The sequence below is a fragment of the Pan paniscus genome, chromosome X, assembly GCF_029289425.2.
Source record: "Pan paniscus chromosome X, NHGRI_mPanPan1-v2.0_pri, whole genome shotgun sequence".
Classification (NCBI taxonomy): domain Eukaryota; kingdom Metazoa; phylum Chordata; class Mammalia; order Primates; family Hominidae; genus Pan; species Pan paniscus.
In genome coordinates, this window is record NC_073272.2 from 65,520,329 (window position 1) to 65,592,417 (window position 72,089).

Below are 72,089 nucleotides of genomic sequence, written 5' to 3' on the forward strand. Positions count from 1 at the left end.
TGCCAGTGACAAAATCACTTGCCACCTTTCCCAGACATAAAGTAGAAGACACAGGAAGCTGGCTTCACTGCTCAAGCTCTGCTGCCCATGAAGTGACCCGGTCATAGTGGTTAAAGCGGAGGAGAAAGACCATACTAGACACTAAGAAGACCTCCCTTTGCCAGGAAGGGCAGGCCTAAGAAGGGCATCAGTGGACAGAGAACTTAAAAAATGGCCTTTGTGTGTACTACTTTTCTAGGGCTACAATAACAAAATGCCACACACTGGGTGGCTTAAACAATAGAAATTTATTTTCTCACAGTTCTGGAGGCCAGAAGTCCAAGATTAGGTGTCAGCCAGTTTGTTTTTTTCTGAGACCTCTCTTGTTGGCTTGCAGATGGCCACCTTTTCATTGTGTTCTCAAATGGTCTGCTCTGTGCCTGTGCATCCTTGGCTTCTTTTTGTGCCCCAATTTTTTCTTGTTATAAAGATAACAGTCAGATTGCATTAGGGACTACCCTAACAACCTCATTTTAACTTAATAACCTCTTTAAAGGCCCTGTCTCCAAATACAGTTACATTCTGATGTACTAGGGGTTAGGGTTTCAACATATGAATTTGGGCAGCGGAACACTGTCCTTTGTTTCTTAGCACATGGGCTGAAACTAGTTAACTTTTTAGGCCTAAAGAAATAGAGAACAGCTGGATAAAGAGACAAATAAATGAGATACTTTTGAGATGAAGGTGATTGCATATAATATTAATTGCCATCTAGTACTTGCATCTCTTCTCTATCCACACCCCATGCTGTGTCAGCTCCCTCATCCATGGCAAGTCTAGAGTTTCACGGTTTCTTGGTAAACACCCATTGTCTGCTTGCTAGCAGAATCTTTGGTTTTCTGCTAAACTGGCACTTTCCTTCTTTATGGCTAATATCTGTTCTTTTTAGAAAAGTTTGGGCTCTTGACATTCTAGAGGCAAGTATGCAAAATGGGAATTCTGACTGTATCTACAGATCTTTGATCCAAAAATGGACAAGTTTTGTCTTTAAGCAGTGGTGGTAATAAATATGGTGAATATAGATATCAGATTTCCCAGCATAGTCCAGGTTCAAATATTTGGTCTTACTGCTTCTGTAACCACATGCACATTTGTTAGACTGGTTGTTCTAATGTGGGTCCAGAAAACATACTTTGGAGTGTGCTGAATGGGTTTAAGTATTCCCATCAATTACTTTCCATTGTTTTGGAGACAAATTCTAAACTCACCATAGAATTAAAAGTCCTCAGTAATGCAGACTTCCACATCTAGCCAGCTTCATCTCCTACCACTATTAAAGATAAGTCATGTACTCAAACCATACAGAATTTTAGTCACCAAACTTGCCTGTCCATTTTATATATTCATGCTTTTGCACATGCTGTGTTAGGACACGCTTCTAGAATACCTATGATGATTTTCCCACTGTTACCTGTAAACTGCCTGATATTCTGTTAATTCTTCAAGTTTCAGTTCAAATCTCTGTGAAACTGTTCCTGACATCCCTAGAAAGTCAATCACTCCTTCTGTTTTGCCACTGTAGCTTATATATACTATATTATATATTATACTTGAACATGTTATAATGGTGAACATATTGGGCTAACTGGAACACCATTTTATTTGGCTATCTTCCCCAGTAGACAGGGACCTGACTTATAATAAGTACCCATGTGTTTGTTAAATGAATGAAAGAAATAATAGTAAAAGGGCATTGCCAAGGATGAGCATCTGCATCTCTCCATCTTCTAACATAATTAACTCAATTTCTTTCTTTATTATTTTTGAGGCAGCATTTCATTCTGTTGCCCAGGCCAGAGTTCAGTTGTGTGATCTCAGCTCACTGCAGCCTTGACCTTCTAGGTTCACGTGATCCTCCTATTTCAGCCTCCCGAGTAGCTGGGACTACAGGTATGCACCACCATGTCTGGCTAATTGTTTTAGTTTTATAGAGATGGGGTTTCACCATGTTGTCCAGGGTGGAATTTCTTATGATTAAGAGGATGAGATGGGAGTGAGGTAGGGCTAGCATCTGGTTTATATAGCTCAGACTAGTCTTCTACTTTGTTTATAGGTTTTGGGACCTGATCTGATCTAAACTAAATTTCCAGTGCTGGGCCCCAAAAAGACTAATCCCACTTGTCAGATTAACATAAACCCTCGAAGGTATAAGTAGTTGTGGGAGGGCAGGATGACCTGACAGACATGTTCCTGGCAGACCAGTTATCATGTTGAGGTGCCCAGAGAACCTGGTTCCTCCCACATAGGAGGACACAACCCTAGGGTCCCTGAGCAAACTATGGGAGATCAGAATATTGCCACATTGATGGAGAAATGTCAGCCTGGAAATTGCCACACATAGTCTTTGGGGAGGCAGTATGGGAATGGGGTAGGGGACAGAATGACACAGAGAGGCTGATGCAAAAACCAACTGTCATTCTTGAGCAACTGAGGAGGTATGGGCTAGAAGTCCAGACTGTTGCTGCTGGGACTTCCCTTCCACAATGACTCTGCAGTCCAGAAGCTGGGGAGGCAGTTACAGAGGCCACTTCAGGCCAAGCCTGGGGTAGAGGTGGTGGCAGATAAGCCACCCACCCATGAGTTCCCTCCCCATCCTACTTTCCTTTTTCACATCTTTCTTACATCAGATATGACAATAGCCCCATGATATAGGCAGGGCAAAGATTATGACCTCTATTTTACACTCAAGTATGTCAAGTTCCAGAAAAGTAAGCCATGAGGCAGTCTCTTTCCAAACTCAACTGCTCAGTTGCCCTTACTTCGTGGCCCCTCCATGTATAGAGTTTGAGCCTTGACCTGACTAGTCTCATATTCATTCAACTTAATAGCTCATAAGCCTTTCCATGCCTTCAACTTCTTAATTTCAACTCAATCATAACATTGACCTAGTGATGCGAACTCCTCCCATCCTAACTTATGTTGTGTCAGAGGCACCATTTACTCACTGAATATTATTTAATACCTCCTACCACGTGCCAAGTACTAAAAGCAATATCCAATACAGCAGTGAACAAACAGTCTCTGTTTATGTCACAGAGCTACCAATCACAAAAATGCAGTGTTTAGAGCCAGGGAGGTGATCAGCAGTAAACATATAAATTGATCAAAAAAACAATTATTCCGAATGGTAAGGTGTGCTATTAAGAAAATCAGTAGGGTTCCAAGCATATGAGGGAAAAGGGGTAAGAAGAGCTATTTTATCTTGGTTTGGCAGGGAAGCCATTCCATAGAGAGAATATTTTAAGCTAAGACCTGAAGAGTGAATGAGAAGGAGAAGGAGTCAGCCATGAATTGAAGGGAATTTCAAAGACCCTGAGATAAGAAAGTGCCAATGGTGCACATAGTCAAGCCAACTAGGATTCATAGCCATCTTAAGGCAGTGTGGTATACAGGAAAGGTGAAAGGCATTGAATGCAACCTTAGGAATCCCCTTGTATTTTTGACCCATCCCTGCTAAGAGGTCAGAAGGGAACTGGCATGTACTGTGTGTCTTTTTTTTTTTTTTTTTTTTTTTGGCAGGTTCTCGCTCTGTTGTCTAGGCTGGAGTACAGTGGCATTGTAACAGCCCACTGCAGTCTCGACCTCCCATGCTTAAAAGATTCTATTACCTCAGCCTCCTGAGTAGCTGGAACTACAGGTGCACACTACCATGCCAGGCTAATTTTTGTATTTTTTTGTAGCGACAGGGTTTTACCATGTTGCCCAGGGTAGTCTTGAACTCCTGGGCTCAAGTAATCCTCCCACTTCAGGCTCCTGAAGTACTGGGATTACAGTCACTGTACCTAGCCTACTATGTATCATGTCCAGCCAGGCACAAGCTAGTCCCTTTCTCACATGGATTTTTTTTTATTATTTCCCTGAGCCTCAGCATTCTTATAGATGTAACAAGGAAGTGAGACTTTTTGGCCTCTAAAAGCTTTTATAACTTGGAGAGATTAGTTGATCTAATCTATGACCCCATCCTCCAGTTAGGAAGCTGAGGTCCTGGAAGACAAAGTGCTTTTATCTCAGGTTGCCCAATGGATAAGTACATTACTTTTTAACTCTATGCCTGATTGACCAAGGTAAAGCTGAAAGAGTCTCATCTGAACTATAACCCAAGTGGGTAAGCCAGTCCCTTGGCACTGCCCAGGAAGAAGATATGGATGGGAGGACTACTCCTTCTTGAATGCAGAGGATAAAAGTTATCTGGGAGCTCTTTTATGGTATGGTTGTGCCTTTGAATATGAGCAAAGCTTCTCCTAGCTGCAGATATTTTCAGGAAGAGCAGAAACTGCACCACAGTGTTTTGGGTAGATAAGGCTTACCCTGGTGGGGAGAGAGGTCCTGGAAGGGGGTGAGCCCAAAATCTATATGCTTTCCTGGGAGGGGACCTGGTGTTTTAAATCCATTTTTAGAATTTTTTTTTATTGCTGCAAGAACTGGAGAGAGATCAAATCCATTTTCATTTGTTTCCAATAGCCCTTTTTTGCTGCTGCTGCTGCTGCTGCTGCTGCTGCTGTTTGTTCTGTTCCTCCTCCTCCTCCTCCTCTTTCTCGTCCTTTTTTTCCTTCTTCCTTCTCTTTTTCTTCTGGCTTTTGCAACTTAGAATGCACATGGTGGCTAGATACAGTTAAAAACCCAGTTCCATGCTCAGGCTCATCCTAGCACTGGTTCTAATATCTATTCCAGATTGTTGGAGAAGATAGGAGAAAGTGAAGAAGGGAAGAAGAGAAAAAAACAGAGAAGAAAGAAGGAAAAGAAGATAGGAGAGGGACAAGTAGAAGAAGGAAAGGAAAGGAAAAGCAAGGAAAAAGGATAACCTGTCCTCTTTGACTAGTAGGCTCACCAACTCTTCTTTACCATGGAAGGGATTTCAGTAGGACCGAAGGCTTTTCCCATGAAATAGTATTTTATCTTGATAAGAACCTAGCACATTGGTTACCAACCTCCTTAAATTGATTCCCTCAAAAGGAAGAAAGTGTATCTGGAAATCCTCTGAAACTTCCAGAGTCCCCCAAGCCCAGTGCTATTTCTACCAGGGGAGAAAGCAGAGCTCTTTGTATATATGGGTAGGAGCAAAGTAAGATTCTCCTCCCCCTTTCCCCACAACCCGAAGCAAAAGTTTCTCCTGAGATTTCAACCAGTAAAATCACCATATAATAGATTAGGCATCCTGAGAAGTTCTTAATGGAACGAGAGCTCTCACTAATCAAAGCAGGAAAGAACAGGGCCTTGAAGAAATCAGAAATCTAATTAAGGTGGAATCTCAAGAGATCTGACTGAATGTTAAATAAGTTGTAGAAGCCTCATCAAAAGGATTAACTCAGCTGCAGAGACAACGCAGAAGTGCAGGTGGGGATTCTGCATGAAGACTGGAAAAAAAAAAACAGTGACAAGAACTGAAAGTGGTCATTGTGTTCATGGTGTGTCTAAAGGACAGATAAAAGAAAGAGGTGCCCCTGACCCCTCCTTTCATCCCATCTTAGTTGATGAGGTTTGGGGAAAAGAAGAGTTTGTTAAGCTCATTTAATCTGTTTTGTCTTGTCCATGTTTTCATCAAGCAACTTTCTGATTAATTTGGCTTTTAGAATATATTTTTCCAAGCAAGACAGAGATTGTTATTCAGCCAACATGAGCATTCCCAGCTGTTTTTGGGTTATATTAGCTCTGGAATTAAAACAAAACCAAACAAAAAAGCCTCTCTGTGTTATATCTGCTTTCTGTGAGTTTGACTTGCATGGGTCAGTTCATGGAGTATGATCAGGTCAACTCCAGGTGTCTTCTCAAAACTGAACTGCATGGGTTCTGTAAAACTAAACCGTGTGGTCCATAGTAAGAGGTCTCTGCTTGAGAAGTAAGCCATATCCTTGAAGGGCATTTCTATCTCACTCCTTTTGTTATGCAAAGAAGCTTAGTCCTTTATTTTGCACATGGGGACACTGAAGCCCAGAGAAGCCCAGAGAAGGGAAGAAACTTGTCTAATTTTCCATAGTGGATCAGTGGTAAAGCCAGGAGCTAAGTGTAGGTCATAACCTGGTCCTACACAGGCTCTTGTCCTATAACATTCTATGTCTAGATTTTGTAGTCTCTTTCTTGGCCTCTGTGAGAGATGTGTGTGTGTGTGTGTGTGTGTGTGTGTGTGTGTGTGTGTGTGTGTAGGTTTTCATCCACAGTTCCTTTAGGCCTCAGAAGCAGGCCTCAGAAAACAGAATCTCTCTCTCTCTCTGATATTGTCCTGCTCTCCTTTCACTTGTCCAAGGCAGCATTCTAATCTGATTGTGGATCCTAAGACCCTCATTCCAGAGAGGGTCCTGACTCATACCTAGGAGGAAAGAATGCTGTGTAGAGAGGCCAAGAAGAATCTGAATAGATAAACCTTGCTGGCTTCCCTGACCCAGTCTGTTAGTATGATATAATACCCTTTTTATCCAATCACATTTATACATGACTGTCAATCATGCTTAGGTAACGAAGCCTCCAAAAAAACCCAAAAGGACAGAGTTTGGAGAGCTTCTGGATAGCTGAAGATGTGAAGGTTCCTGCAGAGTGGTGTGCCCTGGGAGAGTATGGAAGCTCCACACCACTTCCTCCATACCCCACCATATGCATCTCTTTATCTGTACCCTTTTTAATATTCTCTATAGTAAAACTGTAAATGTGTTTCCCTGAGTTCTGTGAGCCACTCTAGCAAATTAATTGAACTCAAAAAGAGAGTTGTGGGTACCCCAGCTTGATACTGCCCAGTCAGAAGTTCTGGAGGCCTGGACTTGGGACTGATGTCTTTGGTGAAGGGAAGTCTTGGGAAATAAGCCCTCAACTTGTGAGACCTGAGGCTATCTTTAGGTAGATGGTGTTGGAATTGAATTAGAGGACACTCAGCTGGTGTCTGCTGCTTTGTGTGTGGGGGAAACTATCCCACACATTTGGCCGCAGAAATCTTCCATGTTGATTGTTGTGTTGATGTGAAAGCAGAGGAAAAAAATGGTTTGGGGTTTTTCCCAAACAACCCTCAATTCAGGATCATGAGTTTTATGAACTCTCTGAAAAGCAATCTTTAAATCAATTGAACTTAACTTCACTAGTAATTCTCTAAAGGGCTGAGGTTTATTTTCAGCTTCGCTTTTTGACATTTACAACAGATTTCCTCCTTCCAGCCCACGCAGCTTTGTCGCCTCTCTGATTTTCATTTCCTCTTCTTCCTTACCTAAGGTGACAGGAATGCAACCCTGGTTGCAATTGTGTTTTTCTCTATTCAAATTTTGTCTCATTATGTCCATAGGAAGAAAACAGAGGTTTAGAAGACATTACTGGCTGGGCGGGGTGGCTAACACCTGTAATCCTAGCACTTTGGGAGGCCGAGGTGGGCAGATCATGAGGTCAGGAGTTCGAGACCAGCGTGGCCAACATGGTGAAACCCCGTCTGTACTAAAAATACAGAAATTAGCCGGCATGGTGGCACACATCTGTAATCCCAGCTACTTGGGAGGCTGAGGCAGGAGAATTGCTTGAACCCAGGAGACAGAGGTTGCAGTTAGCTGAGATTGCACCATGGCAATCCAGCCTGGGCAACAGAGCAAGACTCCACCTCAAAAAAAAAAAAAAAGAAGACATTACTCTTCAACCCGATTGCTGTGCTGGCCTATATTCACCTCCAAACACATCTTGATTTCAAATCGTTCACTAAAAGCCTACTGTGTTCTAGGTATGGAGCCTAAGAAATGACTCACCCCTGCCATCTGAAGAGATTTTAACTCGGGCAGAATTGGAGTTGTGGACTTAACATGTGTGGAAAGTATCCATAAGTCAAGATGGAGTCAGATTATATAACACAAATATTAATATTTATTTCAGCAGGCATTTTAGTCAGATTTAACCAACATTTACAGAAAAGCTACTTCATGGTAGAACTTAACCTAGGATCTGGGAATCCAAAAATTATTAAGTTAAAGCCAGTGCCTGGTAGAGCACACTTTGTAACTATGTAAACAGGTATTCTAAATACAATGTAATCAGGCTGTAATTTAGGTGCATACAAAGCACAGAAGAATTTGTCTAGGACAATTAAAAGAGGTTTCCCAGAGGACATGACAATTGAGCTGGGTCTGAAGAAGAAACACAAGGTCTCCTGACAGAATAGATGTGAAGGGAATAGGAAGCTTTCCAGGTCCACAGAGAGGCATGTGTAAAGGCTGGAGGTATACTAGAATATAGGGCATGCAGTAGTCAGAATATAGGATGGGAAGAGAACAGTGAAGACATAGGCTGTGTACAGATTGTGAAAGATCCTGATCACCTAGCTGACAAATTTTGAACTTTAAGCTTAAAACAATGAAGAGAGCCACTCATCTTTTCTAAGCAGTGCAATAACACCACTAGAGTTGTGTTATTAAAAGATCATCCTGGCAATAAATATCAAACTTTAAGGATAAAAACATTCCTGGATGAAAATGAACATCATTTTCATCTTTTTTTTCTACATTCTTCTTCATCATTAGGAACAGAATCATTCTCTTCCTCAAATACAGGCACTCTGGGAGCTGACCTCATCACCCTTTATTAATTTAGCTAACAATTGCTAACACTAAGGCCCCTTACTATGTGCCAAACACTGGTGATACAGAAATCAATTTAAACAGAGATACTTTTTCTTGAGGGAACTACAGGCTACTCATGAGAAAAAGGCATGGACAAAAAATATCACACTTTAAGGTCATAAGTGTTATAATCAGAATATTAGTAAAAATATATAATGATGATCAACGATGATTGATATTTCTAACTTGGATTTTCTCCATGGAGATAAGAAACACAGTATTATGACCAAGTTTGTTTGAGGTGTAGGGTCTAGGGCATGAGGACTTAGACATTCAGGGAGATATGTTCAATATTAGATTGAATCTACTGATCTGGAGGTAGGGAAGATAGAAAGAGAGTAAGCAAGCGTGCAGAGACACAACAAAAAGACAAAAGTACAGAGTATTTGGAAACACATTTAATAAAGAACAGGAAAGAAAGAGACGTCGTTAAGAGAACCAAAGAGAATGGTTAGGAAGATAGGTGAATCAGAGGAGTATAGGTAAATTCAACAATTCTCACTGAGCACTATTGGGATCAGGTGTTCTGCTAGGTATCAGGGACGCAAATGGAGAAGACAGTCTCTGCAATTGGCTATGATCCTCTGGCATGAATTTGATCTTTACATCTCATCTGAACCATACTTCTGTGGTTCTGGTGATCAAATTCAGTCTGGAGAGGGAGGGTATTCTCTAAACCATTTGATGACAGGTTTTAGGAAAGAAGAAATGGCTGACAGTCACCTGTTGCAGAGACATTGAAGGGAGTGAGGGCTAGTAGAGAGGCTTTTGGCTTTGTTGATTAAGAGTTCATGGTAATTTTGTGACTACAGTTACCAAGGTTAGTGCAGAAATGAGAATAAAGGACAAAAAGCTAAATTATGGTAGATTAGGAGGTTAAACAGTGAGGTAATCTATGGAACCTACTTTTTAGAGTGATCTGAAGAATGATGTGGTGGTCACTAGAAAGATTTTTTTTTTTTTAATTTGGTTGTGATGTGATTATATGTACAGGCTCAGAGATCAACAGATGAGGGACAAAACAGGACAGTGTCTGAGAACAGGCTATTTGGTTGATGATCTTTGTGAGAACAGAGCCAATGGAGTAGTAAGAAGCAAGTGAAGTGGAGTAGTAGATTCCAGTTCTAAAACCCCTTTGCTTAGCTTAGGGGTAAAATGAGAGGTTCCTGAGAGGTTTCAGGCTGCAGCTTGCAGCTCAGAGAAGAATGTTCAGAAGAAAAGTAGGATAAAGGAAGAGGAAGTTGACTTAAACCACAATAGGCCTGGTTTAGATTAGATGGGAGGTTCAACTTCCTGCCAGAGGAGCACCAGTTCATGTGAAGAGAAGTGAGAGAATTTCCTTATTTGTGATCCCCAAAACTTAGGTATAATTCTCCTGCTTTGGAGTAAAAATTGATATGGTCCAGCCTGAAGACAGCGAAAGACATTAAAATGGACCTTCCAAGTGACATGTGGTATGGAAGACAGTAGAAAAATTGGTTTGAACTCCAGCTTAGCTGATTAATAAATTACTTGAAGTAAGTCATTTGAGCACTCTGAGATTCAATTTCCTTATCAGTGAAAGATACGACAACTCTCACCTTGTAGAGTTGTTATGAAGATTACATAAGCGGATGTACATAAAGCATCTAGCTTGGGACAGAGTAGCCATTCTTCAACTGTTGTCTCTCTTCCCCCACTTCCTCTGGTTCCCTAGCCCTATCAACACAGTGTACTGGAGTCTCCAGTCCTGCTGGAGATAATGAGATAATGAGAAGATGGGAAAGCTTGTATATGCTGGGAATTTATGCCACAATGTCCAAGAACTGATCATCTCCTGGATAGTCAAGGTTGCTAGAGAGACCCATAGAGCTTCTTCCCCTTTTCTGTCGGCCTCCAGTGCCAAGATTTGCAGATAAGCCAGGCAGCTTCTAAGACATCTTTTATCACTAGTGGCTGAGGCAAATGAGCTTAATATATGGTTAGAGGTAGTTCCAGGCTCCAAAATATATCTTTCCTTGTCACAGATAGATGATATCTACTTTGTACCAATAAGTGCACCAGCAGGTCACCCTACAAATCCCAAGGGGACTCAGATTCAGGTTCAGGTCCAGTCTCAAAGAAACCTTCATTGAGGGCCACCCATGGAGGTCCAAAACAGGTCAAAAGAAATCCCTAGACAAATGAGAAAATTCATCCCTCACAGTTGTATTATCACTTTGCAGTTTAGAAAGCTTTTTTCACATGTTAGGTGAGTATATATATATATATATATAATATAAATAATGTTTATAATATCACTATAAATTATAGTATATAGTGATATATATATTATATATTATATAGTATCACTATGTTATCTACAACAAATAATCATATTCATTATAATAATGAAAAATTAGGTAACTAGTAATATAAATATAGTATAATTAATATTAATATTATGTATGTACACATATATACAAGGCCTGAGAACTTTACTTAGTCTAGATCATTCTTTAGGTCTTAAATATTTTTTGAAGAAAGTCTTCCCTAAACTCTCATACCAGATTAGGTTTACTATTATTTGCTCTTATAATACTCTATATTTATCCTGTATAATACTTATATTTTCATTCTGACATACTTTGGCAAGTGCCTGTGTCCCTCATTTGAATATGAGTTCCAGGAAGGCAGGGCCTTGGTCAGTCTTGCTATCTTTGACACCCTTGTTACCTAGACCACTTGACCAATCTGTGAATGGGAGAGAGAAGAGGGCCCTTCAAAGACCATACAGTTCACCCTATTTAGAAATGGGGAGTGAGGGAGTGATATAGTTTGGATATGTGTCCCCACCCAAATCTCATGTTGAAATGTAATCCCCAATGTTGGAGGTGGGGCCTGGTGGGACGTAATTGGATCATGGGGGTGGTTTCTCATGAATGGTTTAACTCCATCCCCCTTGGTACTGTTGTTGCAAAAGTGATTAAGTTCTCATGAGATCTGGTTGTTTAAAAGTGTGTAACACCTCCCTCCTTTCTCCTTGATCTCTCTTACCATGTGATGTGCCTGCGCCCCTTTGTCTTCCACCATGGGAAGCTTCCTGAGGCCTCCCCAGAAGCAGATGCTGCTATGCTTCCTGTACAGCCTGCAGAACTATGTGCCAATTAAACTTTTAAAAAATATATAAATTGCCCAGTCTCAGGTATTTCTTTACAGCAATATGAGAATGAACTGATACAGGGAGACCAATACCCAGAGCAAAAAGAAAACTTCCCAAGGTCATGTTATAAGCCATGACACAGCTGGGCCTGGAACTCAGGTCTCCTGACACTCTGCCTAGAGCTATTTTCAATGAGCCTTCAAACCTGATGGCTTCCAGGAACCAGGTCATCAGGAACCAGAGTCCAAGGAAGGTCAAAGCTTTCAGTATTCAGATATTACCTCATTTTCTGGTCTTGCGGAACAGGAAGATTTTTTTTTCATGAACAAATATTTGCTGAGAACCTACTATTATAAACAAGGCAGCTCTAGCACTAGGGATATAGTTAAGAATAAAATAAAATAACTACCCTCATGGAGCTTACACTCTAGTAGGGGACATAAACAATAAACAAAACTATAACATGGTAGAAGCAAAGTCAAAAGGCAAATGACAAACTAGTGGAAATAATTACAATTCTCATTACATACAAAGGAAAAATTTCTCTAACATACAAAGTACACCCAAAATCAATTAAGAAAAAGAAATCAGCAGTCTAATTGAAAACTGGGTATGACCGACATGGTTCCTGCTCTCATGGAGTTTGCAATTGAGTGGAATAAACCCCTTTTTTCTTTAAGGCTACAGGAAACAGCTAGGCAGCAGGGTTTGAGGGGGCCAAAGGATATGGTGAGTCATTGAGTAGCCTCTCTTATGCCATCTTAGCAATAAACTTCTAAATTTTAGAATTTGGAATTCTAAATTCTGACAAAATTATAAATCTCAGCTTTGCCACTTACTAAATATGTGACGTTGAAGGAAGTTGCTTAATTTCTTCATGCTTCAATGCCTCCGTTTGCGAAATAGAAATGATTCCTATTTTATAAGGTTATTGAGAGTAATAAGTGATATAATAGAGAGTGAGAGTAGGTGGTACATAATAAGTACTCAACAAAAGTGTTTTTCTTCCAATTCCCACTTCCTATTCTGCCTAGAACCAATAATAGAAGGCAGTGTCCCTTCTGATGCCAATATGAAGCTTTTCTGCTTCTTACCTTGCATTATCTGGCCTTTACAGGAGCTCTCAGGATTCCACTTTGTAACCCCATGAGGTATCAATTTTTTAGGGATTGACTGATTCCTGAATCAGTGCCAAATCTAGTTCTAGCAAATGTTTAGCTGTGGTGAAAGCTCAAGGGTCTGTTCTAAATTTTCTTTTTGTTTCCCAAAAGGCACAATTCTTGCCCTTCCTTTACTCAGAAGACAAACTAAGAAGATGAAAATAGTCTGTGTGTGCCAAGTCAATGATATCAGGGGCAACTACCCCAGTCTGAATTAGGAAATATCTCTACACTGATATATAGATAGATACAGATATATAGATATATTCATTTAATTTTTTATTATAAATTTATAATTGTATTTGTGGGATACAAAGTGATGTTATGATTTATGAATACAATGTGGAGTAATTAAATTTAATATATCCATTGTCTCAAATACTTATAATTTGTTGAATAATTTGAAATACACTCTCTTAGCAATTCTGAAACATGCAATATACTATTATTAACTGTATTCACCATGCTGTGCAATAGATCTCAAAAAAACCCTATTCCTGCTGTCTGAAACTTTGTACCCTTTGAAAATTATCTCCCCATTCTACCCACCCCCAAGCCTCTTTAACCGTCATTCTACTCTCCGCTTCTATAACTTTCATTATCTTAGAATCCACCTGTAAGTGAGATTATGTGGCATTTGTCTTCCTGTGCCTGGCTTATTTCACTTCACGTAATCTCCAATTCCATTTACGTTGTTGAAAATGACAGAATTTCCTCTTATTTATTTATTTTTTGAGACAAGGTTTTCCTCTGTTGCCTAGGCTGGAGTGCAGTGGCTATTCACAGGTGACCATAGTGCACTACAGCCTTGAACTCCTGGGCTCAAGTGATCCTCCTGCTTCAGCCTCCCCAGTAGCTGGGACTACAGGTGTGATGTGAATAGTGGGAGTGAGAGACAGACTGGAGTGAGAATATATATTTTAAATAAATACATGTTTGTTCCTTCCGAATATACTATTTACAATAGGCTATTGAAAGTTGATTCCTCATTCATTTCTTCATTGTCCATTTAAAATTTTTCCCAAGGGAGTGTATATTTAGGGCAACTTGAATCTATGCTCCTGAGTTGCGGCTCTCAAGCTTGGCCCAGATAAACTCTTTACTCATTTTAAGAAAAAAACAAAACAAAACAAAAACAGCTACTGCTTAGTAAAAACCTTTAGGTGGGCCATTATAGGAAATAGATTAAAATGGTTGATTAGGGTCACTTCAGTTATTTCTGCCATAGATGGAAGGTTCTGAAGGACTCTAAGTGGGAATGAGGTATGGGTAGTAAGTAGAACCAGTTTGGTTTTCTGTCTTTAAACAACTCCCTGGAACTCCTATTTTATTTACTTCATTTATTTTGTCTTTCTAAGAAGCTAAACAAAAGCTTCAGCTCAGACTTATCTAACGATCATAAATTGGAAATTAATGAGGTTTTCTTGGAAAAAACTGCCCTTAAAGACTGAGATGATAACTGACTTGAATTTGACATTTTCCAGCCAGAGACATATTGTATATTTTTTTGTAGATTGCTCCAAAATTTCTACCTTTCATAAATTGTTGCATGATATTTAAATCCTACATCTGCCATTTAATAGGTAATTATAGTATCTCCCTCATAAGGTTGTTGTTAGGATTACATAAACTAACATATGTAAAGGGCTTCAAACAGTGCCTGGCACTTAGTAAGCTCACAATACTTGTTAATTATTGTTATTCCAGTACAAAATGGATCTCCTGATAGGTCGAAGCTCTTTGCCAGATTTCCTCCAGAGCACATTTGGTGTGTTGGATAGGCCTTTGGGCTACTATTATTCTACGATATCTATAGATACTCAAAAATGCTCTCAGGCTTATATTTGCCATTTTGTATCGGTAGTCTCCCTATTCACACAAGCTCACCATATTCTTTCCTATCTCTGCACCTTTACTTGGGTTCTTTCCTCTGTCTGAAATGCCTTTCTCTGATTATTGATCCTGTTATCCTTCAAGGCTCTTTTAAAATTCGGCCTCTTCTGTGAAGTCTCTAATCCAACCAGTTGAAATTAACTTTTCTTTCCTGTTTGTTGCCATAGTCTGGACCCCTAAAATCCTAGGCTTGAATATAGAAGGGCACTGCATCACATATATACACTTTCTAGCTTCTCATGTCTCAAACGCCCAACATAGCATACAAGGCCTTTCTTGGTTTGGCCCCCGGCTTAACTCTTCTATTTGCTTTGTGCTATTTTTTCCTTTGCTCACTCTTTTTCAAGCCATACCAGCCTTTTATCTTCTTGGAATATGCCACATTATTCTCCATCTCAGAACCTTTATACATGTTGCTTCTTCTGCTTGGAATTGCCTTGCACCCATTATCCACTTGGCTCACTACTTTTCATTTTTCCGTCTCACTTTAAAAGTTACTTCCTTAGAGAAGTTTTCTTGACCTATCCAAGTCTGGTGGATTTTGTTATCCTGTTACGTGTTCTCCCTGCTCTCTGATCTTCCCCCTTTCTTGACATATTTAAAAAATTTGTTTAATGGCTATTTTCCACCACACGGTATATGTCAAGAAGGCAAGTGTTTTATATGTCTTTTTCACTTCTGCATCTTGAGTACCTTGCACCATGCCTGACACTTAGAACACATTCAACTTGTATTTGTTTTGTGAATAAATTTAATCAGACTTATTGTAGAGATGGAAATTTGGAGGCCCAGAAAGGGAGAGGGATTTGCTCAAGGTCACACAGAGAATTAGTGGCAGAGAAAAGACTGTAGCCCAGATCTCCTGACCCTCAGTGCAGTTCTCTTTTCCATACATGCACCTCCACTATTGTACTCATTTTTTGAACATGTTTATGTAGCACTCTGGTTTCTGGACTAGACTGTGAATTCCTAGAGGATAGGGACCATGTCTTATACCTGTTCTGGTCAATACGGTAGCCACTAGCCACAGATGGCAATTTAACACTAGAAATATGGTAAGTTCAAATTGAGATGTACTGTTTGTATAAAATACATACTACATTTTGAATAATGTAAAATATCTTATTAACAAATGCTTACATTGTTTACAGGTTGAAATAACATTGTGGATGTATTGAGCTAAACAAAATATATTATTAAAATTAGTTTCACTTAAAATTTTTTCATGTGGTTATTATAATAATTGTGGCTCGCATTACATTTGTATTAGATTGTTGTATATTTCTGTTCTGTTGTATGTTTATTTTTTCCCCTTTTGCCAAGCATAGAGCTTTGTAGCCAGTAGGTGCTCAACACACCCTTGCTGAATATACTTAAGCTGTAGTTATTGGGTTAATTGCTGCCATTTATCTTGTCAGTGTCACTGTTTTGTGGCAGCCTCACAGTGAAACCTCTGTCCCCAGGCCCAGGTGTACAAAAAGTTCTTTAGTCCTGGCCTGCGGGTGCCCTACACATTGCATCAGCCTTTGTATTTCCTTTCAGAGGAAACCCCAATGCAATCCTATGCATAGCAATCACTAGGGTTGAGGTAGAGTGTGTGGACACAAGCCACTTGCACAGGAAGTGGCCTTAGCTTTGCAATTTTCCCTGGGGCCTCTTCTTGAAAGTCTTCTGAAAGGAGGTGGGGGTGAGTGAACAGGAAGATAAACTAAAAGTGAAGCGTGGGGGCTTCTCAGCTCCTTCATGGAGGTTGGGTAAGCTAAGCAATGTGGGGACATTGGGCTATGAGGTCTCTTTCTTTTGCTTATGCATTGACTCATTCACTTATTCACCTCACAGTTCTGGGATAACTAGTTTATTCCTAGGCCTAAGAAGACAGTAAAGATCAAACATAGTTCTTACTTTGGGCAGTGCTTGGTCTTCTGGGAGAGACTGACACCTAAGTGCTGTGTGGATGTTTTTCAAGAGTAGAGGAGGGCAAGGTGGGAAGCAACTAATTTTGCAGGTGGTTGTCAGAGAAGGCTTTCCAGAGACAGTGAGCATCATTTTTTTCCTCTCTATCCCTTAAGATGTAGCCAAAATCTTATTCTTCTGAGAACCTTTCCAGTTACCATCACCTTCTCATCTTCTGCCCTGGGAGAATCTTATATACGTATCTGATGGCACTTCATGCCTTTGTCAAATTACTTATCATATTCTGTAGGGTGACATAGCTCTTGGGGTGCACACCTGTCTTCCATTTCCCTTTAGCCTGAGAATCCTTCAATCTGATGTGAGGACTAAGGCTCAGACAGGCTGTGTGTGATTGTTCAAGGTCACATAATCAATAAGTTACAGAGCTTGGTCTATAACCCAGGGTCTAAGATGCAGGGACTCTGATTCAGTGTTCTTTCCATTCCAGTACTGCGGAAACAAATGAGTGTGTCTGCAGTGTGGGACCCCAGCACTGCCTGCTTGCTCCGCTTGTCAACTATTTTCCCTTCTTTCTCATCTCCCTTCACAAGCACAGGCAAGGCAGAAATCATACAAAATGGGAAAACTTTGTGACTTTTGGTTGCTCTCTGCAGAAACCTGGACAACAGATCAAAAAGAAGAAGCCCCTTTGTGCTGTTATTGGAAACTTGGCCCTTCCCAGCATACTTTGTGTTTGTGGGCTAAAGAGGAACTCTGAGCACAGTTCCCTTTTCTCACATTCAGGCCCTATGCATAGGTAGTATGATTTTCAGAGCCTTCTGTTTCCTAATGCTCTCTTTTATTGCCCTGTCTTTGGACTCAAAATAGATACCATTAATTACTACTTTAGGTAAACACATTGTCTCCAGAAACCCCTGTTAAAAGGCCAGTAGAGTACCCTAATTGATAGGGAAGAAAAAAACGTGTGTAGCTAAACTTAATCTCTATGGTATGCGTAGGAAGAAGGGGGTCCCATTTTAGCAAAGTGCCCGCAGGACTACCCTACTTCCGCTCCAAGCTTTAGTCAGAAACCAAAAGAAACAAGAACTGAATCTTTCTAGAAGCTAGATCTGGGGTCTTGAGGCCTGAGCCAATAAATTATTCTGGTAGAAGGAAGTTTTCTACAGAGTGATGTTAGTGCAAGTGAATCCCTATTTCAGGCTTTCACAGAGCCTCAGGTCCTGCAACCATGGGGAAGCCCACAGTGAGTAACGAAGAGCCACAAAGGAACCAGGGAATGTTTGAGTTGGAGTGGTCTCCAAGACCATTTAGTCCAACCTCTGTTGGTTAAAGGAGAAACTAATGCCCAGGGAGGTAGTAGAGTGGGGACTAGGGCCCAGGGCTCTTGGCTCGCAGAATGTGGTCTTTCTTTGGAGCCTGAGTATATAAGAATGTACATAGCTTGAAAAGATTATTTACCACGGCTTGACTATCACTCAGGGCCATACTTCCACTAGTGTAGACAGAGGACTGTGACTTGGGCACTGCAGTCATTGAAAGCTATCAAAGTATACCCTGAAAGCATTGCCCCTCCCATCCTTCATGCCATCAGAATTCATGGTGGAGGGCACTGCATGATGGGAATTCATCATCTTCCTGGCTGTTAGTGGGGACTTCCTGGAGACTGCAAACATGAGGCATTAAGAAACCATCCACCCTCTTTTCACACCTTTCATGTCCCTCATTAGCCTGAAGGTCACAGTTGAACTTAGGGGTCTGGCACTAATTTTTCTTTCTCAAAGTCAACTACTTTCTTCTCCCTTCCTTGTAGCCAATGTAGGAAAGTAGATGAAAACCTCAACATTTGGAGTTAGACCTGAGTGAAAAATCTGCCTTCTCTATTATTTTCTAGTTTTGTTTCCTTAGACAGGTCACTTTATTTCTGTGTGCCTCAGTTTCCTCACCTATAAATAAGAATAATAATAATACCGTACCAGAGAGTTGTTGAATAAATTAGATAATACACATGAAAGAATATCATAAGTACTCTAATAAATGTGAATTTCCTTATTTATTTCCTTCAGCAAGCCCCAAGATGACAGAATGTGGCTTGTGGTCATAACTGTGCCCCAGAGCCAGCTTCATAGGCATATGACTTGTACAGCTTCACAGGGCTCCATGTTTAGAAGGACCCCACACTTAGTTTAATGTTCTGCTGTCATCATCTTGATATTCTTAATTTTTAAATAAAGGGCCTATCGTTTTCATTTTTTACTGGGCCTTGCAAATTATGTAGCTGGTTCTGTATGTCAGGAGAGAAGTTGGAAGTAAAATGGTATTCCAGGACCAGGAGGCATTCTGGCAGAGTGAAAGAACATGTGATTTGGAGTCCATGGGGATGGGTTTAAATTTCAGCTTTCCACTAATTTGCTTTGTAATACTGAGTATTTCCTTTTATCCCTCAGAGGCTCTGTTTCTCAATTTTGACTACGGGTTTTTTCATTAGATAATGTCTCAGTTCTGGTATTCCAGGTTTCCCTCAATTATTCTGGGAAAACCTCCTTGACCCACAGGCAAAGCCTAGGGCAGCCAGGTGCTTTCTACTCTCTCTCTCTCTGCAGCTTGGAAAGTTAGTGTCTGTTGAAGGTCAGCTGGGAGTTGGTGGAGGCAGGGCAGTGGCCTGCTACTATTGCTGCAGTAGCAGACCCTTTCACAACAGCATTGTTTTGTCATTTTGCACCCAGATTTCCGTTGGCTAACCTCAGTCTTATCTTCCTCATTTCTGTTTCCTGTTGAAGACACCAAGGGCCCTTCAAAACACAGAAGCTTCTTGCTCACGGCAGAAAGCCCAATTCCATCTGGCCCCTGCAGGTTGGCTCAGCACTGGGGAATCAGAGTCCCCTCCATGACCAAGGCACCACTCCACTGACAGGTATGGTATCCATTTGCCCTCTCTTCTTGGATTCTCAAGCTGGGGCAGAGTCCATGGCAGCCAAGGGTGGCTTGGATCTGCCCATCCCATTCTCCTCAGATCCTCCTCAGGGATCAAGGTCAAAGGTGGGAGGAAGAAGGTTTCCATTGGCCTTTTATCCTAGAGGTTCTAATAGAGGGGAAAAGGGGATAGGATATTTTCTATCCAATCAGGATGTTTAGGAGATAGTCACATGGAAGTGGAATGGCCTTTGGACCCAGGAGTCAGGAAACCTGAGTAGCAGTCCTGGTTTTACCATTTACCCAATGTGTATCTTTGGGTAAGTCCTTTCTCCAATCTAGGACACAGTTTTTTCACCCCTTTTGCAAAATAAAAAAGTAAAAAGAGGAAAAGAATGATTAGATAGATGCTGTCTAGAGACCCATGGTTATTAGATTCCTAATTTTCATGATTGTCAGCCCTCTGTCAAGAAAGAAGATGAGAGTAATCTTTGCATATGTAACTGTGGGTGGGGCTGAACACATTCAAGAGGAGAGTGCTGGTGGTAATCCATATAGCACTCTCTGAGAGGCATGACTCAAAGATGAAAGCCTCTTTTCTAGTCCAATCTTTGACTCCTAGAGATTCAAAATTGAAAGACTCTTAGAGACTAGGTACATATGGAAGAAACTGAGGTCCAGAAAGAGGAAGAAAGGGACTTGCCCAAAGTCATACAGAGAATCTGTAGCACAGCTGGGTCTGGGCTCCCAGGTCAGTCCTCTTTTTGCTCTATCCTAGGAGGACTGAGACATCAAGCAGCAGGACCTGTCCTGTAACTGACCCAGGACAGGTCCTGCTCATACTAGAGGCAGTCTGGAATTTTTAGGCATGGTCCTGAGGACTTCTTCTTTTCTTCTATTTTTCTTTCAGGTACTTGGCTCACTCTGAGTGTTCAGAGATTCCTAGACACCTACTTACCCCTAATTCTTCTGGTCTATTCCCTCCAATTCCCTCCATAAAAACTGACCCATCCTTTGCATCAACAATAGTGGCTTGATGAAGCTCTTCAGTAGAGGATTTTGCATTTCATATGGGGAAAAATGATGTTATTCTAAGTAATATAACAGACCAAGAGAAGAGCTTTCAAATTCCCTTAATATCATCCCATATAGACATTTATGTCTTCTTTCTATGGGTCTGGTGAACATTTCTCAACTGAATGTGATTTTCTTACATACACTCCATTGGAGAGGCATGGACTAGAACAGCAAGAGTGGAAATGAAACCAGTCTAGTTTCAGCTCAACCACTAACTCCTTCCATTAATACTGAAGCAATGTTGTCTATAAGGCTCCACAAATTTCAAAGTACTAATAATTTTTAGCCCCTTTCATGCCTCCTTTCCAGCCTTTCTGGAGGTGAATAAAGTCAGAAAGGGCATTCAAAAGGCTGTGAACACCTCCAGCTTATCTAAGTCTTCTTACTGGAGCTGACAGCCAATGAGTGTAATGATACAAAAAAGGTAACAATCCATTTCTTTTTCTCCTGCCATCCCCAACTCAGACTCTGTTAATCAGCTTGCTTGGCTGGCCTCCAACCATAGGTCCAGGGGCTGAGACAAGGTCCTTTTGAGCTCCTATGTGGGAGGCTCTGGAAAGCTTAGCAACACTTTCCAACAACTTTGCCAGGTAAGTCTTCTTGTTCTCATTTCCAGAGAAGACAACTGAAACCCAAAGAAAGACTTGCCCAAGCCATGATTGGCTAGTTGATGGCCAAGACAGCATTAGAACACAAGTTTGTCGATTCTGTCATGCCATATTTGGTGACCATGACTGCTGCTTTTGCTGCTGGGTGGATTAGGCTGAATTGGGTAGGTAGAAAAGGAAGTGAGGGAGTGAAAGAGCTTTAGTTTTGAGATGACTGCCAGAACTTAAATTGAAGGAGTATGTTACCTTCTTAACATTCAATTAAAAGAATTGAGCAAGAAAAGACACTGATTGTTTTCTTGCTGAAAGACAAGGCTGAATCCCTCTGTCTTACCTTGGCTGGGACAGGGCTTTCCGGCCTCGTGGGGGCAGTTTACCATTTCTGGTAACCTTGTGATGTTTGCCACTTTTCATGACAATATTTAATGTAGACCAGCTACCTGCTCACAGATCAACTGCCACAGCTGGTAAGGGCAGTAATTTGACACCAGCAACCTGGGATTTTTAGCAACAGGATCTGATTGTTGCCAAGGGAATTCTCCCAGAAGTTTCAGACCTGACCCTGCTCCTGGCAGCTTCCTTATTGCCCTGGTGGCTTGTGGGTTCAGTGATCCCAAATGTTGCATTACAAAGCTATTGCCTGTTTTTGCCCTCTTTGTTGATGTGTCTTCCCTTTCCCAGAGGGATATACAGAGAAGGGAGGCAAAATAACCAATGAGGAAAGCTGTATAAGGCATACTGCTGAACTGTAAAAAATTTATTGTATAAACTTTACAAGTCTCCTCCCCAACAGGAGCCTTTGTTATCTCATTTATAACCTAAGTGAGTGAGACTAGATGATCTTTAAGGGCACTTTAATAGCTGCCATTCTTGAGTCCCTATGGGACAAGAGGATCATGTTAGGCAAGGCTGAGACCACAAGAAATCAATGTCACACCTGTCCAGATCCTGCTAAATCAATTGCCAGTAGCTCTTTCTTTCACTTTGGTCATACAACCACTACTTTTTGAGCATTTGTTATGTATTGAATACTGAACCAAAGGCTTTACATGCATTATCTCCTGTTATTCTCACAATAACCTTATGAGGTAGGTACTATACTTACATACATTTTGTGGGTGTAGCAAACTTGAGCTCAGAGAGGTGAAATGATGTATCCAAGGTTGCCTAACTAGCTAATGGAAGAACTAGGATTTAAGCTCATGTTTAACCTCAAAGCCTATGTGCATAACCACAACACTGAAAACACAGCTTGGGAGAATTGAGAAGAGGGAGCAAGGATGCTGACTCTAGGGTCTGGTACTTTCCTCAAGTCAGGGAGGCAGGATGATGACCAAATTTTCCCCTCTCTGCTGCATAGAGGAACCCACTGAAGCTTGGGACCCCTAGAAATGCCATAGCTACAGGACTCAGGCCTGATGAGCTTCCAGCTGAGCACTGGGTGTCACTCGGGCTTTACCTGCTTATCTTCAGGATCTCTCTTCTGGTTAGGAACCCTATGCCTATTTTGCTCACTTCCCTATTCTGGTGCTTTGGTTGGTCCTTTGAGCAAGATCCCCGGGGCTAAGGGTGTGACTTCATCACTCCTTTCTCTCTCTTTCCCTCTAGGGTCACATCTCCCAGGAAGATCTCACTTCCCCACAGAAGCTCTTGGCCTGGCCTCCTGCAGTGCCACGCTCCGTGTATTTGACAAGCTGAGTTGGACACTCCATGTGGTAGAGTGTCAGTTTGTCAAATACCCCAAGTGCGGCACATGCTTACCAGCTCCAGGCCAGGGCAGATGGGATATGATGAATGGACTGCCAGCTGGATACAAGGATGCTCACCAAGCACCAAGTTCTCACAAGTTATTTTATGTGACTCTGCAGGAACTGAGGCATTATATCTGAGGACACCAGGGGAAAAGTGTGGCATCTCTGGGAAATACAGCCCTGGGCTGTGTCTACACACACCATGAGAGTGCTGATGGGGGCGCAATAGTCTTGAAAATGTATAAAGCGTCCAGGAATGGAAGTGCTCTTTGATTCATTATTATTTTCTTCCTTCATATTCCCCTCCCAGAGTCTCCTATCTAGGACATCAGCATTCTCACACAAGCCTAATGGCTTATCTGAGTAAGCAGGGCTTAGAAATTCACTTTCTTGATACTCAGTCTTGCCTTCTAAACACTCCTTGATCTTGCCTACCTCTCCCCTTTTCCACATGTCTTTTCCTGTAGGAACACTTTCTCCATTTATTCCTGCCTATCCAATTCTTCCCTATATTTCCTGGACCAGCTAAAGTCCAGTGTTTCCAGAGACTTTTGAAAGTCAACTTACACTTTTTCCTTCTTCATTCACAAAGCTCTTCTTCCCTGGGCCCTGGTATGTATGCCTTTCTCTCCTACTGTCTAATAGCACCTTGTAAATTGTCAATGAACTTTTCTAAGGGGTATTCTTGAATTCCCAACTAGATTGTGAGCTTCTGGAAGACAAGGCTATGTCTTTGATTGTTGTCTCCCCTACCACAGCCCAGTACTTTAGTTACAGAAAATAATAAATATTTACTGATTGATTGACTTTCCTCTTGTCCACTAGCTTTAGGTTTGGGGGCCAAATTCTACCCTGGATTTTGAAAAATTCAAACTGTGAACACCACAATGTTATAGAGCATATGAGGTAGTAGCCAGCATGAAGGATGTTTTCTTCCTGAGAAACAGTGTCAAGGGCTGGAGGAAGAGGGCAAAATAGCAGACTCAGAGGGCAAATAAATTTTGGTATTACTTGGTCACCCAAGGTTATACAGGTGTTTTCTTGTAGGATTTTTCAGAGCCTTTAATAGTCTAATGTTGCATTGAGAATCTCAAAGAGGAAACCATAGAATGAGGCATTTGCCATACCTATCTGATCATGAATTTTCTTTTCCCCCACAGCCTTCTCCTGTGTCAATGTCCAATGAAGCACGATTTGGGAAACTGTCCTAGAGAAACTTTATACCTTCCCGCTCTTCTGGAGATCTTTTCCTCTTTTCACTCATCTACTTTCCCCAACCAGCCATCTGCCTAAGAAAGGTCACATGTTATCATCTCATTTTTGTTTAGCCTCTGCAGCTGTGGACTATCTTTATTACATAGGAATTCTTTACTAGCTTGTCCTGTATTTAAAAATATTCTAAGTTTTGAGGCAAAGAAGATCCAGATGCTGCAATAAATATATGCACTGAGGAGTTCACAGGCCTGACTTTTGGTCTCCTTTCTACCACTAACTGTGTTTTTGTTCCTCTCTGAGCTTCGTTTTCTCATCTCCAATACGGAAGTATTAGAATCAGTGATCTCTAGGCTCTTTAAGATTAATGACTTTGAGATATCCCTGGGAGTCCTTAGCTCTTATGGAGCAGCGTCCCTGGATGTGTGGCTCCTTTTACCAGTGAAAATGCAACCAGGATTCTCTTCCCAACACCTAAAACTCATTTTTCAATGGGTAGTAGGGAAAGATAATGGGTATTTTCAAAGGCTGTAGGGTCTGGACGCAGAGTTGTTTCATGAAGGAAGTTGGGGTTTCCACTGGGTGGAGGCCCTATTTCAGAGGCTTGTAAGCACGATGGGGAAGAAAGAGTTTTTCCTTTCGCCAACTAGGAGAAGCTAGCGTCTGGAATGAGGAAAATGTTGAGGTTTTTGCCCTGGATTTGGCATGTTGGGTAGCGGTGAAATGGAGGACTCCTTTTTGTTACTTTCGTGTACTATTTTGACTTCTGTAATCATTGCAAAAGGGGAGCAGCTCCTTATGAAACATGAGTTGACCTAGGGGCTGCATGAGAACCAGAAATAGCAACATGGCAGCTTCCTTGAAGAGTGCAGAAGTTGATTTGACATTAATTACATGGAGAAAATAAAACTGTGTCAACCTGGGTCAGAACAGGTCCTCACAGGGGAGCCTGATTTAAAGGTATAGGAACTTATGTACACATACAAACTCTCTCTCTCTCTCTCTCTGTCACACACACACCCACGCACACACACACACACACACTCCTAGCCCTATTCCTCCTTGAAGAGAAAGGCTTTCTTGCTCTTATCCCCATCTCACATTGTAAGAAGGGGCCAGGAGCTAAAGAAGATAACATCTGAAAAATGCAACTACCCCCAGGATTTTAAGATTCAAAGAAGTGGAAATCCTTGGAAATGGTGCATCCATACTTGGGAAAGAAGGAAATCCCTTCATCTCTGCATTCATAGTCCCCTGAGACAGAAAGACTTTTTCTTTCTTAGGCTTCCAGTTGATGTGGGAAGAATCATCCAGGTGGACCTGGCAGGATGACAGGTTGGGTAATGGAAGCCAGGGGAGTACTGTTTAATCAAGTATTCACTGTTCTCCAGCTGGGCTTACCAGTGGAGTGAAGTAGGAGTGGCATGTGTGGGAAGGGGAAAGACCAAAAAAGCAGAAGTGACATCCATATTCTCAGGCCCCAGCCATCTTAACTAGTCTCACTTTAATTACTTTTAGTAGGTCCTACCATACTGTGAGAGAAGACCAACACGACTGAAGTTGCTGTTATGATTAGATATTTATTGAGCACCAGGAGAGAGTCAGAACATTAGACTTATAGTGGAGGAGCAGAACTGAACCCTGGCCTGTGAAATGACAATTTCAATTAAAAGCTGTCTGGCCCTGAAGAAAGAGAAATGATCCTGGATATAGCTGGTCCTCTGAGCTGGCAGAGCTGAGCCTCCCTCGGGTCTTCTGGTGGCAAGATACCAAAGTTGAATAGTGTCTGTAGGCATGATGACCAAGTCCTAGTGCTATGGGCATCTTCCCTCTGGTATTTAGAGAGGAGTACCAGAAGCCCCCGGCAGAGATACTAGAAGGGCCCAGAGCCGAATCCAGCAGCTGGCTTACTTGAGATGCATCTGGCAAATTCCAGGGCAAAGCCAGTGACTCCCAGGGGCTCCAGTGTTGGTAGGCGGACACTTTGGGCTATCCAGGAAGAGAGGTAGCAGGGAAGAAGGCCATGCAGAAGGCAAGGACTGACTAGGCAATTATGTCAGCAGATCCTGGCCTAATGGGGCATTTTTAACAGACACTTTTGCCCTCAGTGGCCAGAAACTCATAATCCAGAGGAACTGTGTCCAGCAGGCGGGCGTAGTCGCCATTGATCTGGGCGATGATCTGGTACTCCTGTCCTATGCAGGGCTCATCAGAGTAGTTGTTGCCCAGATTCTGGGAAGTTGGCTCATCACTGGAGCAGCCACTTGCGAAGATGGCCACCCTCATGGTTTCTCCAGAGTCGTTGGCCTCTCTGGCATGTGCCCTATGGCCCAAGAGCCCACCACCCATAAGAAGGGACTTGGGGCTGTGGTCCTGGTTTCCCACCCTTCTGCCTCAATTCTTGCCAATTAATTCTCAGGATCCTGCCACCCAGGGATTCTGGAAGCAGAAGGCAGATGGATCTAAATTATCCTTTGTGTTCAGAGGGCCAAAACAACCTCAGAAGGTGCCTGAGAGAGGGAGGACAGCTATGTCCTGACCCTGAAGGCCTCCGGCCTTAGGATTGGGTCTGTGCCACACCCCCCTTCCTCCACATTTCCTGCCAGTAATCAAAATTGAGGGCAGGGACGGGGTCAAAAATGGAAGAGGAGAGACTTTCTTACCTGGCTGCTTCGTAGACATGCTCTAGAAAAAAAGGAGGAATCATGTCAGAAGTTTTCATGGCAAGTGGACAAAGGTCAATCATGGATCCTGGGTACCAGTCAAAAGATGAGGGAAGGGTACAGAGGAGGGGATTTTAATATGTCTTAGCTTTCCAACAACTGGGAGGTATTGGGGAGGTGAATTGAAACACAGAGATGCAAATTTATCAGGTAAAAGAAGGGGAAGCACATTTGGTCACTATCCTTTTTGTCATCTTGGACTCAGGATATTGGGCTGGAGCAGTTTCTCGGTATGGGTTGGGGGAGGGCACTAGAACTGGACTTGCTCTTTACCCAGGAATCTCCCCCAAGGATCCCCAGAGAGTCCTTGTGGGAAACTTGACTGTCAGGCCACATACCAGGAAGAAGGGACTGGATTAGCCTGATGCTGATGGCCGTGACCCAAGACATTCCCAAATGCACTCACCCCAACTATATCCCCAGGAAAAACCATGGTATTGGTTACCATTGCCCCCTAGTGTCTGTGGAGGAGGAGTGTCCTATGTTCCGTACAGGCTCAAAGGCTTAGGTTGGTGCAAAGACAGATATTTCTTTGTACTGCCCTCTAGGTGCTTATAATTTTTCAGGGATGCAACTGGAAATGCAAGCATTAAATGACAACAAAGTAAACAAGGGAAGCCACAGGACTTCTGCCTTATGGTAAAGCCCTGCATTTCTGTGTCTTACTCGCCCATTGGCCTATGAGCACCTGTACCGCAAGGGTCGTGTCTTTTTCATCTTAATATGCTCAGCACCTGTCACACAATAGGTGCTCAGTAATTATGTTAAATTAAATTGATGCTCTGAGGCTGTCTCCCTTATACAGAGATAGGAAAGAGGAATTTTTGGAAATGAGACTAGGTATAAGGAAGTGGTGGGTTGAGAAAATTGGCTAGACCCACATCACAGAGAGCCTTGAATAGAATGCTACATTTTGACCTTTATCCCCTGGGCCATAAGAAGCCATGGAAGGTTTTTGAGAGAGAAACAATTTAATGTGGTTACCGCTTATGCCCAGCCTCATCAAGGCTATATGCAAATACTTTCATTTTAGTGCCCCTGGGGTTTGTAGTCATGTGCTATCAAGTTCAGCCTCATGGTGATAGCCATGCTAACTGGCAAAAGCCAGAGCTTATAATTGAAACCTGGGAGAAGGAGATACTCAAGGCTCCCTTCTGGTGATGGAAATCCATCAGATCCATGGTAGTAACCAGGCTATTTGGGAGTAAGAGATACTACAGAGAATAAGACAAATTGATGCTAGGCAAAATGACTAGTGCACTGGGCATTGAGAGACAGCTAGTATTTTTTTCTTTTAGAAACAAGCATCCCAATTTTTTTCCTCCTCGGTTGGTTCATAGTTTTTAAATGGCTCTGACAACTGTGCTGTCATTATGCCACTTCCATGTTTGAAAAATTTGGTAACTTTTAGTGCCCTTGCAAGGCCTAGTGAAGAAAGTCCAAATTATTTAACCTGGCATTTAAGGCCTTCTATAATCAGGAATAAGCTTTCATTTCCCACTGTACTTCCCTGTTGCCCATCTACAGAAATTTTCTTTATTGATGACCCCACTCTCAGTTGTCTTTTAGGCCCTAACAACTATGCTGATGTAGTTCTCTCTTCCTGAAATACTGTCTCCTTACAAATTGTTTTCATCCTCCAAAATGTGGTCTAAGATATTCTTCCTTCTGAAATCCCTTGCTAATTACCCAAGCCTTAAATTACTCTCTTCTCCTCTGGATCCCTTTAGCATTAATTGTCTTCTCTAGTTTTTGAGCTCATAGCCTCTATTGCTATGTATTGTCATTGATAAATTCCATGTTTCTACCTTGAATCTCCTAAATAAATTGTGAGCAACTTGAGGTCAGGGATTGTGACTTCTCCTTCTCTTGCATCATTACAAGATGACTCATTAGAAAGATGGCTGTACTTGACTGAGTACCAAAGACTAGTGCATTTAGTTCCGTAAGTCTTATGCCATTGTTTGCTCGAACATCTGCCTCCCTGCACCCCAACCTTAACTCCCAAACTAGGCTGGGAGCTTCTTGAAGTGCCTAACACAATGCCTGATACAGAATTTAGGCTCAAGTATACTGACAGAAAGAACAAATGAGCCAAAGCCACCTTCTCATATTCATCACTAACCTTGTTGGGATGTCTTCCGACAGAGCATGATATAGGCCATGGTAAAAACCACCATACAGCACAAGGAGATGATGAGGATGATGGCAAAGACAGGCAGGCTCTTTCCTAGAGGGTAAAACAAGATCAAGTGGTATTTGGTTGAAAATAAGGCCAGAAACAAAAACTCTAAGAAACAGCCTAGACTAAGCCAGGCCTTTTTCTTTTTCATTTTCCATATTCTCCTAACCTTCTTAGCTAGCCAGAGAGACAAAACTCCAGTCCCATGAGAAAGACTTGAGAAAGAGATGCCATGTGTAAACAGGTTCTTCCAGACTCACTGGTGGGCTGATTGGCCTGGGCATTTGAGCTAGTTGTCCATGCTTTCTATAGGGCCAAGACAGAAGGTTTTCACCTTCCCTTAGAAAAAAGAAAATAATATCCTGACTTTCCAGCTTCACCAAAAATGCTACATACCTTATTAAGATTCTGGTCAGTTACTTCTAGCCACAAAGATTCTTCCCATCACACGCTCTGGTCAAGTCCCCAGCTTCCTTCTTTCTCAAAACATATTTCCACTGAGCCACTTGAGACACATATTCCCATTATGCCTAAAAGCTGAAAGAATCAACTGGACTTGGCTTCCAGTCCTAGATCTGTTATTTACTTTCTGTATGACTATGGTAGGCAGAATAATGGTCCTCTAAAGATATTCACATCCAAATTCCTGGAACCTGTCAATATGTTAATTTACATAGTAAAAAGGAACAGAGATTTGAGAATGCTACATTGTTAGTTTTGAAAATGGAGGAAGGGGGCCATGAGCCAAGGAATGTGGGTAGCTTCTAGAAGCCAGAAAAGAAAGACAAGGAAATTAATTCTTCTCCAAACCCTCCAAAGGGAACATAGCCTTGCTGACTGACATTTTGATTTTAGCTCAGTGATAATTGTGTCAGACTTATTTCCAGAAGTGGAAGATAATATATTTATGCTGTTTTATGATACTAGGTTTGGGGTAAGTTTTTACAGCAGCCATGGAAAAATGAATACAGTGACCTTAGACAAAACTTTGACTGTCACTAGGCCTTAGTTACCCCATAAGTTCAATGAAAAGATTGGATGATGTCTAAAGCACTTTTAGCTATAATATTCTGAATCTAAGATGCTAGGTCAGGGGGGATAGAGAGGCGTGAGGAAAGGAACCTCAGTGTACTTAGGATTTGTTGCTGCAACTGGCTTGTTTTCATGAGACTCTAAGATATCGTGTCCTAGGAATCCAGTATTTGTGGTCCTCAGAGTGTCTTGTTGGGACTGAGAGAGCTCAAGTTATAAGCTGGTACAAATCGAAGAAATATTCTCTTTTGAAGAGAGTCAAGTACTAAAAAACTTGGTAGAGAAAATAGGGCGCAGACCCAACATCTAATAACTTTGCCCAAGGTTATTTTCTCATTTTTCCAAACCAACTCCCTATGAGGCATTTTCTAACTTCTCTTCTCCCAATAGATGTTCTTCTCGGAGAGGAACGGAGCTATGGAAATCTTGAAGCCAAAGATGGCAATGCAAATGTGGAACATAAAACAGGTTTGAGTGCTGCCCAGGGATAGCCAAAAAACTCTGCAATCAGGAATAGAGAGTTACAAAGAGCATTTGGAAGTCCACTCTCTCAATTATACACAGGCAGAGAATGAGTACCAGGAGTGATAGTTATCAAACTATTTAATTCCAACCAATCACAACAGATGCCTACTGTAGACTTGGAGTCTTAGAGATTCCTTGGTATACCTTTTGTTGCATGACCATGGGGGTGGTCTAGAGAGTTCTGAGGAATGGGACAAGGCAGCCCCAGGTAATAATGGAGGGCTCAGGGGTTAAGGGGAGCAGCTAATTATCAATTGGTGTGAGAGTGTTCTATTATTTCAACAGTCAATGTAGTCATGTGAAGGCATACCAACTGACTATCAGATGCAGGTGAAACACAAAAGATTTATCTGGGATTTGAATCTCTGAGACCCTGACTTGGGAATTTTCAAGGCTTTGGAGGAATCAGAAATCAGCTTCAAGCGGCTTGAAGAGCCCTGGTTAAGAGCTCAAGCAATGACACTCAGCCATTATCCTTACCTGGTTGAGGTCATGATGTCATAATGTCCCTACCCATATTCTTCCTCAGAATGTTTGGAAAGCATATTACTATGACAACAGAGAACTAAATAAAGGACACATTTATCACTCCCCTTAACCTCACTCTGACTTTGCTCATCCCTGGATCTGTATCTCTCTCTCTACATCCTACCCACTTTACCCATCCTCAGTGCCCTTGACCATTGCTTGGCACATAGCAGGTAATGATTTGCAGAGTTCAATGCTGTAGAACAGTGTGCATAAGGGAAAGTTTTGGTCACAAAGCTTAGAGTCAAGAAGAAAAGATAGAAATCCTGACAATATTCCTACCTGGCCCAGCACTGGTCTCTCCAAGGTAGCCATCCATGTCAGTGGTCCAGTCCCAGGACTGCTTCACTGTAGATGTTGCTATGAATATAGAGAATAGGGTCAGAGATGTCTCTCTTCTATCAAAAAGTTGAGAGATAGGAGATGGTTGCAAAGGTTGGAGTCCTTCTCTGGCCATTTGTGCTGTACTTTCCAGGGTACCTGACCATGTTATCAACCACTAGTACCATGAGATAAGGCATCTTCATTTCTTACTGTTAGGTGTGGGCAGTGAGAAGAATTCCCATCGAGGGGAGGTAATGTACCCAAAGTCACACAGCAAGTCAAACTAGGAGCAGAATAGAATTTAGTGTTCTTGTTTTTTGTATTTCCAATGGGAGTATTCTAACTCTCTCTTTCCTTTTGCCTCAGAAGTTTTCACAAAAAAAGAGTATATATTCATCATTGTTACCTTTCTTTTGTTTCCATTCCTTTACTGCTATGTTCTCTCTGAGGAACCAAGTGACTGTTTATTAGCCATTCCATGGCATTGTGATTCCGTTCTTGGCTACGATGACACCATTTTGAACCTCTACTACTTCCTCAGACCCTAGCAAAACTCACCTTTCAAGGGGTATGTCATGGTTGTAGGTGCCTCAGTCTTGGTCTTGAGTAGCTTTGAGGAGTCTGCAAGGAAAAGGGAACCAATTGAAGGGACCTGGTACCCTTGGGTGAATAGTTTAATGCCCTAGGGAAATAGGAAGTAAGTAAAGGCCATTCAGGTCCATACTTGGACCTGCCTCAACACTTCTGTCATGATGCTGGTAAGTCCTGTGTTGCTTGTTCATCTTTCATACATCAATCAAGGACAGAGTTTTTAATCCAGGATTAATAGATCTCGAAGGAACCTGTAGCTAGAGTTCAGAGAGTCAGTCAACTTGGATGGGAAAATATATTTTATTTTTACTAACTTCTAACTGAGACCTAGTAATTAATTCTCTTGAGAGAAACTTGGGAAGTATCATAAAGAAAGTGGCAATGGGTGACATCAGTGAAAATGGTGACATAATAACCTCCAGAAATTTACCCTTTAACAACATCAGTGAAATAATGCAAAATTTGACGTAATCAACTTTTTTTTTTTTTTTTAGAATTTTGCAAAATAGCCAAAGGTTTGCAGCACCTTAGACAGGATTTATGGAAGAAAAATATCCCAGTTTTGGTAAGAACAGCAAGCTTTGTGCTGTTTTAACTTCTCCTAGTCCCCTTACCCCTTCTACCTCAGAGGTAATCTTGAACATACAACCCCATTCCAGGTGCTGGAGTGAGCCCAACAAACTTCATTTTTGAATAATTGCCATTATTTGGCCTGTCTGGTGGTTCCCTGAAAGACCTGACTCAAAAGACTTGTTTTATTGGTCACCCAGTGCTAAGAGCCTCTCCCCAGGGATGGGGTAGCATTTGTCACACAGCTGCCCGAGGCAATGGATAATAGGTGAGAAAACAAAAAAAACTAACCAAAATAGCCTAAAAAATGGTTGAGGAATAAGATTTCCATAGGGATTTTGAAGAGTTCTGACACAGTTCTGGGAAACTAGGAGGCCACACACAAGCACAGGGCCGTGTACCTGCTCAGAAAAGACATGAGAAAACCATAAGCTCCTCCCTCTTGCTAGCAGAGGAAACAGCATGCTCCGTTTTAGATGTGGCGAAACATGTTAGTAGATAAGTCTGGATAGGTAGACTGAAAACAGACTAAAAGGGTTTGGGCTTTGTTCTTTAGTTGGAAGGATCCATGGGGTGTAACAGAAGGTTACACCTTTTGAGAAAGGTTTACTTCCTTTTGAGAAAGGAAGCAAAAATTGTTCAGTCTATTTTTTTTGGAAATAATTCTGACAACAGTGTGGTAGGATTTTCAAAGGTAAGGCAATAGCATATTTTCCCCATTCATTAACAAATACAGTATTCATCTAGTGTCTAGTGTCTTCTTTGTGCCAGATACTTTGCTGGGCTCTGAAAAACAGCAATGAAGTAGACAGGTAGAATTCTGCACTCTTGAATTTTATAATCTAGTGACATAAAATATATACTAAATAAATATTGAATAAGTTGATGACTTCGTAAGAATGTATGAACATGGGGAGAACATTTAGAAGATGATTGAAATTGTTTTTTAAAAAAGAATATGAGACCATGAGGGTATAGGAAGAGAAAGAAAGAGCCTAATAAGGTATCTGATTCAGTAGGTGAATTCACAGCACTTGGTAATCTTGATGATTATTTGACGATGCGAGGTAAAAGAGAAGGAGGAGTCAAAGGTACTGCTGTGTTTTCTAACAGGTTTGAGGAACAGGTTTGGTGAGTAAAAGGTACATTCAGTTTTGAACACGCTGAAATTAGAAATGAAGCTGTCCAGAAGGTAACTAGACACTGGGATCTAGCAGTCAGGAAAAAAAAATACAGATAATATTATGGTTGGAGAGTCATCAGACTACAGGTGATATTTGAAGCCACAGAAGTAAATAAAATCTCCTGATAATATAGAAATACATGCAGAGATGAATAAGAATTGAGTCTTTGAGAACATTTACAATTAAGGAGTGAATGAAAAAAGAGCCAACAAAGGTGTCTCAGAAGGATCATTCAGGAAGGTCTTAGAAGAACCAAGATAAGTTGGTGTCATCGATAGCAGTGATTAAAATAAAATTGAGGTGGAAGAAATGGCCAACAGGATCCACTGCTACACAGATGTTGAGGAGGAAAAGTATGAATGGAGAGGTCTTGGGATTTGGTGATATGGAGGTTAATGATGACCCCAAATTACAAAGTTATGTTGTGGTGAATGAATTGAGAGGTTCAGCTGGTGGAAGCTACCTTCGTGAGAAGGTTGGTAGTGACCATAGGAGAGATGAGGTGGCAGATGGAGAGAAAGATTTTTGAAAAATAACATATATATATGTATGTGTTAGGCTTGCATACTGACATATATACATATATTATACATGCATATCTATTTGGCTTAGGTAGAGGATAAAGGGTATTGCAGGGCATTGGAGTAGCTGATGTTAAGAGTTCAGGAGGAGGGGCTTGTTGTGGAGAGGAGCAAAGCATACCTTACTCTGAGCCGAGAGGAAATGGATAGGGAAATATCAAGGCAGAGAGGAGGGTAGTTGATAAAATTCACATCTGAAGAGGGCCTGGACCTTCTTACAGAGGAAGGAAGTTACCTTATCTTTTAGGAGCAAGGCTGGGGGCCTGAAATAAGGTAGAAATGTTCTGAAAAGCTGCTATGAGGAATGAGACAAAGATAAGCAAATAGACACACGGCATGGGGTCAGGCAGTAGATATCGCAGAGCATAAAATTAAAGTGGAGTCAATTCATATCTGTGTTTTGTTTTGTTTGTCAGCAAAGCTCAGCAGTCCAAGAACATGAGCAAAAGCAGGGCCTCCAGAGTCATTCTAGAACTAAAGAACAGTGCAGAGTGAGGTGGAAGGGTGAAAGGGCTGAGAGTTCCGTAGGGCAGAGGTGAAATAGGGGGTCAGACTCAGGGGACAAGGTTGGGTGGACAGGGAGGCAGGTAGAGGTAGCCAGGAAAGATTACCTTGGCTCACAGAGCAGGGAAGAGTGGAAGGCTGAGAATAACTTCCCTGAGCCTCAGTTTTCCTATCTATCAGTAGGGGGCAATGGCGAGCACTGCTTAACAGCACTGTAATAAGCATTGACTGTGAGAAGGAATAAACAGGAGGGTTTACTGTGAGCAAGTTCTTGCCTAGGTGGTCTGAGAAGTAACTCACAGAAAGGCAAGAATGTTCAATTAGTCTCTTTATGAAGTATACATTCTTGGGCTTGCTGGTCATGCCCTGCCCTCTCTGCTTGACCAGACTGTCAGCTCTTAGAGAACTGGGACACTGTTCATATAACTTTCAGGGCAGACCACTCTTTTTCCTCCCAAAACTAACAAACCATGATCTACAGCACACACATCCTCACTACAGCTTAACTTTGGGAAACAAATTCCTCCAGGCAAACACAAGAGTCTCAAACCAACATCAGTCTCCTAGCCCAAATGGTAATAAGCCATTTGGGCTAGGTTTACGCCCTCTCCTTACACAGAACTATCCTCAGAAGACAATAATTTTCAGATGGTTCTGAGGGCAATTCCCTAAAATCAGTTAGTTTCCAACATGTTTTGGGCAATGGTAACCTTGTTGGGGTGTCTTTCTTTCCAAGGAGATCTCTTGAAAGCTAAGAAAACCCATCTGGACATATCACTGCTGGACTCTTCATTTAAGCCTCAGCTTACAGTCTTTATATGCATAGTTTGTAGTGCTCCCAGGACAGTGCTGTAAGAAATAGTCAGATCTTGATTAACAAGAGCCCATCTTCAAGGATACTTCAACCAGAACTTGTATTTGGGTTTACAATGAAGTGGGGGAGGGAAGTTAAAAGAAAGCATGTAGATATATTAGATCAAGCCTAATCAAACAAGCAAAACAATAACCAAACAAACAGAACACACAAACAAAAAACAACAGCTTTCAAAGGGTGCCCAGGATCTGATATAGATTCAACCATGAGAAACAATCAGACATAGTAGGAAGAGCATGAAATCTGAGTACAAATCCAGATTTATACTTCCTTGCTCTGAGACCATGGGCAAGTAGATTCCCCTTTCTGACTCTGTTTCCTCTTCTGTAAAGTAAGAGTAATGATAACTATCTCATGGGACAGTTGTGGGGATTCAATGAGAAAATGTGTGTCAAGTTATTGTACTTTGTATCTGGCAAATACAATGTGCTAGTAAATCTCTCTTTCCTTTACCGTCTTTATCTACTTAACCTATGGCATGATAGGCAATGCCTCTATCCCTGTTGTCCCCAGTCCAAATTTTTTTTCTTTGTGATTGTACAACCATTGCCTGCTTGGGATCCTCCTCTCCCAATTCTTCTTTTGCATAAGGGCACCTTTTGAGGTATCTTTGTTTCAAGCTTGTGTGTTAATATGCTCACCAGGAAAGAGGGCCGCTCACCTTTGACGACAAACTTTACAATGTCGCTGTGCTGCTCAGAGCCAACCTGGCCCTTGGCAGTGCAGAAATAGGAGCCCGAGTCGGCTACCACCGCAGGCTTGAAGAGTAAGGTACTTAGGGTTGCTACTTTGATGGGTTCCTGGTTATTAGTCTGTTGCTTATACCAAATATAACTGATGGGAGGAGAACCCCGAGCCTGGCATTGAAGGCTAATCCTCATTCCCTGGGGCACCGTGAAGCCATAACCGCTGCCAGTTGTCACCGTGGGCTTGGAGACAGAGACTGCAAAGAAAAGACAAGACAGGAAACTCTGGGCAGTCATAAGGGTATGGGACCAAAAGGCTGAATCATTCTTGTTGGGCGTAAGGGCATGCATATATCTGCAACTGGAACTAAAGGGGGCTTCTGACTTTGGAGGAAATAGGAAGGAAAGGGCAATACAAATAAAATGGCTTCCTTTGAAGGTAGGTACTTTTTGGTATTACCTGGGGTTTTGGAATACTTAGAAGTAAAAATCAACTGACCTTTAAAATTAATGTAGTTTGTTCTGGGGCTCAAGTAGAGCTTTTGATTACCTGCAGTTGTGGATTATCAGGGCCAGACCTTTGTAAAATTGTCCAGCAAGCAAACTTATCCTGGCTAACCTCTGCCTCCCTTTCCCCAGAGCTTCTCTATCAGCATCTATCTACAAATTAAATGTACTCATTTTTGAGTTGTAAAGCCCAGAGCCCAAGGAGGGTAACTAGTCCATGGATACTGGCATTTCTGGGACACTCGAAGGGATAGAGATTTGCAGGTCAGGAACCCTTCCCAGCACTTCCTAAATTTAACCATGGGAATGCTGACCCTAAGAATCCTCTGCCTGTCCACTTCCTCTGATAAGCACATATGCCTGTGGAGAGCCTCTGTATAAACAAAGGCCTCTGGATTTTTCAGGCTTTTCTAGAATTACATCCACTATTGATTCATTGATTATCAGTGCTTTCCTACCCCCATAGTGACTCACGTTTCTGGACACGGAGCTCAGTAATCTTATCTCTCACGACTTGGTTGCCATCAGGAGTCTGCCAGGTAACTTCACACGTGTAGTGGCTCCGGTCATCCATCTCCAGGGTGCTCAATTGGAGGGATACATCTCCTGGAACCTTGTGGCTCACATGCAGGCGGCCCTGGTACTTTGCCTGCTGGATATGGTCTCCAGAAGAGTCACGTAGAAAGATGGTGACAGGGTCTGAGCCACGTTGTACCAGCCACTTCACCAAGACTTGGGTGTAGCCTTGCAGGGGGTCATAGGTGCAGGGAAGATTCACATCCCCTTTCCAAGGTCCTGTTACACTCTCTGGCACTTCCAGGATGGGACGGCCTGAAGAGGCGGAACAGAGGAAAGAAGCAAACGTAGATGGCATACCTACTTGGCAACTAAGGTGACAGTGACAAACCTCAAAAGGTTTCTGAGAAACGCCACTCAACTTTCTTTCTATCACACTTTTGTGTACCTGTGCCCTTTTGCTCTTTGCCAGCCTTCTCGTCAATCAGAACCAGTCTTCAGAATGAAAGCCTTTAACATTGTTTAGATCTTGTGAGTTTCAAGTCCTTTTTATGTTACTGTCTTGCTATGAAGGTGATCCTAGGTAAGTCACCTTCTTACCGTGGAAGATTCATTTACTTCATCTATAATGTGGAGAGTTTGGGTGGTAGGTGCTCTAGATATTCTATCAACTCTGTCATTCTGCAAATCCATGAAAAAATTTTCTTTTCACATTTTCCAAAAGAGATGTGGAAGCAAAAATGCTAAGCATTTGGGTCTGGACTATTTCATTTTGTGTAAATTTGCACCTGGAGAAAGGTGGAGGCTTTTGAGATCAGCAAGAAAGGGCCCTCTGCCCTGTTATCTTCTCTTGTTCCCTTAGAAATCCTCAGTGAGTGGGGTCCCAACCCTAAGCTGTTCTCTGGAAGACAGGCAAAAGGAAATACTGAGGGTGGAACCAAGTGTGAGGAAGAAGTCTGGATACACATTCCTGTTTAACAAAATCATTAGCTATTGTTAAATTCAAAACCTGCACTTCGTAAACCTGACTTTTTTTCTGATTTCTTTTGTTTATTTTCCTTTTGGTTTCTCTTAGTTCTTAGCAAGGATACATAGGAAAATTTCATCTTGAGGGGGAAAAGATTGCATCCATTTTTGGTCTAGAGAGGAAAAGGTTCTGAGTGAAATCCTGAAGCTGGCTGTAGTAGGGGTGGTGATAGAAGCAATGGGAGATTGCTCCTTGGCGTGTTTGAGAAGGAAACCCTTGGGGATGGGGGTGGTGGGGAAGGAGGTGGGGATGTTGAAACAGTCATTGCCTCCCATCAGAATTTTCCATTCATAAGCTCTTATTTAGAAGATTTTTTATTTTATTTAGCTGGGGCCAGGAGTGTGGGGTGGGTATATTTAGGCAATATATTCATGTCTCTCCTAAGAGAGGTGGTTTCAAAGATATGAGGTATTCCTGAATAAAAGTCTTTTATTGAGCCTAGAAATTCCAGTATTCAGTCAAGCGGATGGAAGATGACATCTTTTGGATGGGTTGAGTGTATGCGTTCTAACTCCCAGAATGTACTGTCCAGCATCAGGACTTCTGTTAATAGAGATATAAAATCAAGCCTCTAGCCTGTGCCCTCACCAGGGACTCTTAGAACATCAATAGCATATTTTAGTCAAGAAAAAGCCCTTGAGTAGAAAAGAATAAATAACATAAGTCCATGTTGCTAGATCCACTACATACTCTCTGGAATGCTTCGAATTTGGCAGAGAGCAGAACTCAGACCTACGAATGGGAATACAAGAGGGGCAGATTTTGGTTTGCTCTATTTTCCTAATTCTATTTCTTTTTATGTTATTCTTGTCTGCTTTTCACATCGCAGAACAGATGGTTTGCCTTAAAACGAACTTTGTGATTAATCAGAGCTGTCTATGGATGGATTAAACTGTCTGGGGGAAGTTCTAGGCTTTGTTTGGGTCTTAGCATTGCTCTTTAAGGTCCCTTCTAATCTTAGGTGGTCAAGTGTTAATAGGCTATAATAGAAATAGAAGTTATGTAATTATAGGTTCCAGCTGGTGGTGAATTTTCACCAGGTAGTGGGTTTCACTGTGCCATAGATAGTTCACACCTCCATGTGATTGCAGATACAGCTTTTCATTATCATGGACACACATGCCCATACATATTTTTGGCCACATGCAAGCACAAACATACCATGCTTAAACCCCATGAAAACTATCTGAGCCTCTTGGTTTAATAGGCTATTTCCCATTAATCTTCCTCTGGACTTTCCCAATGCTCTTCTCTGAAAAGCATTCTCACATTCCCCTCTTGGGCAACAAAGCAGCATTCTGCTGTGAGTTGAAAATGCCTTTGTCTATGCATATGCAGGTCTTCCTTCTGACCTTAGGGGAGCTGCAAGGCCTGGCTTGTGTTTTTCCTCCCTGGGAATTTGCTGGAAATTCTCACAAAGCTCAGTCTGGCCTGTCAAGAAAATTGCTAGATAGTCTCAATTTCTCAGTTTTGAAAATCACTTCTGGAAGTAGGTCAGTCTTAACTCCTCCATCCCAGAATGAATAGGACAGAGTTGGTAACTAGACTTCCCAAAATGGCATGTTTTTTCCCCTTTTACTTTTTTTTTCCTCTCCCTTCTTCCTCCTTTATTTCTTCCACTCATTGTTCCATTATGCTTCCGTTCCTTTTTTCTTCCTTCTCCTTTTTCTTATTCTTATCTCCTCTTCCTCCTCCTGCTTCATTAGTTGCATAAAGAGACTGGATTATAGGTACAGGACATCACAAGAAAAATGACATTGTACTATTCCTCATGTTCTCTGATCTCCAAAGTGAAGTAAACCACAATACCACTGACTTGTACCTTCTACCTTTCCTTGTAGTTCCCCTAGAATCAAGTAGGAGCCCCTAATGAGAGCAGGAGGGTAATGAAGGACTGTATGATATAGTAGGAATAACACTGATCTAAGCGCAAGGTCTGCCTTACCACATATCTCTCTGTGTGACCTTGGGTAAATTACTAAACCTATCTGAACTTCGAGTCACTATCAGTAAAGTGGAAGTAATAATAAAGGAAGTAATATTATAATATAATATATAATATATTTATAATATAGATAATATTTAATAATATAATATAATATATAATATGATATATTAATAATATATTATAATTATAATTATATAATATATTATATTTTTAATATAATTATTATATTATATTATATTATATATTATATGATATATTATATTATATATTATATTTATTATATATTATAATATATTATATTATATTACATATAATATAATATATTATAATATATAATAAATATAATATATAATATAATATATCATATAATATATATTATATAATATAATATATTATATAATATATATTATAATATATTATATATTATATAATATAATATAATATATATTATATAATATATTATATAATATATAATATATTATATATTATATATTATATAATATATAATATATTATATAATAATAATATAATATAATATATTTCTAATATATTATATTATATTATATATTTATATATTTATTATATTATATTACTTCCTTTATTATTACTTCCACTTTACTGATAATTACTTATATATAATATATAATAATTATATAATTATTACTGATAATTACTTATATATAATATATAACATCATATTATATTATACTTATTACTGATAAGTATATATACTTATTACTGATAAGTCTCTTTCTGAATCCCCTTCCTCCCATCATCACAAAGAGGTTGACATTTTCCATGTCTCTATCCCATTCCCCCACGTGACTGGCTTCTCTCCCTTTCCTGGAATGCCTCCTGGATGGAGGATTACCTTATATAATAGATGTTTATAAAATGTTTCTGAAATGTTTAAAATGTATATAAAATGTGAATATTAGAAATTTTTTAAATTTTGATTATCTTGACATATCTCTTAGCCCCACAGGAAGAGGCTAGCAGCTTACTCTGGCCCCTACAGGCTTTTTAGCAGTGAAGCTGCAGTCCCACAGAGCTGTCCAGCTGAGAAACCCCTTTAAGACCAGTCAAGTCAACCTCCTCACTGTACAGATGGGCTAGGAACAATGAGGTCCAGGGAGAGGGAAGGTATTATTTGCAGCTCAGCATAACCTGAGCCTCAGGTCTATAGTATAAGATCCTGTGTACAAATGGAAGGCCTGCTTCCAGGTCTGGAAAAGCTCATAGGCTGGGGAAGGAACAAGACACGTGAGTGCTCTCTCTCTCACACACACACACACATGAATGCACACACACATACACACACACAAACAAAGGATTTAAATTTAACATTTCTAAAATGCTCCCTCAAGCCCCAGGCTTAAGCCCTAGCTCAAACCAACAGACTTGGAGAAGGTAGAGAGATACATTATAAAACCTGCTAGAGAATGGAAATGTGGTAGTTATAGAAAGAAAAATGTTTTTTCAGGAGCATTAACTCTGCCACTAATGCTCTTTGGCTTGGGGGCAAATTATTTTTTCTCTTGGTTGACTTAATTCAGAGTCTTTTCTAACTCTGAGGTTCCAGAGTGTGATGGGTCACAGAGCCCCAGGATAGGGTAACCTAATCAGAGTCAGCTACGGAAAGCTGGATTCTTTCTGACCTAACAAGTGACACCAAGCTAACACCTATCCAGCCTTTTTCTCTAGGGATAATAGGGAAGCAGCAAAATCCCCCTTTACCCTATATTGGATCTCACTTAGCTGTTACCCAGGTTGAGTTTCCTGAAAATCCATCTCACTTCTCAGGAGTGTAGATGAGGATAGAGCTTCCCAAGCTCCAAGGAAATAATGCCACTATGGAATAGTCCATCCTCCTTTGGGATTTGTATCCAGCCCATAAATAGCCCAGACAAATTGAGCCATGTCTATAGGGAAGTGAGTTAGCCCAGGAATGGGTAAGAAACCAAGTCCTATGAAGACCAGTTGAAAAAGCCGGGGCTGTTCAGCTTGGAGGAGAGAAGAGTCAAGGAGACATAGTACTTGTCCTCAGGGCTTTGAAGGGCTATCACAGGGCAAGGAAGCATCTATGTTCTGTGTAGCCCCAAGAAGCAAAGCTGGGGTTTTTGGATGGAAGTCAGAGGGAACTGGATTTAGTTCAACACAAATAAGAACTTTCTAACAGTTGGAGCTGCTCCTGGATAGACTAGATGGTCTGGGGAGGTAGTGAACAGTGAAATCTCAATCACTACTGGATATTTCTGAGCACTTATTCATGACAATGAAGGGTGGTATAGGTTATTTCTATAGTCCTATCCAACTCTTAGAAAACACTCCTTCTTCGGGGGCTGTATATTTTAACAGAGACCAAAGCTTGGAAGCAGAGTGGTTAAGTCCAATTGTAGAATTTTAGATGAGAGACAGCAGATGGAGGAAAGATTCGGATGTCATTGGGAACCTTCTTGATGCCCCTGAGATACAAGCCCTAGAAAATAATGCAGATGTGTTCCAAGAGAAAAATCCTTTTTCAATTTCTGCCCAAACTTGCCCTCTGGCTTCTTCAGCAGCCTTCAACCACGTCCATCCGTTTTGCTCAAGGCTGAGAGAGCCTGCAGAGTTTGGCTGAGAAGACTCACCTGCCCAGTAGGAATAGGCTTTCCTTAGTAGACATTAAACACCAACCCTCTAGCCTTTTGCCTAAGCCAGCAATGGCAGCCAGGCCCCCCTTTCTGCCTTACCATAAGTGTCCACTGTTAGGTGCCCCAGGAGTAGCAGGCCCAGTAAGATCCCCATCACAGCCAGAGCTACTTCTGTCCTTTCTTCCAGCCTCCTGCTACCAAAGAGGCTCAAACTTCTGGTGGCCGCCAGTGTCTGTGCCTGCTTACTTCCCTTCCTTCCCTATATCTCTCACTCAAACTCCTAGTCCCATCACACATTCCCCTTCCTTCCCTATTTCAGTACAGGTCATGTGGGGTGCCCCCCTTCCCCCACCTCCTTGGGGTTGGAGGTTCCAGGATGAGTGAAGCAATTCTTCCCCCTGCTAGGGTATTGACTTGACTTTCCTTGGAGCCAGTGGGGCTTTCTGGTCTTTGATCTCCTAGGCTGTATTTATTTTGAGTCTCCTCCACAAGATTCAGAGGTTGTGGGGGCGACCTTTGGGATGAGTCTTCCCACTCCAGTATGGCGGTGTTTTCCTTTGTGGTGAGCCCAGGGAGAAGAGATCAACTTTGCTGACCTACCCAATTTTCATTAGTTGTACTGTTAACCCTTGCCTGTGCAGCCTATGCAAATGGACAGGGTGTTGGGCCCGGGGTGCTTTTGGGCTTAAGAGTACAAGAGTTTAGTGTATTAAAGGGCTTTCTACACATCAAAGCTTGAATAATTGACAAGCCAATAGATAAGGCTGTTATGGGTGAATATGCCTCATATCTCATATTGGGGAAGCTCTTTGAATCACTTTCTACAATGGCTCCACCTCTCTGATGGTAAGGGAGAATTCATTTTCATTAATGTTCTCCGTGCTTTTTCATAAGGAATTTATTTTTTACTTCTTTTAAGGGAAATTTAAGCCTAGCCTCCAGTGCAGCAGCCCATTAGTGGTATGCTGTATTAGGTTGAATTTTTCATTGACTTCCAATTGGTACAGGCCCTTGACCTACAAGAGAGTAATATTATGCCTCCTAGCAAAGCTCAACTGCTCCAGAAATTGCTCCTCTTCACAGGCCCCAGAGTGACTGTAATTTCATCAGCAGTCTAACTAGGTTTGGCACTGCACTTTGTCTACTAAGCTTTGAAACAATAAGCACTTTCAAAAGCACAAATACATCCCAAAAATTCATACTGCACTGTAAGTAACAGCTAAGCTTAGTTTACTCTTTGATTGGAGGGATAGGAAAGGACTTGGTCAGGGGAGGGAGGAGTTTGTGCAGAGATGGGGAGTGGGAATATAAAGAAACATACTTGCCAAGGGGAGGCTGCATGCAGATGATTTGGAGCTGTGCACGGGCTAAGGAGACATTCCAGCATTTCAGGACCCATTATTACATGGAATTCTATCAGTCACCTCTGCCTCTAGGGCCCAATCCCCCTTGGCTGGTTGTTCCTTGTTTTTTGAGTACTGCACTCATTCCATCTCACTGGAACTTTTAGCCATTTTTTCCCACCGGGTCCTCACTCAGGAAACCCTGAACTTCACAGAACCCTCCTTTGATATTTTTCAACCAACACCCTATCACCACTACACCACCACCACCACACACACACACACACACACACACACACACACACACCCCTCCCCTTCCCCGCTAAAAAGCCCACTGGACAGATGTAAATTTCTGCCTGGCCAGGTGATTGTGTGTTTTGAGCTACCTCTTTCATTTTATTAGGACCTCCTGGATCTGAAGATAAATAAATGTCCTGGGGAGTATGCACAACATTACTTCAAGGCTGGGAAAGACTTCCAGTCTTGCAGTAGGCTCAGTAGCCCTCTTGATTAGTAAAAGAATTGGATGAGAAGTCAGAAACCTGGAGATAAGCCTGGCTCTGTGTCTACTTCATTCTGAGATCTTGAACAAGTCAAATCTCTCTGAACCTCAGCTTCCCTAATTGTAACATGAACATAATTATACTTGATGCTTGTATCTTTTCGGATTTATAAAAATCAAACTATACTATACATACAATAACAACTATATAATGATAGTTGCTATTTAAAATCTTTTACTCTTCCAGTCACTGAATTAAGCACCTTGCACGGGTTATTTCCCTTGGTTCTTACAACCCCTCAGGTGGGTATTATTGCACATACTCTTGTATCTCTCCCTACCACTCTATACTCCCTTACACTACTTTTCTTTTTCATTGTAGAGCCCACCACTACTTGACATATTGTATATTTATTGTCTTGTTTATTGTCCATCTCCAGAATGTAAGACTGGAATGTAAGGCTTCTGAAGGCAGGAATTTTTGTATGTCATGTTCACTGTTGTATTTCCAGTGCCTAAAATGGTGCCTAGCATATAAGACACTCAATAAATATTTGTTGAATGAATGAATTCAATATATCCCCATTTTACAAATGTGTCTAAAACCCAGAATGGTGAAATCACTTACTTTTATAGAGGGTGCCTAGACAAGATTCAAACTCCTAGCTATATGCCTCCAGAAATGATACTGTTAAGTAACACACTATTCTGCTTCATTCACACCTTTAATGACCACTTCTACAATAGTTCCAGGTCTTTTCTGGATGTTGTGAGGGAGAGAAAAGAAATGTTAGGTATGGTCCCTGTATAAGTGAGATTTTAGTGTAAAGGAAAGACAAACACATATGAACCACTAATACAAGGTGAATTATTAACTGAGCTGTAAAACTTGTGGTTTGGGCAGTATTTAGTGAAGGAAATAGTAGCGTGGGAAGGCTTCCCAGGTAAAGTGATACTAAAACTACCATTTGTAGAACTCCTGCTCTGTGCTGTGCACATTATCCCTAGGCCTTACCTCACAAGGAAGACATTATGAATAACCTTTCCTTATTGAGAGAACTGAGGTCTGGAGGTACCGTGGAACCTGCCCATGGTCACACAACTGATAAATGACAGAAGTGTAATTTACCATCCAAGTTGGTGTTTCAAAAAATTGTACCTTTGATACTCCATGCACCAGGGCATGAGCCAGAAAAGATGAAGTGGTTGAAGAGGAGAGAGATGGATAGTTACTTTAATTCAAGGGGTCCACCTTTTTCTTATTTTCAAGCTCAGTGCTTCATGAGATGATAATGTGCATGTGGTAGGAGTTCACAGAATGTGGGTGAGCAGCAGAGAAAATGACTCACACCCTTTGAGGCCCAATATTCAGAGGTCACTGTGGCTCTGTGTCTATTTCTACCCCCATAGCCCACCTTTCTAGACAAAGGTTGAAAGGTCAGGTTGAAGAAATTTATCAATGTGTAAACATTATCTGAGACCCTCCTGTGTGTATGTGCACCTTGGGCTTACTGAGTTGGAGGGAAGCAGTAGTACAAAGAGGAAATCCACACAGGCCCTGCTCAAGGACACACACACACACACACACACACCCCTATAAGTACTACAAATAAACATAAATGCACAGATACATATGGTCACACATTTGTGTATAGCTATACATATGTATATAATATGGCCTTAAGCACAAACGTGAGCACACTGATGTACAACACACAAAATATACACACAGAGACATGTAAGCACAGACACACAAAATATGCATGCAAACACACAAATACACATAGACCTGCACATAGACATGAGAAAACAAGCAATGAAACACAGATTCATACACTTAAGCAGGACATAGGTAGATAATACATGCATATAAACATATGAACACTTAAATAAAAACACAGATATAACATACATATACAGAGAAATACACATATAAACATCAACCTAAAAATACATAGAAAGATAAACATGAGGGTTTAGAAGAAAACTAACAATAACAGGCCTTACATATTAAGGGACAAAGGAATGGCAGAAACTGTTTTGTACAATGGGAGTTGAGAAGTGGTAGCAATCCCTATGGACTTCAGTGGTTTAGGAAAGCTTTCTAGAGGAGCTGGAGTGTGGGCTGGGATGTGAGATTTGGTTAGCATTGGATAGGCAAAGAGGATGGGGAAAAATTCCAGGTAAGTGGTAGAGAAAGAGCCAAAGTCCAGAGGCAATCAAAGGCAAGAATGATTCTGATGAACAGGGAGAGTCAGTTGGACTTTAGCTTGGTGTATATTTAGAAAGGCAGGAGAAGAAAAAGCTAAGCCAGATTGTGGAGGGTATTGAAAATAAGGCCAAAATGCCTAGACTTGATCTTAAAGACTTCTATGGTGAAACGGGGGCCTGCTGCGGTTGAAAGCAGCTTCTTAGGACCAAATCTGTTTGCAGAATATCAATGGAATAGGATGGGGAAATTGGAAGCAGAAGACTGAGAGACTAATTAGACTATTGGTTGTATAATGCAGTGGAAAGAGCATGGGAATGGGCATTAGGAGACCCGGGTTCATTCACCTTTCTAGGCCTCAGTGTTCCCATCTATACTCTAAAGGTGTCATATTCACCCATGGATTTTCAACCTATGTTCTGGGGATCCCTAGGAGTTCTGTAGCAGGGAAGAGGAAGGGAATAGACAGAAATTTAGGTGACTGGATTTCAACCAATGGTGTACTAGAGACAACTTAAATTCTAAGAGCTGATTGTGTGAATTTATTCCTAACTCTGTGTTTAGTGACATTGTGTTGGTAGTTTGAAAGAAGCCATGATGAAGATATTTACAAGACCCTAGACGTAAGACCAGGCATATAATAGGTATTGAATAAATGCATATAATGCACTTTTGATGTTTCTGACACTGTTCTAGGTCCTGGGGGATATAGTAATAAAGAAACAGACATGAAACTTAAATTTTAATAGAAAGAAAAAAGTTTAAAAAACAACCAAGCAAATATCAAAAGGAAAATCAATCATTATATAATTATATATTATATGGCTCAGCCATGATATACCAGTAACATAAACACTGAATCTTGCTCTCACCACCAACATTTTCTATAAATAATTTATTTATTAATAATAAATTGTGGAATATGAAGACAGGAAATACTCATATGTGTATGTGCAGGACTTGGGTGAATAGAGGTGAGGGAGTGAATTAGAGCTAGATTTTTAAGAATAACAATAGCAATATGAGCATGTTATTCAGAGATATGAAGTCAACCCCTGGCCAAAAAAAAAAAAAAAAAAAAAAAAAAACAGCTAACAAAGTTGAAAATGATTGTCTTGGGGAAAGGGAAATATTTTAACAAGCTTCATAGAAAGATTTGATTTTCTTGATTATGTCTATCTAGCTAACAAATATGTATATTGTATATAATATGTCAAATGGTGATGAGTACCATGAAGTAAAATAAAGCAGGGCTATGGGATAGACAGTGTAAGAGTGTGATAGGCAGAGTACTAAACCCCCAAAGACGTCCGTATACTAATCCCCAGAACCTGTGAATAAGTTAGGTTACATGGCAAAGGAGAATTAAATTTGCAGATGGAGTTAAGGTTGCAAATCAATTGACCTTAACATAGGGAGATTATTTTGGATTACCCAGGTGGGTCCACTGCAATCGCAAGAGTCCTTAAAAGTGGAAAAGGGAGGCAGAGGAGTCAGTTAGGTAGGGGGAAATGTGACTATGGGAGAAAGGCACAAATAGGTGTAACACTGCTAACTTTGAAGATGGAGGAAGGGAAAACATGTGTCAAGGAAAAGGGGTGGCCTCTAGAAGCTTGAGAGAACAAATAAATGGATTCTGCCCTAGACCCTAGAGAAAGGAATGCAGTCCTCTGACAAGTTCATTGTAGCTCAATATGATTCATGGCAGACTTCTGACCTCCAGGACTGTATGATGGTTAATTTATGTTGCTTTAAGCCAGTAAAGTTGTTCTAATTTGTTATGACAGTGATGTAACACTAATACAGAGAGTAATGAGATAGCATGTATTCTCAGAGGAAATAATATTTGAACAAACCTGAATGAAATATGAGAGTAGGCTTAGCAGATATCTGAGGAAAGATAATTCCAGGCATGGAGGACTGCAAGTGCAAAGACTTTGAGGCAAGAACATGCCTAGAATGTTCAAAGAGGTGTGTTTGGAGCAGAGGGAGTGAAGGAGAAAATTGGGAGAAGATAAGATGGGAACGGAAAAGGGTGAGGGAGAGTATATTATGCAGGTTCTTGTAGGGCATTTAAATGATTTTAACTTTTATTCTGAGATAAGGAACAATTGGAGGGATCTGAACAGGAGGATGAGATAATCTTATTTGTGTTTTAAAAGGATTGCCCTTGCTTCTCTATTGTAGAATATAGATGAGCAAGAGTAGAAGCAGGGGTACCAGTCTGGATTTGCAACAAATGAGTAAATGCAGGACAGTGACAGTGAAATCAGAGTATAAGGGGTGGATGCCAGAGACTGTGGAAAGAAGAGTGACTAGGTTTTGGTTATGTGGCAGAGTGAATCATGGCTAAGTGGAAAGCATAGATACTACTCATGTTGTAGATATGGCTGTCCTGGGCAACAATAAGGCCATAAACAGAGCTCAGAAAGTGTTCAAGGGGAGGGGTTATTTTTAGCAGAAGACAGTTTGGGATTAGCCATGTGGAAACAGAGGTGATGGGACTCCTGCAGTGAGATGTCCTCATAGGGTGAAGAAGGTAGGACTGGAGTTCAGGGGAGATCATGCCTAGAGGGAGAACTTTGACAATCATTCAAAGACATGTGATGGTGAAGCCATGGGAGATTGTCATATCCCTCAGTATAGGAAAGTGCAGAAAGAAGCAGGTATCTAAGGATGGAGAGCTGAGAGTTCTATGTGGCACCCAACTCTCTCCTTCACCATCAATTCTAGATCCATACTTAAAATCACAGAAAGTCAGAGCCTACAGGACCCTTTGAGACCACAATGAGTCCTCCTCCTTCGCCTTGACTTCACAGGGGAAAAACATGAAGCTTAGTGATGGAATAGAATGCGTTTAATGATACACAGTGAAGATCAGTGGCAGAGGTAGGACTAGAACCCAGACTACCTTTATTTACATCACACTGCCACTCGTGCTGCTACATCCTCTAATTATGCAGGTTCTAAGAAATTACCCTCAAAAATGCATTTGGGAGAGGCCATTTCTAGACTGGACAGAGTGGAGCTGCTTTGTCCTTACTGAGCCCTAGTTGCTCTCTCTGAAGTGAAAAGCTAATAGTATTAATCAGTCAACTAAAACAACCAAGAGTGTACTTGAAAATCAAGCTGGGATCCATTGGTTACATGCATGCGTGCAGAATGGAAAACAAACAAAAAATAAACTATATGCCACCGCCCTTATTTTTGATTGAACAATAAGAAGCAGCGGTTTTTGAGCTCTGGTTTTTAAGGTGACAGAAAAAGAGGAAGTGAGACAGTTGTGGCTGTGAGTGGGTGGATGTGATACATAAACTGAAAAAATTTTGTCATTTTCCTACTTCCACCCACTCTACCTACTGACTTGGAGAGTTCAACAAACAACAGCCTAGGAAGATCCCTGGTAGGCTAAGCCTGCAAGCCTTTTTCCTGGTTCCTCTTAAATGGACTTTCAATTTAAATCCAATTAATTTCATCAAAAGACTCGAGTACTTACTGTGTATGTCAGGCTTGTGTTAGGGCCCTTACAAAAATTTTCTCCTTCATTCCTTCATAGTAGCTTTATGAGAAAGGTACTAATTTATTCACATTTTACAAAGAGTGTAAGGCTCAAGGCCTGGGCTCCAAATTTAATTTGAAATGGAGCTGGGAATTGAACCTATACGGTTTAAGGATAGAGTCCATGTTCTGGCTACCACTATCCAATACTGACTCTTGTACTATGAGTTTTATCTCTGTAACTCTAGGCCCAGCCAAGGGACTCATATGTGTCAGGTTCCGTCTGTTAGGTATAACCAAATTGAATGTAGAAGGTACTATCCTAGGAGGTTAAACTAATATAAAACTACAAGGAAACAAACATCCAAATTCCCCTCAGAGTCAGGAAAGGCTTTGAGGGGGTAGGTCGTGGCATTTCCAGTATACTTTGAGGATTGGGTAGGTCTTTTTCCTTTGCCCTTTTTTTTTTTGAGACAGAACCTCCCTCTTTTTCCCAGGCTGGAGTGCAGTGTCATGACCAACGCTCACTCCAGCCTCAAACTCCTAGGCTCAGCAACCCTCCTCCCTCAGCCTCCTGAGTACCTGGGACTATGCACACCATCATTGTAGGTCTTTTATAGGAAGAATTAAGAGCAAATAAGGAGGTTGTTCCAAATGGAAGTTCAGGGTGAAGCAGGATGACTTTTGTGCAGTTGAATAACTTCATTTTTGCATCTCTAGCCTTGACTAGTTTGCTAGACTGCAGACCCCAGATGTGAGGCAGCTGTTTTCTTCAGGACAGGATTTGACCTATGCTATACCCAAAAGCATGTAATACAAAAAATGTAATAACATTTCTGCTGTACTAATCTTATGTTTGCTTTCCCTAAGCACATACTATCTGGAGGATTTCAAGGCATCCATGCCCGTATTAGTAGGTGGAAACAAATAAGCCAGCATTAAAAGTTCTCCAAAAAATAGGCAAATTAATCTAGAGTCATAAAGTAGGTTTATTGCTGCATGGGGTTAGGATAAATTGCTGCTTAGGGCCAGTGAAAAAATGGGAAGTGACTGCTAATGGGTATAAGATTTCTTTCTGGAGTTGTGAAAATATTCTAAAATTTATTATGGCAAAGGTTACACAGCTCTGTGAATATACTAAAAACCACTGAATTGTACACTTTAAGTGGGTAAAGTTTATGTTCTATAAATTATATCTCAATGAAGCTGTTGAAAAATTCATTACAGTTTTGGAAAAAGTTTTAATGGCTTGGGAAAAAGTTTAAGTAATAAACTTTTAAGTAATAAACTGTTAAGTAATAAAGCAGAATATGAAATTGTACATAAGCCATAATCCAAACTAGGTTAAAAGTATGACAAGCTTGCAGATAATGTTTAATTTTTTTCTTATAATTTTTTGTATTTTCAAATTTTTCTAATAATCATATATTTTCTTTAATAATTTATTTTTATAATTTTCTTCAAGTATGCATCAAATATATATTTTAATTGGTAGACCTAAAATAATTTTTCTTTTGTACTTTTTACTTTGTTCCATTTTCTGATTTTCTACAATTAAAATGTACAATTTTAATAATCAGACAAAACAATGCATTTGAAAATACCATAAAATATCCATTATACATTATAGCATCTACAAATAGGTAAGAATAATTTAAGTCAACTAATGAAAGAATGAACACTCAGGAGACAATTTGCACAAGAAGTAATATGTTTGGCTAGTGAACACATAGAAATATGCTAAACCTCACTTATAATAGCCAAAGTATAAAAACAATTGATGCTGCCCATTTTTGTTGAAGGTGTAGGGAAAAACACACTTTCATACAGGGATGGTTGGAGTTTAGACTGTTGCCACCACTCTAGAAAGTAATTTGATAATACCTATTAAGATAAAAAAATTTTACTGAGCAATTGAAGTTTTAGGATGTTATTCAACAGAAACATTTACACTAGTGTACGATGAAATACAAGATGTTTATTGCATCATCGATGGTAATATGGAAAACTTAGAAGCAACTTAAATGCCTATCAATAAAAGATTGCTTAAATAAATGTTAGTTCATCAATATACTGAAGAATACTACAAAGCTATTAAAAAGAATGGGTGTAGTTTTATATGTACACATACAGAAAGATGCCTACAACATATTATAGATGAAGAAAGTAAAATTTAAACAAGAATGTATGAGTCCATTTTTGTTGAAAAATATAGGTTAATATATGCATAGAAAAATTCTGTGAAGGGCAGACAACAAATTGTTATCTGTGGGGTAGATTTATGGGGGACTTTCAGTTTCAACAAAGAAGGAAAACTGAGTTTTAATCCTAGATTTTCTAATTACTAAGGCATGAGGCCTTATATAAGTTAGTTTCCATTTTCTCATATGTAATGGGGCTAAAATTTGTATGTATTTCATAAAGTTACCTTGAAGATAACTAATGTAACTAATAAATATCAGTTATTTAAAATGTAAGCAATAAATATCAGTTATTTTGCTTTATACTACAATTTTTAATAATTTTTACACATTGTTTCTAAAATCAGAAGAGAAGGTAAGAAGATTGACAATCCACATTCAAATAATGGTTTGGTGACTTTGTCAGAGTAGCAAGTAAGATGAGCAGAAACTGTATTAAACCTCCCCATGAGGAACAGAATATCTGGTAACCTACAAAGGAGCTCCCCAGACAGGGAAAGCCTTAGATCTCTATTCTTAAAATTTACTGGAAACTGAAGCATTTTTACATGCATTATCCCAAATCTGTCAGTTATTATTACTCTACAGATAAAGCAGAGTCTCTGAAGTTAACTAACTTCCCCAAAGTCACACATCGTGGAACCATGAATCTTACCAGGTTCTGTGTGACTCCAAATTTGTGCTCTTTCATATTGCACAACACTGTCCAGATTAATTCAAGTGGAGAGTGAACTTTTTCTGGTACATCCCTTAGTCTCTTGCACAGCCATTGCCTTTCACACACCCAGACTGTTTCTTTGCTTTAGGGACTGGAAAGTGGAAGTGGAACCCCCTATGTTCTGTCCTGGGATATTTCCGGGGTGAGCCAAGAGTAGCTGTGTGTCCTGCTAGGTCATGGACTTTCACTGACCACAGAAGTTGAGAACCCTTGAGCAAACTAAATTCTTATATCTCACTGGTTTGGGAGCAAAGCAGAAGTGGCAAAAGCTGACAAAACCCAGCTGGAGCAGGAATGTTGAAATAGACACAAATAAACATACCCTGTGGACACAATCAATATAAATGTTCTAAATTTACTTCTGCTCCTATGCTTATACTTTCTGTTACCTTGTAGCTAATCTTGGAGGTACTAGATACTCTTCCCTTCTCTTTTGCCCCATCTTTCAGGTGCCTAATTGTGCTATTCTCCTCTTCATCTTCATAGTCAAATTTCTCATTGAGGGTCTGTGTAGCTCACAGCTGGACTACTACAAATGTCTTCTCTTGGGCCTACCTATCTCAAATTTACGTTTAAATGTGTCCCAAACACTCTATTTTGATTATCTTTTCTCAGTCCTCAAAATGCTTCATCAACTCCTCCTCATGATCTGGCTTTATTATCTGGGGACTTAAACCTGGACTTATGCAGTAGACGGGCAGATAAAAGTAGGAAACATAAATATAATTTACTTCTAATTTTTACTATCTGCTAGAATATAAGCTTTATGAGGTAGAGATTTTGTGTATTTCATTTACTGGTATGTTGCAAGTGCCTAGAAATAGGCTTGAAACCTTGGGAGCTCAACAAATATTTATTGAATGGGTGAATGTATAAATATTCTAAGATCTTGTAGTTAATTTTCTTCCTTTGTAGTATTCAAATAGGAGTCAAATCTGCCATGTAAAATTTAGAGGTCATATATTCCAAGGAATAAGACTCTACAAGTTTTCTTGAAAGCACTGTCCAATTTATAAAACTGCTCACTGCTAGGGAATGTATTCTTTTGTTCATGTTATTCATTTAGTTCCCGCATGCCTACTCTGTGCCTGACCCTGAGCTGGCACTGGAAATACAAAAATGAGTACAAAACATTACTGCTTTCAGGAAACCCAAAATCCAGAGTAAAACACAGACACATGACAACTAACTAGAATTTTAGGCCACACATAGTAAGTGCCCTGTAATATATACTAAATAGTCCAGGGGTAGAAAGGAGAGAGATCACCTTCAATTTTGGAATCAGAAAAATCCCGCTGGGTGCGGTGGCTCACACCTGTAATCCTAGAAATTTGGAAGGCCGAGGCAGGCTGATTGCCTGAGCTCAGGAGTTCGAGACCAGCCTGGGCAACATGATGAAACCTCATCTCTACTAAAATACAAAAAAAAAAAAAAAAAAAAAAAAAAATTAGCCGGGCATGTTTGCATGTGCCTGTAGTCCTAGCTACTCTGGGAGGCAGAGGTTGCAGTGAGCTGAGATTGTGCCACTGCACTCCAGCCTGGGCAACAGAGCGAGACTCCAACTCAAAAAAAAAAAAAAGCCTCCCAGTGTAGGTCATCTATCCATGGCAACTAAGCCCATTAAAGTCTTAGCAGGTGCCAAATAAGGTGTTGTTTGGCATAGCTTCCAATATTACAGACTGCAAAGATATCCCCTTTCCCAAGTACTCCCTCCCCAAGTCTTTCTTCTCTGTAGTATATAATCCCAGTTCCATTAGCCTTATTTTACAGATCGTGGTCTCATGGCCCAGAACACTTTTTGAGAGTACTTACTAGGTTTTCTTCCTAAGTACTAACTATTCTAGTAAGCTGTTATAGTCAGCCCCATGACTGCGGAGTTGGGAAATTCAAGCACTCACTGAGGGTGTGCTGACTTAGGTGGAAAAATGTCCTGAATAACCTAATAGTGAAATCAGCCCTTCACTCCCATGGAGCAACTAGGGTGGTGTAGCAATGTGTGTAACTGTGGAACAGAGAAGACATGTGGAAATAAACAAGGCAGACTTACAAGGAGTCACCAGAGTGCCAGAGTTGCAGAGGTCACCACCATTTGCACATCGTTCATTGACTTGGTCACTGTCACCTAGATGAAGAGTGTTGACATTAAATTTAATATGATTCTTTGTAAGACTGTTCCTGGCTGGCACTACTGAGGTTGTGCCAGCAGATCTAAACAGGCAGGCAGATCTAAAGGCCGAGATACCTGGGGCAAACTGGCTTAATGGAACTGTACTGATGCTGAGCCATGTGAGGAGGTGCAAAGTGTCAAACAGTAGATGCTACCTTTTCAATATACATGAATCACTTAACTCAAATGCAGCTGCTGCTCATCTCCATTTTGGAAGCTATTCCAAGGAAAAATTCAGTTAATAGTATTTTCATCTGGCTGTCTTCCTTTGCTATAATCTCTTGAAGTGAGAGTTATATATCACTGATATGTAAAACATATATGTTATATATATATATATATATATATGGCATTTTCAAGAGCACTTCATTTTTCCAAAGGCCTGATAAACACTTTATATCTTTCTGGTACTTGGAAGAAATTTGTACTTCTCATGCTATGTTGGGCACATGTCCATGCTGCTGCTGGTTGATGGAGCTTTAAGGGTTGGTTTGGTTCCTACTATTTCAGGGTAAGTTCTCAAATTTATGGATCCAAGCAGTCACCATTATCAATTCTGATGGTGTCAAATTAATCAAAGGTGTAAAACAGTGTCTCTCAGTCTTGGCTACACTTTATTTTTTTATTTTATTTTATTTTATTTTATTTTATTTTATTTTATTTTATTTCTTACCAACAGGAGATGCAGTTTATTTACAAAAGCAGCCATGGGGGCAGAGGGAATACATAGCATTTACAGAGTTAGCTACCTGTACAGAATGAATTACATATGCAAAAATAAAAGTCTCAAGATGACAGGACAGCGTGAGCTCCACTCCCCTCCCTCAATCACCCCAGCATGTGGCCAGGCCAGTGGCCCCTGAGTATGTGGGGGTGGGGGAGTGGGAGTGATGCATGGAAGGAAAAGCCACTGGCCATGGAAATTAGCACAGAATCATACCCCCAACCCCCCCCCCCCACACAGACACATGATAGGATACAGACAAAGGGCAGATGACACCTAGCTGGGATGGGAAGGATAGGAATTGAAGTCTACACAGCCTGCTGTAAGAGGGAGGGGAGTGGGAAGCTCCTAGCCACTGTTCAACTACATGGTAAGGGGGAATTCTCTTTTCCGAAGGAAAAGGGTTTGTTCCCTCAGGGTCCCTGCTGGAGCAAGCCCATCTCTTACCCAGCCTAGGCAGGGGACTCTGCCCTGAGGGTGGGCCAAGAAACAATGGGGAAGTTTATGTGGACAAACCAGTTCCCAAACTACTTCCCACTTCTCCCTCCTCTAACCAGAAGGGGGAAAAAGAGGAAAGAGGAGAGAAAAGGGTGTATTATGGCCTGAGTTGCAGCTGCCTTTCAGAAGGGAGAGTGACCCATAGCCTTCCTCCCTTCACCTTCAGCCTACTCCCAAGACTGCATCTGGAAGGAGGCTGGAGGGCTGTTGAGATTCTCCTCTATCTCTGGCCTCCCTGGGAGGTAGAAGGCTATGGGGCCAAGAACAGAGGAGCCCAGGCCCCAGGATTTATTCTAACTTCCGCTAAAATCTGTTTTTTAAAAAATAATCACAATTTGTGGGTAAAAAACTGATTTGTAACCAGGCATCAGACACCATCAGAATCACCCTAGGGGGACAGTGGGGTTCCAAACAGGGCACCGTAGCCCCATCTCTGTTGTTCCCTTAACCCTCTAGGATCCCTAACCTGATCAGTCCAACCAATCCTGGGTACTAACTACCCAAATGTTGGATGACTCCTCTTGGGAAGAGGGCAGGGGACATGTCCAGCAAGTGCCAGAGAACTTGGCTCAGGATCACCTCTACCCATGTCAATCAGCTCTGCTCTCAGCCCAGGTTGTGGTCCTCCAGCTTGGCTCCTGGGAGTAGTGGTGCCCGCATAGAGGGGGGATGGAATATCTCTTCAGGATGTAGACAAGGCAGGTGGGCACACTGGCATTTGACAGTCCCACAGAAGGGCAATGATACCCCTTCCCCTTCACTGACAACCCAGAACACAGAGGCCACCCTCTCTTCCCACATAACTCCTAGCAAAGGGGGAAGAGGCATGAGATTAAGATTTTCCTCAGAGTCTCAAACCACAAGTACAGAATAAACAACTTAAAAGCACTAAGGAAGAGAAATGGGGGGCTTTCGAGGCAGGAGCACTGAGATAGGAAGACAAGCCAGTCAAGGTGAAGCGGGTTGGCAAGCAGCAGTTGGGGACTTGGGCTGCCCTGGTAGGGCAGTGGGGCAGGGTGGGTAGGAGGAACACAGGGCCACCCCAGGAGAGTGAGGCCGGGCCCCTTCCTGGGGCAGGGAATGAGGTAAGAAAACATTGCAAATAAAGCAACACAGTTCCCTCTCACCTTGGGGCAGCACTCCTCACCAGCCCTGGGTCAGGGAGGAGAGTCATGGGGAATAATTCTGACACAGCTCCCTCTTCATATCCTCTGTTTCCCATTCCTTGAAGCTGTAGAGGCTGGAGGCCCTTTCTTGACACCCAACAACAAAAGGACAGCTCCTGCTGCCAAGGAAGCCCATGGGGACTAAGGGGAAAGGGCTGTCCCTGTGAAGGGAGGGTAAGGTGGTGGCAATTCCGGATGCCCACCTCAGCAGAGAGTACTCTGTGCCTGCCCACCCCTGGGACTGGGGACATTTGATAGGATTCTTCTCACAGACAGGGCATGCCCATCCTTGCCCCTCAGCTCCAAGTACTGGACCCATTCACATTGCTGAGGGCAACGAGGGCAGGCCCCCTCCAGGCTCAGCTTCCAACCCACAGCCTCCCGGGCCACTACATTGCTCCTCAGCAGGGCTTAGTCCAGTTCCTATGGTGGGAGATAGGCAGTGCCCTGGCACAGTGCCCAGTTCAGGCCCCTGGCCTAGCTGGACATTCAGTAACTCACAGAATAAATAGAAAAACCGCCTCCCCACCACACTTATGTCCAAAGCATCATATGTCAAGGTCTGAGTCCTGCATGCCGAGGAGTTGTGCTCCATTGTAGAGGACCTTGACATCCCCCAGGGGCACATAATCAGATCCTCTGCCTGCCTGGCCCACCGAGTTTCCCAAGCCCCAACCCCCAGCAGCCATCCATTTGCCAGGCTATGGCACCTGGGTGGGGATCAGGAGAGAGGGCTCTGCTCAGCCAAAGGCTATCTCTTGCACTGAAGTCAGTTGATGTCATCATAGATGCTGGCCGTCGGGGTATCGGTAGCTTTGGCTTCTTCCTGTTGGAGCCCAGGTCGGAGGAAGTCCCTACCAGGCTCAGATGGGATTTCTTTTTCTTGGTTTTCTGTGTCTCAGAGCTGTTGGTACCTAGACCCCATCCCTGATTTTTGCTCGTCTTGGGGGAGCCTGAATCACAGGATGAGAGATCAGAGGAGCAGACCCACTGAAGCTGGCTGATCAGGGCCTGGCTGTCAGTCATGTCAAAGCTGTCATTATCCTGGGAGCTCTCCACCTCTGGATGGACAGCTGAGGCCCTGAAGAAATACATCTGCAAGGTTCACTTCTGCTCAACTGTGTGCTGTGGGCAGTGCAGGGACTTTGTGCACATCTTCTTGGTATCTTCAGAAATCATCCTACATTGCATGCTTAGCAGGATATGAAGCTCCTCTGGCCCCAGGTTTCGTAGCTGATCCCAGTTGAGTTGTTATACTTAAAAAAAATCAAATCACAAAGTTCCCCATTTTTGTGTTTTAAAGACTCAGATCTTCGAGGGGAATCGGGGTTCTTGCCTGATTTTCTCTTCTTGGCTTTATTCTCTGAGCCATAGGACCAGTCATTGTCATTGATGTCATCATTATCCTCTTGGTCACTCTCAGACTTGCCCATATTGTTGCTATTGGCAATCCAGTGGATAGCGATTCGGCCGCTATTCCCACTCATTCCCAGGCACCTATCCAGATGGGGAGCAAAACGGGAGGCAGGAATGCTACAGTTGCAGTTGGGGCAAACACACTCTTTGCTCTTCCACTGGTTGAAAACCAAAATCCTTCATGCTATTAGGGTCTGTGTCATCCAGAAAGATGTAGCCACACATGACAGCCTGGTGTACCTCAAAGCAGAATCCCGAACAAGAATTCTAGACTAGGTCCGCTTATATCTCCCGAGCTATGGCCTCTAGTTTGCTGTTATTCAGGCCAGACAAAGACATTTCCTCCATTTTCTTTTGTAAACTCTTGTGGAGAGGGCGCTCTGACTGTTCATAGCACAGCAGGCGGGCGGGGGTGGGGGGTGAAGGAGGGATGGGGAGGGGGGAGAAGGAGAGGGGTGGTCAGGTAGCCTCTCAGGGAAGCATTCTCTGGGGGCGGCTGCTCAAGAACCCCATGTCCTTTGGTCCGTTCTCACCTCTCCCTGGGGCCCGAGGCCCAGCTGGGGGTTTGGCCTCCTTCCTGCCTCACCACCTCACCGGGCAGCCATGGCCTCTTCCCCTCCCTTCTTATCCAATCACTGCCTCCTCCTCACCTACCCCGTCCCCGCACAGTCCTCCGGGCCATCTTGGCTACACTTTAGAGTCACCTGGAAAACTTTTAAAAGTTCAAATATCCAGATATTACCTCAGACAAATTAAATCAAAGTCTTTAGGAGTAGGTCCCGGACATCAGTATTCTTAGAGCTCTGTATTAGTCTGTTCTCATGCTGCTAACAAAGACCTACCTGAGACTGGGTACTTTATAAAGGAAAGAGGTTTAATTAACTCACAGTTCCACATGGCTGGGGAGACCTCACAATCATGGTGGAAGGCAAAGGAGAAGCAAAGGCACGTCTTACACAGCAGCAGGCAAGAGGGCATATGCAGGGGAATTCCCTCTTATAAAACCATCAGACCTCATGAGACTTATTCACTATCAGGAGGACAGTACAGACCTGCCCCCATGATTCAATTACCTCCCACAACGCTTGGGGATTATTACAATTCGAGGTGAGATTTGGGTGGGGACACAGAGCCAAACCATATCAAGCCCGCCATCTGATTTCAATGTGCAGCCAAGGTTAAGAACCACCTAGATGCCATTTGAGTTACTGTGATGAGAGATATAACTAGCAACATTTGCAGAAATTACCATTTCTTCTTCCTTTCCGCTTGTTGGTATGGGCATATGTAATAAATATTATTCTGGGAAATCAAACTTAAATACTATCCTTGATGAGTGTGTGATCAAATGTAGAGTCAGGGACTCGCCAGGCATAGGAAGAATTCTTATGATTTGAAACAGTGCCTAAATGGGATAAAGGGTAAGGAGAGAGCCTGAAATTAGATAACAGATACAAAATACCCTCCCACCCCAGCAGGCCCTATTATTTGGACGTAATACTATCCAGTATTCAAAGGGAAACCATCATATTACTTGATTCTTTGATAAGTTTCCTACCCTATGAATTCCTTCTGTTATTTATTTTTTTAATGGGAACCAATGTTACCTAAAGTTTTATTTTAATAAATTTAATGTTATAGGCAACTTTGTTGGAATCTATACATCTCATAAAACAAGCAATAAATATATTTATTAGGCTAAGATAAAAAAAACATTAGAATGGGAAATGTCTGGCAATATTCCGATTGAGTTGTCACTTTTGCAGGTCAGCACAGCAGTGTGGAACAAATATGTATATATATTTAAAGAAAGAAATTAGTATTGGAAGACTGGAAAAAATATGAAATTGTTAATAGAATTTCAGTTATACAAACAAAGGTAGACTTTTGTCTAGCCTGCACATGGCTTCCAAAATAAAATAGGTTCAGGCTCTCCAAAAGGATAGGTTCAGGCTCTCTAGAAGAAGTACAATAGACTCTTGCTTTATTTCAGGCACTTGCCTTAGGCATATTTCTTGGTTCTAAGTGGAATAATCCAAAATGAGCATCTGTCTTAGAAATTTCATTGATGGAGAGGCATTTCTTTGTCTCAAGATTTTGTAGTTGGCTGGGCATGGTGGCTCACGCCTGTAATCCCAGCACTTTGGGAGGCCGAAGTGGGCAGAACACCTGGGATCAGGAGTTTGAGACCAGCCTGGCAAACATGGTGAAACCCTGTCTCTACTAAAAATACAAAAATTAGCCATGCATGGTGGCATGTGCCTGTAATCCCAGCTACCCAGGAGGCTGAGGCAGGAGACTCCCAGGAGGCAGAGGCTGCAGCAAGCCGAGATCGCGCCACTGCACTCTAGCCTGGGTGACAGAGCAAGACTCGGTCTCAAAAAAAAAAAAAAATTGGTAGTTTTATCCAACCACTATGAAATGTTTCCCTCTACTCAACAGATAGTTTGATTGATCATTTATCCATTTTTTCATTCAATAAAAATGTATCGAGGGACTGACTACTATGTTCTAGGCACTGATGATACAAAAGTAGAAAAGGGAACAAGACAAAATACTTGCTCTTTGAACTTATAGTCTGGTTAAGAAGAACTGACAATGAATAAGTAAATCTCCTTTTTCACCTTTTCTCTTTGCACTTAAAACAATTATATATTTGTGTTGACTCCTTTTAGAGACTAAAATTCATGAGGTATGGGACCCTGTTATGTTCACCAGTATATTTCCAGTTCTTGGTGCAGAGTAGGCACTCAACAAATATTTGTTAAATGAAAGAACTCAGAGCAATAGAAAAGCAAATGGTGGTTTGTTACATTTTGAGTTCTTGAGTTTTACTACTTTCTTCATTGTACTCTGTCTTGGACAATAGCTCAACAGTCAAGCAGTCAGCAAAGACTAATTTTTGCCTAAAGAGCTTGTGTCTTGGAAAAGGCATGGAGATCTTCCTCCATTGTTCTAAAATCACATCTACCAGTACTCATTTCTGAAGGGCAGTGCCATGAGCACAGGCAAAGTAAAATGAGCTAAAGCATTTGTTTGAAAGCTTTCCATTTTATGAGATGAATTCTTTCATAATTTTGAATTATAGGGGCAGCTGTTAGTAGCTTCCTAGTCTTCACTAAGAAAGTTGGTTAATAATATATTTTATTTATACTTTTCAGAATGTACATAGTGTTTCTAATTTGGGGGAAGTTACAGCCCACTGCATAACTGAGTTTTTGTCCAATGGATTATTTTACCTTTTCTCAGACATATGCCCAGATAAGAACGTCCATGAAAGACATTGGTACTTGCTTGGCTTAGGAGAAGGGACCATGGCTCTTCAGGGGAGAAGAGAAGCAAGGCCTACATTATTGAAACTTACTTAGTGATCTGGCACCAGGACGATTTACCCAGATTACTTTGTGGTGGTCATACCATTCAGCACCGTGATTGCTTTTTCTTCTATAGGCTGTCTAAAGCAATGTAGTGATAGGATTTGGAAAAAAATATTTCCCAAACGAGGAAAAGCCAAGGTTTAATATTCACTTGGTAAACATTAAGACTCCTCAGTCATTTGGTTTGAGGCTAGTAGCAAATTATGCTGATTATTTCATTACCTTTTTAGTATGGGCTGTGGGCCCTAGGAAAACACAGAACATTTGGTAGACTTATAAATGTTTGATTCTTAAAGCTATCCAAACTACAGTCTGATTATTTATATAGCATGGCAATTTGATATCATTTTACTCCTCAGATCTTCTTGACTGCTTTCTACTGATACAGATCTAACTAACTGTCCCAAGAAACCCTGGAATGATGTAACTCATTTGCTATATCAAGTCCTCCTGAACTATGGACTTAGAGATACCACCTTAGTTGGCCTAATTCATCCACCTTTTTGATCCTATTTGTAGCTCCTGCTCCAGCTATGCTATTCTCACCTTTAGTTCTTTCTCTGTTATGTCTTTAAAACTCTCCACAGCCTTTAAAGGCTAAGTTTAATGTCTACTTCTCTGGTTATCATAGAACTACCTATAAATCCAGATCACTTTTGCTCATGCTACTTTGTGATACATATGACTCTGTGATGTTTTTGCCATAAAACCACAGGGCACTCAGTCTAGGAGATTTTTTCTGAAGTGCAAAAAATAATTAAAACACAAGTTCATACATATGTCTGTTTTACAGTCTCTATACCTACATGAACATGTGATCTAGAAGCTGTATTCCTTTTTTTTCACAGGGTCCAGTCTACCCAAAAGAAGAGGACCCTATGAAATGCATGCTAAGTTCTTTGTTAACTTTATGTAACATGTTGAAGCAACACTGTAGTGACAACATAGTTCTTTCAATTTTTGAAGTATGCTAGGTTCATTCCTGCATATCAAAAGCTCAGTCCTGGGTAAATTGAAGCCTGGACTTTCTTGAGAATTTTAAACATTGTGTAAACATTATATTTAAGTGAATGTGTTTTTTATAAGATATACTGACTGAAAGCAATGACAAAATCCTTCCTTTCCTTTGAAGTTTATTGGAGAGGCTATGGAAGCACATGTAGAACTTCGTGAAATAAAAGGAGAATAAAATGAGTAAACATGTAAGGGGAGTTTAGCAGGTGGAAGTAAAAGAGTGGGGAAGCAGTACAAACTGATCTCTTTGAAAACAGCTTGAAGTTTTGTATTCATTTTATGTTATTTAATTTTAATTCTTATCTTTTAAAGTTTTTTTCCATAAGTTATTGGGGTACAGGTGGTATTTGGTTACATGAGTAAGTTCTTTAGTGGTGATTTGTGAGATTTTGGTGCACCCATCACCTGAGCAGTATACATTGATCATGGTGGATTATCTTTTGGATATGTTGCTGGATTCGGTCAGCTAGTATTTTGTTAAGGATTTTAGCATCTATGTTCATCAAGAATATCGGTCTGTAGTTTTCTTTTTTGGTTATGTCCCTTCCTGGTTTTGGTATTAGGGTGATGCTGGCTTCATAGAACGAATTAAGGAGAGTTCCTTCTTTCTCTATCTTGTGAAATAGTGTCAAAAGATTTGGTACCAATTATTTGAATGTCTGGTAGAATTCTGCTGTGAGTCTGTCTGGTCCTGGATTTCTGTTTGTTGGTAATTTTTAAATTACCATTTCAATCTCTTTGCTTGTTATTGGTCTGTTCAGGGTATCTAATTCTTCCTGATTTAAGCTAGTATGGTTGTATTTTTACAGGAATTTATCCACCTGTTCTGAGTTTTCTAGTTTATGTGCATAAAGGTGTTCATAGTAGCCTTGAACAATCTTTTGTATTGTCAGCTGTAATATCTCTTGTTTCGTTTCTTAATAAGGTTATTTGGATTTTCTCTCTACTTTTCTTGGTTAATCTTGCTAATGGTCTATCAATTTTATTTATCTTTTCAAAGAACCAGCTTTTTTGTTTCATTTATCTTTTGTATTTTTTTTTGTTTCAATTTCATTTAGTTCAGCTCTGAACTTGCTTATTTCCTTTCTTCTTCTGGGTTTGGGTTTGGTTTGCTCTTGTTTCTCTAGTTCCTTGAGGTGTGACCTTAGAATGTCAGTTTGTGCTCTTTTGGTCTTTTTGATACAGGCATTTAGGGCTATAAACTTTCCTCTTAGCACCAACTTCGATGTATCCCAGAAATTTTGATAGGTTGTGTCATTATTGTCATTCAGCTTGAAGAATTTTTTAATTTTCATCTTCATTTCATCTTTGACCCAATGCTCATTCAGGATCAGATTATTTAATTTCCATAGTTTTGAAGGTTCCTTTTGGAGTTGATTTGCAGTTTTATTCCACTGTGATCTGAGAGACTGCTTGATATAATTTGAATTTTCTTAAATTTATTAAGCCTTGTTTTATGGCCTATCATATGGTCTATCTTGGAGAAAGTTCCATGCACTGTTGAATAGAATGTGTAATCTGTGGTTGTTGAATGAAATGTTCTGTATATATCTGTTAATTCTATCTGTTCCAAGGTATAGTTTAAATCCATTGTTTCTTTGTTGACTTTCTGTCTTGATGACCTGTTTAGTGCTGTCAGTGCAGTATTAAAGTCCCCCACCATTATTGTGTTGCTATCTATCTCATTTCTTAGGTCTATTAGTAATTGTTTCATAAATTTGGGAGCTCCAGTGTTAGGTGCATAGATATTTAGGATTGTGGTATTTTTTCTTTTGGTCAAGGCCTTTTACCATTATACAATGTCTCTCTTTGTCTCTCTTAACTGCTGTTACTTAAAAGCTTGTTTTGTCTGATATAAGAATAGCTACCCCTGCTCACTTTTGGTGCCCATTTTCATGAAATGCCTTTTTCCACCCCTTTAAGTTTACGTGAGTCCTTATGTGTTAGGTGTGTCTCTAGAAGCCAGCAAATAGTTGGCTGGTGAGTTCTTATCCATTCAGCAGTTCTGTATTTTTTTAAGTGGATCATTTAGGCCATTTACATTCAATGTTAGTATTGAGATGCAAGGTACCATTGCATTCATCATGCTATTTGTTGCCTGTGTACTTTGGTTTTTTGTTCATTGTTTTTGCTTTTTAACTTGTATTTTTGCTTAATAGGTCTTATGTGATTTATGCTTTAAAGACGTTCTGTTCTGATGTGTTTCCAAGATTGGTTTGAAGATTTAGAGCTCCTTTTAGCAGCTCTTGTAGTGGTGGCTTGGTAGTGGCAAATTCTCTCAGCATTTGTTTGTCTGAAGAAGGCTGTATCTTTCCTTCATATATGATGCTTAGTTTCACTGTGTACAAAATTCTTGGCTGATAATTGTTTTGTTTGAGGAGGCTGAAGACAGGGTCCCAATCCCTTCTAGCTTGTAGAAATCTGCTGTTAATCTGATGGGTTTTCCTTCACAAGTTACCTGGTGCTTCTGTCTCACAGCTCTTAAGATTCTTTCCTTCTTTGTCTTAACGTTAGCTAACCTGACAACAATGTGCCTAGGTGATGATATTTTTGCAATGAATTTCCCAGGTGTTCTTTGTGCTTCTTGTTTTCGGATGTCTAGGTCTCTAGCAAGGCCAGGGAATCTTTCCTCAATTATTCTCCCAAATATGTTTTCCAAGCTTTTAGAATTCTCTTCTTCCTCAGGAACACTGAGCATTCTTAGTTTTGATTGTTTAGCAAAATCCCAGACTTTTTGGAGGCTTTGTTCATATTTTCTTATTCTTTTTTCTTTGTCTTTGTTGGATTGTGTTAATTTGAAGACCTTGTCTTCGAACTCTGAATTCCTTTCTTCTAGTTGTACAATTCTATTGCTGAGACTTTCCAGACCATTTTGCATTTCTGTTAGTGTGTTCGATGTTTTCTGAATTTTTGTTTTTCTTTAAGCTGTCTATTTCCTTGAACATTTCTCCCTTTAATTCTTGTGCTATTTTTTGTATTTCCTTGAACATTTCTCCCTTTAATTCTTGTGCTATTTTTTTGTATTTCCTTGCATTGGGCTTTGCCTTTCTCTGCTGCCTCTCTGATTAGCCTAATAACTAACCTCCCGAATTTTTTTTTCTGGTAAATCAGGGATTTCTTCTTGGTTTGGATCCATTGCTGGTAAACTAGTGTGATTTTTTGGGGGGTGTTGAAGAGTCTTGTTTTGTCATATTACCAGAGTTGGTTTTCTGGTTCCTTCTCATTTGGGTAGGCTTTGTCAGAGGGAAGGTCTAGGGCTTAAGGCTGTTGTTCAGATTCTTTTGTTCCATGGAGTGTGTTTTTGATGTAGTACTCTCCCCCTTTTCCTATGGATGTGGCTTTCTGTGAGCCAAACTGCAGTGATTGTTGTCTGTCTTCTGGGTCTTTCAACCCAGCAAGTCTACCTGGCTCTGGGCTGGTACTGGGGGTTGTCTGCATAGAGTCCTGTGATGTGAACCATCTATGGGTCTCTCAGCCATGGATACCAGTGCCTGCTCTGGTGGAGGTGGCAGGGGGGTGCAATGGACTCCATGAGCGTTCTTAGGTTTGGTGGTTTAATGCTCTATTATTGTGCTGGTTGTCCTTCGGCCGGGAGGTGGCACTTTCCAGAGAGCATCAGCTGTGGTAGTATACAAGGGAACCAGCCTCGAGGGGGGAGCCCAGAATTCCGAAGATTATATGCCCTTTGTCTTTAGCTACCAGGGTGCGTAGGGAAGGACGATTAGATGGGGGGCAGGGTTAGGCACTTCTGAGCTCAGACTCTCCTTGGGCTGGTCTTACTGTGGCCCTGTGGGCGATGGGGATGAAGTTCCCAGGTCAATGGAGTTGTGTACATAGGAGGATTATGGCTGCTTCTGCTGACTCATGCAAGTTGACACAGAAGTGGGGGAAAGCTCATAGTCACAGTCCTCAGCCAGCTCCCATGCAAACCAAAGGGCTGGTCTCACTCCCACCGTGCCCCCTCTAGCAACCCCAAGTCTGTTTCCAGGCGGTGGGTGAGCCAGGCTTGAGAACTTGCCCCAGGCTACCCACCTCCCAGCTACAAAAGAAAAGGGCTTGGTTCTTCCTCCACCTGTGGAGTCTGCACACCGGATTCACCCTTCCCTGAGTTCTGGCCAGGAGGTTTCTCGCCCTATCCAAATTGTTATGAAGTTCAGCTGGAGATTTCCTTCTCCTTGTGGTGTTTTCCTCACCATCCGGTCCCGCTCCTCTGGCCACCCTCCCGATGGATCCCCGTGGTCCCAGGCAGGAATGGCCTGCTTGGGGACTCAGCAAGCTCCCAGAGCCTTTGTGCTGCTTCCTCTACCCCTGTATTTTGCTTGGATCTCTAAATTGACTCAGCTCCAGGTAAGGTCAGAAACTTCTTCCGCAAACAGACATTCCATTTCTCCAGGGGTGTGTGTTTGGGAGAGGAGGTTCCCCGTTTCCCACTTCTGCCTTTGGGGGACTCACAATATTTGGGGTGTCTCCCAGGTCCTGCAGGAACAGTCTGCTTCCTTCAGCAGATCTGTGGCTCCTCTTGGGATTGCTGTTTTATTCTTTCAGTCAATCTGGAGCTAAAATTCACAATGCGAGCCTTTGCACACTGCTCTGTCCGTCAGAGTCTGAACTGCAATCTAGTCCTTCCTCCCATCTGCCATGATGATCTATACGTTGTATTCATTTTCAAAACTTAAAATCTTGCACATTTGCAAGTGTTCCCTATACTAAATAAGTGTATTCTATGATGTTCAAACAATGACAAAATACCTTAACAATGCATTTCTCAGAATGTATCCCTGTTGTTAAGTGACACGTGACTATTAACAAAAAACTTTCTTTCCTTCCTTCCTTCATTCTTTCTTTCCTTCTTTCTCTTTCTTTCTTTCCTTCCTTTCTTTTCTTTCTTTCTTTTTTGCTTTTTGTTTTTTTTTGAGGTAGGCGTCTTCTTATGTTGCCCAGGTTCGTCTTGAGCTCCTGGACTCAAGTGATCCTCCTGCTTCAGCTTCTTAAGTAGCCTGGATTGCAAGTGTGAGCCACTACACCTGGCTAAATCTTGCTTTCCAAAAACAGATCTAACTGTCCCAAGAAACCTTGGAATGATATAGCTCATTTGCTAGAAGCAAAATCAAGCTACATGGATTTGCCAATTATTTAGAAAACTGCTATAACATATGGTATTTAACAGAAATTTTGGTTCTAGACTCAAATAAGGTATTGGAAGAATGTTGATTTAAAACGTTTTTTAAATCCCCTCCAACTCTGATGTATTCCTAACCTTCTATATATGGTCTGAATTTCATCCCAGCCATGAAAACTTGTTGTGGTACCAGGAGGTAACAATTTTAACTACAATTTTTAAAGTACAGAGGTTAAGAAATGGAGGGAAATACATTAGACAGTCAAACGTAGTTGAGTCCTGTGTATTTTCCAGAAGGAAGCTGGATTGGGAGGAGGATCTAAAAATAAATTCAAACAGATGGGTCAATTTTAGTAGACTCCTCAATAAAGTTGGCAAGAGGGTTGAGAAAGAGCAAAAGGAATAGCTGGTTTCTGTGGCTAATTGGGGCTTGAAGCTTTCAATAGGATTTGCAACACCTAGTGTTGAAAATGTTAGGTGACCATGATTATACAGGCCTAAATGTTTGGCAAGAAATATTTAGGCCTGTATAATCATGGTCACCTAAATCTGATGAGACATCTTATGGGTTCTTCAGATCATCCAAAAGAAGGTCATTAGAGTTTCAAAGTTTTTATCCAGAGTTTCTTATTAGCACCTCATCTAACAGGGAAGGCAGGGGAGTTTTCATGTTTTGTACCATCTGCTTGTCTGTGGAGGCAGTGTTGTGTTATACATGATGTGGAAGGACAGGGAATAAGACAAAGTATAATTCACAAGTCTTACACTGTTAAATACATCACAGCATTATGGAGGAATGTCTTTTTAAAACCTTATTTTACTTTCTTTTTTCCCCAAGTATGTCAGAGGCTAATACATTTTTTGAAAAATAATAATTGTACATATTTATGGGGTACATAGTGATGTTTTGATACATATAATGTATTGTGATCAGATCAGGGTAATTAGCATATCTATCATCTCAAACATTTATCATTTATTTGTGTTGGGAAAGTTCAAGATCCTCCTTCTAGCTATTTGAAACTAAACAATGTGTTATTGTTAACTATAGTCATCCTACAGTGGTATAGAACACTAGAACTTATTCCTCCTATCTAGCTACCTTGTATCCCTTACAAAATCTCTCCCTATCTGGAAGGACATTTTAACTATGAATAATGCACTCTTGCCTCTGGTCTTAGATGCTACTATCAGCCTTCCTTAATATATCTACTATTTCAACTCTTTTGATGCTCCTACAGGAGAAGAATAAAGATCTGTGATATAGTTATGTCAAAATCTTGCTTTGGATTTAGGAATAGCATTAACATCTTAGAATATAGATCTTTGCAGGATGCACTTCTTATAAAAATCTAAAGCTGACTGTGGAGGACTAGGCTTAGTAAATAACAAAGGAACTATTTTCTGAGAAAGAACTTCTTTGGATGTCATGTGAAAAACCCAACATCATTTTACAGTACATCTGTTTGATTATTTTATTTTTCTAATTTTTGTCTTAAAATCAGAGACATGATAATATGTTATCTTTTAAGTTTATATAGTAGTTTTCAGGCCTTTTCATATTCTACTTTATTTAATATTCACAAAAGCTCACAAAGCAAGAAAAGCAGTTAGTATTATCATTGGTTTACACAAGAGTAGATTTGGGTTCAGATAGTTTAGTGACTTGCCCAGGGTCATCTGGATAGTAAACCATGCAGTTGGGACTAAGACATAAGTCTTCTGATTCCTCCACAAGTATGCTTTTGTACCTCTTTTTCCATTGGCTTCAAGTGGAGTTTTCTCTCCTTCATTTTTCTTTAAACTTAGACTCTAGATAGGAAGAGAAAACACTGATGTCTTTTTCAGCCAATCATTCTTAGAGATTAAGTTAAACACTTTAGGTAAAAAAAAAAAAAAAGTATATCTTGAAAGATTAACAAAATTGAGAAAAGAATGTTTATACTTTTTAAAATTTTGTACAGGCTGTAGCTGTCTTTGCTAACTGATCTTTAGACAAGAGGCAGAAAATCAATTAATAGTACAGCGAGAGCCAACTTTACAATATGGATCCAGTTGTCATTTAGCTTGAACTAATATTGACCAATATTTTCTTCCAAGACTGAAGCAAATGTAGTAAATATTGGATTTAAACACAAGTGTTTGAATCTGAATGATGTGACTCATCAAACATGCCTAGTCTGTCTGGCAGAAAGAAAAGAACACTTCTTTCAAGTCATCTTGGCTAAACAATTTAACAAGAATCAATGCCTATCAGGGTCTATTCCCATTACTTATTGGTCAATGACAAAAAAAAAAAAAAGATTCCATCTGGAGATCTTTCATAACCGGAGAAAACAGTTGTGGGGAAGTAGAAGGGTTTTATTCTTTGTCTTAAAATAGCAACACCAATAATAATACCTCACTAAGCTAAGAAAGAGATTTGTAAGAACAGTATTAAAGACAATTATCTGCTAGGAATTAGAGTGCCTTTCTATTTCAGGAGGTGGAGGAAGAGCTTAATAAAGACAATTTTACAAAGCAGATGCCCTATTCTTTTTGATACTCTTACAATTCCCAGTCATAATTATGGCTATTTACTATCTGACTCAGTCCAGTCAGAATGCATGATTTCTTCATATGGCTAAAATTTGGTTACCTATCCAATATTTAGACAGTAGTACATTTAATGTTTAGACACTTATCCATGTCACAGTCTAAAATGTAAAGATTCTCCATTTATCAAATATTTTCATTTAAATGTAACCCATAGCCATAAAATTATGGTATGAAAAGATGGTAAAAATTATGGTATATAAAGATACCCTAGGATATAAAGTAATATTAGAGAAAATCAAGCAGATGAATAATGTGGTAATGCTAATGATTAATCCATTCATATTTTTTTTGACTGACAAGTCCCTTAAAATATTTCCTTAAGTACTCTCTACAGTCTCCTTGG

The 72,089-nt window shown here is 40.9% G+C and overlaps 1 protein-coding gene, 1 long non-coding RNA gene, 1 other non-coding gene and 1 pseudogene across 6 annotated transcripts; 2 read left to right on the top strand and 2 right to left on the bottom strand.

The window, feature by feature from the left end:
- The first annotated feature begins 19,523 nt into the window (after positions 1 to 19,523).
- On the top strand, positions 19,524 to 23,856 carry LOC117977593 (uncharacterized). Its single transcript, XR_004668766.3, has 3 exons — positions 19,524 to 19,614; positions 21,156 to 21,280; positions 22,907 to 23,856. It is a non-coding gene; the product is annotated as an uncharacterized LOC117977593 (long non-coding RNA).
- MIR223 (microRNA mir-223) lies at positions 22,953 to 23,062 on the top strand. The gene has a single exon (NR_106584.1). It is a non-coding gene; the product is annotated as a microRNA mir-223 (primary transcript).
- A 1,965-nt stretch (positions 23,857 to 25,821) lies between the features above and the next one.
- On the bottom strand, positions 25,822 to 43,451 carry VSIG4 (V-set and immunoglobulin domain containing 4). Of its 4 annotated transcripts, none has more exons than XM_003816913.2 (8): positions 43,296 to 43,451; positions 37,547 to 37,903; positions 36,541 to 36,822; positions 32,134 to 32,196; positions 31,534 to 31,611; positions 29,110 to 29,214; positions 26,925 to 26,946; positions 25,822 to 26,250 (listed from the first exon to the last, which is right to left on the bottom strand). In XM_003816913.2, the coding sequence occupies exons 1-8, from the start codon at positions 43,348 to 43,350 to the stop codon at positions 26,169 to 26,171; spliced, it is 1,044 nt and encodes a 347-aa protein (XP_003816961.1). In that variant the 5' UTR covers positions 43,351 to 43,451; the 3' UTR covers positions 25,822 to 26,168. The 4 variants fall into 4 exon arrangements, with proteins under 4 accessions (XP_003816961.1, XP_003816960.1, XP_008968267.1 ...); XM_003816912.3 differs by having other exon boundaries at positions 25,822 to 26,584; XM_008970019.2 differs by lacking the exon at positions 25,822 to 26,250 and adding an exon at positions 26,442 to 26,700.
- Positions 43,452 to 58,991: 15,540 nt separating this feature from the next.
- LOC100978262 (ataxin-7-like protein 3) lies at positions 58,992 to 59,986 on the bottom strand (annotated as a pseudogene).
- Between the last annotated feature and the right edge of the window lie 12,103 nt (positions 59,987 to 72,089).

Excerpts from the sequence above, each read along its gene's own strand:
- VSIG4 (XM_003816912.3), bottom strand. The coding sequence starts at position 43,350 with ATGGGGATCTTACTGGGCCTGCTACTCCTGGGGCACCTAACAGTGGAC. Across the intron at positions 36,823-37,546 it reads TGAGCTCCGTGTCCAGAAAC|TCTCTGTCTCCAAGCCCACG; the intron begins GTGAGTCACTAT and ends TTTTCTTTGCAG. Across the intron at positions 29,215-31,533 it reads AGAGACCAGTGCTGGGCCAG|GAAAGAGCCTGCCTGTCTTT; the intron begins GTAGGAATATTG and ends TTTACCCTCTAG.